The 71795-nt window shown below is 46.3% G+C and overlaps 1 long non-coding RNA gene and 1 pseudogene across 1 annotated transcript; one reads left to right on the top strand and one right to left on the bottom strand.

Annotated features, from left to right (window-relative positions):
• Positions 1–31537: 31537 nt before the first annotated feature.
• LOC102914281 (10 kDa heat shock protein, mitochondrial pseudogene) lies at positions 31538–32075 on the bottom strand (annotated as a pseudogene).
• Positions 32076–40284: 8209 nt separating this feature from the next.
• Positions 40285–69795, top strand: LOC102917908 (uncharacterized). The gene is made up of 7 exons (XR_013051579.1): positions 40285–40593; positions 53281–53351; positions 58788–59034; positions 61423–61800; positions 62620–62741; positions 63589–63659; positions 66516–69795. It is a non-coding gene; the product is annotated as an uncharacterized LOC102917908 (long non-coding RNA).
• The last annotated feature ends 2000 nt before the right edge of the window (positions 69796–71795 follow it).

The raw sequence follows: 71795 nt of genomic DNA, 5'->3' as shown, positions 1-71795 counted from the left end.
TGTCAAAATGATAAAATGCTGACATTTTAAAGTAAAAAATGTTTTAAAATATTGGCCCAAGGGCATTCAAAGGCTGCGTTGACTTGAAACCCACCACACTTTAGATGACAGGAGCAGATCTTGTTGACATTCAGGAGTCTCTCGTGTTCCCTTTTCTCTTCTTGGATTCGATTCCCATTCCATTTCCCCAAAGGTCTTCATCCTGATTGAATATATATGTTCATTCTTGAGAGTCTTGTGGGTCTTCTATCCATCTCTACTAAGCCTGTGTGTGTAAAGGGCAATGTCATATGTACTTATTTGCTGTGACAAATTATTAAATATTTTCTTAAAAATGTGTTTCCTGGGTTGAGTGAGCACTGACCACAGTGAATGATATAAGAGTTATCAAAATAAGAGAATTCGCCGGGCAGTGGTGGCGCACGCCTTTAATCCCAGCACTCGGGAGGCAGAGGCAGGTGGATCTCTGTGAGTTCAAGGCCAGTCTGGTCTCCAAAGCAAGTTCCAGGAAAGGCTCAAAGCTACACAGAGAAACCCCGTCTCAGAAAACCAAAAAAAAAAAAAAAAAGGAAAAAAAAGAAAAGAAAAGAAAAAGAAAATTCAGGCCGGGTATGGAGGTGAGTGCCAGGAACCCAGCATTGAGGAAGCTGAGGCTGGAAGAGCTGGAGTTTGAAGTCAGCCTGTGCTACATAGAGACATCTTGTCTCAGATGTCAAATCAAAGTAAAAATTAAGTGAAAACAGGATGAGATTAATGAAGTGAATTTTGTTTTAACTTTTTCTAAGTATTTTAGGGAACAGAAAGGGACATATACCAAAATATTTGGTTGAACAGACAGAAAATTAATAAGCCTTAAAAAATAGGAATCTAAACGTATTGGAGGCTAAGATGAAAAGGTTCAATGACTGTAATGGGGTAATATCTTAGTGTTAATGCTTGTTAAATAAGGCATTGAGTCTCAAAGAGATTCCCCAATATTGTAATCGTGGGGTGTTAGCTAATGGTCTCAGAAATTGTCAGGAGTTGTAGAAACTTCTCTTGTCACAGGGAACCTCACAGGCAGATAGACATTTAAGGCTTGAACTACTGATAACTCACAGAGGGATGAGTGTTAAGAATTGATGGAGGGGAGCTGGAAAGATGGGTTGGCGGTGACAAGCGCTGGCTGTTCTTCCAGAGCACCTGGGTTCAATTCCCAGCACCCACATGGCAGCTCACAACTGCCTGTAACTCTACCTCCATGGGATCCGACACCCTTACACAGACATACATGCAGGCAAAATACCAATGCACATGAAATAAAAGTAAACAAATCATTAAAAAGAATTGATGGACAGATGTAGGCTGGAGAGATGGCTCTGTGGATAAGAGCACTTGCTGCTCCTTCACAGGACCGGGGTCCAATCCACAACATCCCCTTGACAACTAACAACCAGTTGTAACTCCAGTTCCAGTGGATCTGATGCCATTTTCTGGCCTCTGGGCACAGCACACATGGTGCACAGATATATATACAGAGAAACCACCCATACACATAAAATAATTTTTTTTTAAGAATAGAAGGGGGCTGGAGTGTTTTTCATTTGGTACATGCTTGCTTGGCATGTACAAGCTGGGTTCAATCCTTAGCACTGAACAAATGGGGCGAGGTAACACATGGCTGTAATCCCAGCTCTCAGGAGGTGGGGCAGAAGGATCAGAAGTTCAAGGTCATCCTCACACACATACAATAAATTGTAAAATGTTCTAAAAAGTGAAGCAGACAGTTTCCATAGCATGAAATTATTATAAACATTCCCCTTTATTTATGCTTAGCACCAATTCTTAGGAGCACTGGCAATCTCCTTTCTATTGTCCCAACTCAGTTCACACAGAGCTGCTTCCCCACTTGGCTGCTTAACTGAGTAGGCCCATAGCTCTAGCCCTGAGGTCCCTCTCCAGTAAATCAGCAAGCACATAAAGCCGGAACTTCCCCAAACCAAGTGAGATGACAGAGCCTTCATCTGTCCTTATGGGTGCTGCTCCAGCCTTCAGCCCTCTTAACATAGAATAAGGAAGTTACCCCCAAAGTGTGGGAGAGCCAAGAGGGGTGTTTGTCTTCTGCAGAGCCAAGGGGAGGCTCCAGGGAACTCCATCCAGCCTCTTCATCCAGCAGCTCTAGGAAAAGGTCAATGAGGATGAGACCCTAGAAGCCAGTTCTCTTGAGCCTAGGTGTGCCTCTGGAAAGACAGTCTTTAGATATCCCAGAGCAAAGCCATACCCAGAGAGCTAGGGGATCTTCCAGGTGAAAAGGGGTAAAGAGGAGCCAGCAACGGTGCCGACATTTTTTAGTAAAGAAGAACGTTTTACCATTACCCAAAGGTCGCTTTCTGCATGGGGTTGGTGACAACTGTCTGACAAGTCTGGGAACTTGCTTTGGGGTTGTGTGCTGAAGGGCCATTGACATGGCTTCACAGGTAGAGATAGTTCCTGGCCCATATCTAGTTACAGCCCAATGTATTCACTGTAAATGCAGTAGAGACAGAAGGATGCTACAAGTTGGAGGCTAGCTTGGGGTCCATGGTGAAACTGTCACAAAAATCAACCGGCCACTAAGCAAACAAAGAAAAGCTGTTTCCTTCTGCATGACTTCAATGTTGGTGTTTTCTACTGGTCACTGATGGCTTCACAGGGTCCCCAGTTCTCCCTGAAGTACCCCATTCTCCCACAGGCTCTAGGGCTTTCTTACAACATGATGGCCTTGGGCTTTCAAGAGCCTAATTTCTGTCATTTGTACAAGATCATGCCTACTAAATTCTACCAGTCAACTTGGATTTAAGGACAAAGGAATACCCCCTAGGTAGTAATGGTCAGAGTGATGGTCTTCTTTTTCTTTTCTCTTTTTGAAACAGTGTCTAAAGTACCCAGGCTGGACTGAGAGTTGCTGCATATCCAAGGATGGCCTCGAACTTCTGATTCCCCTGCCTCTACTTTCCAAGTGCTCACATTACAGGTGCACACATCATCCTCTGTTCATGCAGTGCTGAGGACTGAACCCGGGGCTTCATGAGTGCTAAGCGTGCGCTCTACCAACTGAGCCACATCCCCAACCTGAGGCAAGGTTCTTGACATTCAAACACGTTTAGACATTGGAGGGGAATAACACATGGGTGGGGAGGAAGCTGCTGGAAACCGTGCTTGTTGCTAGGTGAGAGACATCTAGGATTCATGTAGCCATGGAAGCCCTGAGTTCAGAATGTAGGAGCCACAACAGGGAAGCCCCTCAGTCCCTGGTAACTTGTAGAGCTTTCTCGTGAGCTGCAGACTGTCTACCTCCAGTGTGATTTTACATGAGATCAGCAAACTCCTGTTCTGCTCAAACCACTGTCGTATTGGACTTACCGCCACTTGCAATCCCATCACTAACTTACCCACCTTCTAGCTTTCAGCCTCGTCTTGACATGCAACTCTGCTTCCTGGCATGTAGCTCAACACCGCATTGCGCTTTCCACACTTTCAGGCTTACAGAGTGCCTTAGTTTTGTTTCTGTTTGCTGCAATCAAATATCGCGGCGGGGGGGGGGGGGGGGAAGCAACTTAGGGGAGAAGTGTTTATTTATGGTCACAACTCCAGATTACAGTCCGTCAGAGCAGGGAAGTCACAGCAGAAGGAGCTTAAGGGTTCCCAAGTGTTTAAGCTGGCTTTATCACATCCATAATCAGGAACAGAGAACAATGCCAGTGCTCAGAGTTCTCCACTCTGTGCAGTTTAGAATCTCCTCCCGAGGGAATGGTGCCACCCAGAGTGAGTGGGACTCCTCACCTCAACTAGATCAAGATAATGCACACAGACATATTCGAAGGCCAACCTGATCTTGATAGTCTTTCACTGAGACTTTTTTCCTGGATTATTCTAGATTGTGTTGAGTTGGCATTTAAAATTAAACATCTCAGGGAAGAAGGCAGCCATCTGACACTTGGAATAGAGCATCTCAATGCCTGTGAGTGAGTGAGTGAGTGTGTGTGTGTGTGTGTGTGAGAGAGAGAGAGGGGGGGGGGAGAGAGAGAGAGAGAGAGAGAGAGATTTCTTTTTTTTTTTTTTTTTGGTTTTTGGAGACAGGGTTTCTCTGCACAGCTTTGTATCTTTCCTGGAACTCACTTGGTAGCCCAGGCTGGCCTCGAACTCACAGAGATCCATCTGCCTCTGCCTCCCGAGTGCTGGGATTAAAGGCATGCACCACCACCACCCGGCCATGAGAGAGAGATTTCTTGTCCTATTTGGCCAAGAGGAAGAAGATAGACAGAAGGGTGCTATCAAGAGACTAGGGAAAGGCGAGAATTATTCTGGGCCTGAAACCGTGCCTGGTCCATAGGAGTCAATGTGGTCTCAGTAGCTAGTACAGGACAGAGTGTAGAAACTTCGGTGATGGGCTGGGGATGGTGCATGAGCCACTCATTTGGATGTGGTCAAAAGTAGGCCCTGATGTAATGATAAGTTTATGTATCTTGAATCCATCTGGAAGTCTTTTCTAGGTTTATATGATAGAATATATTATATATATATTTATTATATAGAATATATTGGAATATGATAGAATATTACATGATATATTAGAGTTCTCTAGAGGAGCAGAACTTAAAGAATGAATACACACACACACACACACACACACACACACACACACATCCACACATACATATCTACATGTGGAATTTATTGGGTTGGTTTACAGACTGTGGTCCAGCTAGTCCAACAATAGCTGTCTACCAATGGAAGGCCTGAGAATCCCATAGTTGTTCAGTTCACAAAGCATCCAGCTGTCATCCAGTGTCAGCTGGTCTTCAGAATACACCAGAATCCCAAAGAAGTAGGTTCTAATGCTGATTAAGGAATGGACTTGCCAGTGAGAGCAAGAACAATCAGTCAAAGAGAACAAGCTTCCTTATTCCATGTCTGCCAGCAGAAGGTGTGGCCCAGATTAAAGGGGGCTCCTTCCACCCCAAAAGATCTGGATTAAAGGTGGATCTTCCAGCTCCAAAAGATCTGGATTAGAAGTGGGTCTTCTCACTTCAAATGATTTAATTAAGAAAAAAAAAAATCCCCCACAGATGTGCCCATCTGCTTCAGTTTTAGTTAATTCCATATGTAGTCAAACTGACAACCCAGGATGTCATCGCAGATGACTTGGAGGTCATACCTGTCTTAGCTCATCTGTTTGTATACACATGTGGTAGAGATGGCACCCACGTCTCTCCTCCCCAGCCCTTACTCCAGCTTTGTGTTTATGGTTGGGCTTTGTTTATAACCTGTCACTGCTGAACTACAGCAAGGCGGTACCCAGAGGCCAAGTGGCATGAGATCATCTTACATATATGTGCCGTGCATAGTTAGTTTAGGCTGTTTTAAGTTGGTAGGGTTAGCCGGTAACAGGAGCAGACCCCGTTTCGATCCCTACTTTCTCCTCACCCTCACCTGCTACCCCACTCACCCACTCACTCCTGCTCCCATGGAGGGAGGGTGCTCTGGTGGGGAGTCCATCACTCTGGATTAAAACAGAGCTATCTGCAAGTTTCAGTCACTCTGGAGGCCAAGAGACCTTGATCACTTATCTCTCCTGTCTCCTCCAAAGGGGATGGCTCACAAGCCAACTCTGGACAGCCAGAGACCCCACAGCTGCAGGGACGCTAATCTTACATTGTTATTCCATTCTGAGGTTGGAGCTTTCACTGGCTAGGGACTTGTCCAGTGTGTCAGAGGCCTTCACCAATCTGGGTCCTTTTGGGACCACATGAATGTGTGGCTGACTCTGAATGCTGGCACCTTCGGAAGTTTGAATTACTTTGCGTCTCTATGGAGAACTTGTTGGTGAGGTCACATACTGTAACAAAATGACACACCACACAGTTACAGTCTAGTTCGAAGAAAAGAACTTCAAAGCAAGGTTTAGTTTAGCAGTAGAGCACTTGCCTAGCAATCCTGGAGGCCTTGAGTTTGACCCCCAGCACCCAGATCCACCCTAAAGGAAATAATACATATGGGTGTATTTTCCTCCTTTGAGGCCTAGGAGGAAAATTTGCATGTGTTTTCATAAATTTCCATATACCTGACACATATTTGCATGTAGGTTCACAAGGGTCTACTTGCAAAGGATGCTATGTGAGAGCCCTCATATGTGCTACTTCTCGTATTGTCCCTCTTGGACTCATGTCATTGGCTTGTGTCATTGGTGTACTGTTTCACAAGCTTGTCTTCCATTTCCCAGAAATGCTTACTAAAAGTCACCATGATTGTGAAACTCAGGCCTGAAGGACACTGAAAGGCTTCTTGTGAACTGGCAGCTAGTGTTAGGTATTGTCTGTCGACATCAGGGTCCCCAGAGATCTGTCATAGAGCCCTCCGAGACACTACTGGTTACTACATCAGGCCGCTAATTGTATTTATATCAAGGACTATGCTTATATTTACAGAAAAAGATCATATCTAAAAGTTGTGCTTTTAAAGAAAGGGTTTTATCTGAGGTCCTGGAATGTGCACTGGAGTTATTCTCCAGTGTAGTGTTGGGGGGGGGGGTTCATTAGGACTTAAGGATGATGTAATCAAACCTACCAGCATAATTATGTGGGGATGTGGGCAAGTTGGGACTCCTCTATAGGCCTCAGTTTTCTCTAGAAAGAGGGTCATTAAGCCAAATACCAGTGCTCCACACCCCAGGCATCTGGAATTTCCATGTTAGTATCTGCCGCATTCTCCTCTCATCTATATTATTTTCTTCACTTTACAGCAGAGTTCGTGTTACCTGCCTTAGCCTAACCCTGAGCAAAATCTCTATGAATCATGAATGTGATTTTTTGCTGGTATATCAAGAATTGCCATATTCTTAAATACTTTAAAAATATTTTATATTTGTGTGTGTGCATGTGTGTGCGAGTATACATGTGAGTTAGTGTGTGTGCGCTCACGCGTGTGTGTGCGTATATGTGTGCATGCATGTGAGTTTGTGTGTGTGCATGTGAGTGTGTGTGTGTGTGTGTGTGTGTGTGTGTGAGTGTGCATGCATGTGAGTTTGTTTGTGGGTGTGTGCCCATGAAGGCCAAAAGAGGGGGTTGGATCCCTGGAAGATGGAGCTACTGGCAGCTGTCCACCACCTGACCTGGGTGCTGGGAAGTGAACTTGGGCCCTCTGGGAACACAGTACATATATTCTTAATCTCTGAACTGTTGCCCTAGCCCCGCTTTCTTAAGCACTTTTAAAACAGCTCTTCTGGATTCTCTTAAAAGTTTCTCATTGCCCTCTGAGAATGTGGTAAGTCAATCAACATTCATAGAGCTTGTGGTCTAAGGCCAGCTACAGTAGCCATGACAGCAGCTGTGGCAGCACACTGCCCTCTGTCCACAGCCTCCTTCCTTGATGGTAACAGATGAAGGGTCGCGTATACAACCGAAAAAATGGCATTTCCCAGCATCCTTTGCACCTGGAGAGAACCAGACAATCATACTTATTTTTATTTTTGTATGTGGATTAGTGTTTTACCTGCATGTCTGTCTCTATACCGTGTTTTGGTGTTGCCCATGGAGGCCAGAAAAGAGTACTCGGTCCCCTGGAACTGGGGTTACAGATAGTTGCTAGCCACCATGTGGGTGCTGGAATGGAACACGGGTCCTTTGGAAGATCAGCCAGTGCTCTTAGCCACTGAGCCACCTCTCCAGCCTGATAATTACATTTTTGAACTCTATTTGTTAAAGAACAAATCAACTGTTTGGTGAGATTTGGCCCAGCTTTGGTTTGAATGTACTTCCCGACACTCATGGGACATTTTCATGCCATTGTGACAGTGTCAAGAGGTGTTGAGGTCATGAGGGTTCCTTCCTCGTGAGTGGATTTATCCTGTCCCCACAGGAGTGGGCCGGTCCCTGATAAAAGGATTTTCTTCTGGCCTGCATGTGCTTGCTTGTCCTTCAGCCTTGGTAAAGGCTGCACGAGGTCTCTGGCATGGGTCAGCAGCATGCTCTTGCACTGCCCAGACTCCAGGGCCAGGCGCCAAATCAATCTCTGGTGTGTGTGTGTGTGTGTGTGTGTGTGTGTGTGTGTGTGTGTGTGTGTGTGTGTTTATATAAATTCCTGAGCCTATATACTGATACTTCGGAACCTGAAGACAGGAGCTGCCATCTCCTAGGGACGGCAGAGCCAGGCACTGGAAGGATTGCAAAGTTTTAGTAACTACTGGATAATCACAGTAGTCCTGAACTTGCGTGTGTGGGTTCCTTTTACATAGAGATGAATGAGCCATGCTGTCAAGCCACAACTCTCTGTGATTTTCTGTCACTTTAAGCTGAATGTAAAGCTAATGGTACCATGTCGTACAGCTGGGTGGCTGAGTCATTGGCACCGGGGGTCTCCATGAGGCAAGAGCTGACTGAGTTCTCATGAATTCTGTTTGCAGGTGAATGTTCTTAAACTTCGAACGTTAGAAAATTGTGCATGAACAGAGGGGCTTTTATTTCTACTGAGATAGCCAGTCACTGGTCACGTGCCATCCACTTGTACATCTCTGATGACATTGGAAGACTCTGTCCTTGGAAGGCTGATGACAGATCAAGATGTTTGACCTCTTCGTCTGCTCTCAGTCCATCCAAACTCCAAGGCACGGCAGTATCACAGCCTTGGCTTCCTTATTGTCTAGCTGTGAGTTTGTTTCTGGCACTGGGGATCAAGCTCTGCTCTTGAATCCCTCTTGCCATAGAGGTAATGACTAGCGAAGGAGGATAGCATTCTGACTCTGAGGCTCACACACATGATTATCCTAGGAATCAGTGTTTTTCCTCCTCCTCCTCCTCCTCCTCCTTTTCTTTTTTGAGACAGGGTTTCTCTGTGTAACTACCCTAGATGTCCTGGAACTCACTCTGTAGACCAGGCTGGCCTTGAACTCAGAGATCACCTGCCTCTGCCTCCCCCGCCACCCCCCCCCCCCCCCCGAGTGCTGGGATTAAGGGCATGCGCCACCACCATCCGGCTAGGTTTTCCTGCTTTTTGAAAGATGGAAGCAGTTGGTGGGGCAGCAGACATGTACATATTTAGAATTCACTGTTATATAATAGAGAGCTATCGTCCACATGCTGCGTATCGCCTAAACACAAGTGTGAACCCTTCACATGAACAAGGCTATTGAATTTAGCTCTTTAAGAGTTCAATCTTTAATCTTTTCCTTAATTTTTTTTTTAAAAATAGGAGGTGTGCATTGGTCTCTTTTCTTTATCTAATAGCTAGAGATCACAGACAGGGTAACTAAGCAAAAGACATTTATTTTGGTGCCTCTTCAGGAAGTTAAAGGAAGATGTCACATTTGGTGATGGTCTTCCTGTTGACAGAGTTCTGAGGTAGCACATGATACCATGTGGCAAGAAACAAGTGTCACCTCTTCCTTTAAAGCCACAGGGTTCAATTGTGAGGCCGCATCCCTATGACTGTGTCTAGTCCCAATCACTTCCCACAGGCCTCACCTCTACTTGCCATAATCAGATTAAGTTTCTGATCTTCTCAGGACGTCACAGAAGGAACTGAATTTCAACTTACAAAACTTTAGGGTGGGATTTTCCCCAGCTTTTTGTTAGCATGATGATAATATCAGGCAGTCAACTTAAGAAGAGGAAATGCTTATTTTGGCTCACATCTTGGAGATTTCTGTCTGCGGAGGTTGTTCTCACGGCCTTTGGGCCTATGGGGAGGCAGCATCTCATGTCCGGAGCATGTGGAAGGGCAAAGGTGTTTACCGTATGGCAGCTGGGGAGCAAAAAGAAAGATTGAAGAGGTTCTGGTTCCAAAATGCCCTGCGAGGAATACAATTAGCCATCAAGATAATCTCCAGCAGACATGTCCACAGGCCCATCTGATCGAAGAAATCCCTCAATTGAGGCTCCATTTTCAGATGACTCAGGGCTGTGTCAGGTAGATAATTAAAGCTAATCCAGGACAGGGACATTTGGCCATGTCTTCTAGCACCTAGTGGTGGGCCGAGTTGCTATCACCTATCTCACAGATCACAGAACATCCCCCCTCCAACAGAGCACCAACCCTTCATCTCAACTGTCAACAGTGTGAAGCTTTGTGGCTATTGTGATTTTTTTTTTTTTTTTTTTTGCAGGGACAGAGAAGGCTCCCTGCCATTCCCTGTCCTCTTCAAATAAAGTGTTTTCCGATGGCTTCAATACTTTCCTCTTAACAAGAAAACCTCTTTATCCCATACCATGAAAAGAAGTCCAAACCCACTCACAGAATGCCATGGTGTGGTTCTCTGCATGCACATCTTGTAGAAGCCACAAAGATGAAGGGACATGACCCAGGGTGACATGGAATAAGATAAGAGTTTAACAAGCCTCAATGTTTTCTGAGGCCTCACTGCATATCTGGCCCTGAGCTGAACACTTCATGCACGTTGCTGATGCCAGCAGGCTGGTATCCAAAGTTCTCTTGTCCACAGGTCACACACATCTTTGGTATGTATATAGTAATTGCTGAAGCTTGGGTCCTGGGTCTGTGGGAACTTGTGCGTGACCTTGGATGTAGGCCCTGCTCCCAACTCACATACAATATTGGGTTGGGGCTCCATATTTCCTTCTTCTTCTCCTTCTCCTTCTTTTTTTTTTTTTTTTTTTTTTTTTTTTTTTTTTTTGACAACTTCATCAAGATCTAAGTTGCAGGCTGTTTATATAACTCACCAATTAAACGTTCATGGCTTGGTAGGTGTTAGCATATTCCCAGAACTGGGCTACCAGTACCATCATCAATTTTAGAGTGTTCCTTATCACCTTCCAAAGAAATCCCAGAGTGATTCTAAGCATGTATCCAGGAAAAGGCAAAAGTTCAGAGATAGTAGGGAGACTGGTGGGTGCCAGGGAAAAAGGGAAGGAGGGTGAATGGGCAGAGCATATAGAATATTTAGGGCAGTAAACTACTCCAAATGACACTGTACTAGGGGACCCATGTCACTTTCCATGTGTCCAAACCTGCAGAATTTACGGCGCTAAGAATAAACCCTACTGGGAACTCCAGGTGATCTGTCAGTCAGTACAGTCACCAGTGGCAGCAAGTGGACCAGTCTTCAGGTGTTGGGAATGGGAAGCTCTATGCATGGAGGACAACAAATTAAGGGGAGTCTTTGTAACTTCCTCTTGTGTTTGCTGTGCACCTCTTTGGCTCCTATAAACAGTCTGAAAGAAAAAAGAAAGCCTGTACTCATCACTGGCCTTTCCATTCCCCCTCCCCAAGGCCTCAGTAACTATGGACGACTCTGCCTCTGCATGTCAGCCTACTCTAGACATTTCACAGAAATGGAATGGCACAACACGTTGTCTTTTGCAGATGACTTCTTTCACACCGCAGTGTCTTCAAGGCTCAATAATGCCAAGTTTATTTACAACACAAGTATTTTATAGGGATGACACATTTTATTTTTTTGCTCCACAGCTGATGCATTTGGGTTGCATTCCCTTTTTTGACTATTACAAATGAAGCCTCTCTACACATGCAAGTTTTTCTGTGAGCATACCTTTTCATTTATTTTGGATATATCAGGGAAGAAGGTGCTAGACTATACGGTTTTAACCTCTGAAGGATCAGGCAGACTGGCTTTAAGAGCATCTAACAAATCACTTTACATTTCCTGCCAGCAACGCATAGAAGTTTCTCTGCATCCTTGACTATCAAAGTTTACTATTGTTACTATCAAATTTTTCCTAAAACTATGATCATGCTGATGCTTCTGATTATTTTTTACACATTAAGTCTTTCTTCTCAATTATTTTTGCTAGTTTCACTGTGTTTTTATTTTTTAATTAGTTAATTTATTTATTTGTGTTTTTCTCTTTAAAATAGGTCTTACGTTTTTGTCATGATTTCATATCTCCATAGCTGCCAACATTTCTGGCATGATGGTCTTCTCCAATGGACTCCTGAACACATCAGCAAGTTCACATTGAGGCCGTGCTCCCCATAAAGATCTTCTGCAGGGGAAGACTGGACAAGACACAACAAGCAAACTGATAACCTTAGAGTCACTGAGCTCCAGAGAGATCCGAAGTCCAGTTCTTTAAAGTTATCTGAAGCTGGGAGGCTTCTCAAATTCACATGTTGAAATCCCACCCACAGTACCTCAGAATTTGAGGTAAGGCTTTTATCTTACTATTTTTGTATTAAATGGTGTATTTGTTGTATGTTTTATCTGTATGTATGTCTGTGGCACCACATGCATGCCTGGTACACATGGATCTGATGTTACAGATGCTGGGTGGGTGCTAATAATCGAACCAGGATCTTCTGGAAGAGCCACCAGTGCTCTTAACCACTGAGCCATCTTTTGAGCCCCAAGATAGGCCTTCTGAAGACACTAAGTTAAAATGATATTGTTAGGTTGGGTCATGTCCTAATTTGCTTTTTTAGTGTTTTGATAAAACACTGACAAAAATCAAGTTAGGGAAGAAAGGGTTTATTTATCTTCTGACTTCCAGGTCACTGTTCATCGCTAGGGGAAGAAGTCAGGGCATGAACCCAAGGCAGGAACCTGGAGGCAGGAACTGAAGCAGAAAACCATGGAGGAGTGATGTTTACTAGCTCACTCTCCACGGCTTGCTTAACTTCCTTTCTTATATAACTCAGGACCATCTGCCCAGGGATGGTACTGCCCACAGTGAGCTGGACCCTCACACATCAATTATTAATCAAGAAAATGCCCTACAGACTTGTCCACAGGCCAGTCTGCTGGAGACAATTCCTCAAGCGAGAGTTTCTCTTCCCTGGGGGGTCAAGTTGACAGGCACCAATAGACATCCCAGGCCGTGATTGAATATGACGTGTGTTCTTGTGGGATGGGCAGAGTGAGATACAGAAGAACAACCACACGTGGACCCAGAGAGAAGACAGACAGGCAGCGGAGAGAGGCTCCACAACACAATAAACTTATCTGCTGTGATCTTAGTCCCACCGCAAGGAAATAAAGCTCTGGTGTGTCCACCCCAGTTTTCTTTCTTTGTCTGCTTCTTTCCTGTGGATGGGGTAACCTGGCAGGATTCTGTCTGAGCATCTCTGCTGCAGACAAGCACTTCTGCAAGCAGGTTGTTCGTTCAAACTGTATTTTATGCTTACTGTTGTGAAAAGGGTATCTTTGTGGGAATTTGTTTTGAGGTAATAAATTTATTCTCTCTGATTTATTCCTTTAAAAATATTAATTTTTAATTTTATTTGTATGGATGTTTTGCCTGTGTTTATCTGTCTAGGACGTATAGAGGCCAGCAGGCCATTTTATTCCTAAGACTGGGTTTATAGAGGTTGTGAGCTGCCATGTAGATGTTGGAAATTGAACCGGGGTCCTCTGGAAAAGCAGCCAGTGCTCTTATTTGCTGAGCCATCTCTTCAGCTTGACTTATCCGCTTTTTGACAGAGCTATTTTGCTTTAAATCTATCTATCTATCTATCTATCTATCTATCTATCTATCTATCTATCTATCTATCATCTATCTATCTATCTATCTATCATCTATCTATCTATCTATCTATCTATCTATCTATCTATCTATCATCTATCTATCTATCTATCTATCATCTATCTATCTATCTATCATCTATCTATCTATCTATCTATCTATCTATCTATCTATCTATCATCTATCTACATATTTCGGAGCTGTGCTCCTCAGCATCCTGAGTGCTGAGATGACAGGGGTGTACCACCATCCCCAGTTTACTTCTTTTTTTCCCCCCAGTTTACTTCTTTATCATGCTTGCTGTCTGCACTGAATGAATGACCCTGAAGTTAACTATTCTCACAGCTCCAAAGTTAGAGAGCTGAGGCCAGGGAATAACTCTCCTGACTTGCACTTGTCTTGTTCCGTCGTTAATGTTTCTTAATGTCTTCACAACCTTTTCCACAGTGGGAGCCTCTGAGGGCAGGTTAGAATACAGGACTGAAGAAATGAATGGATGAGTGATGAATGAACTGGACTTCTAGGTCCTGGAACTCTAGGTTGTGTTTGGATGCCTCGTGAGCATGAAAACCTTGCACTCTGCTCCTCCTTGGCTGGTTTTGGATGAGGCGGTAGCCATCTAGCTTGGAAGGGACTTGGGTTGCTTTTAGTGGAAGAAACAGTGACGAGCAAGGCTGAGCTCAAAGGTTCATGCCAGTGAGTGTAAGTCAAAAGCAAGGTTGGGGGCCACGTGTTATATGGGTGATCATCTAGCTCAGCCCTTGGGACAGGATCAGGAGGCATTATACTGAGAAGAGAAGAAGGAAAGCTGAGAATGGAAGGAAGGAAGGAGAGAGAGAAAATGGGGAGAAAAGGAGAAATGAATGAATATTCTAGAAGACTTGGCCATCCCAGAACTACTCAGAGGAGCAGCCTCCAAGAGTTGGAGTTGATTTAACAGCAGTCTTTGTGCCGAGAGTCCTGGGACTCAGAAGTGGGTTGCTGAGTCAAAACTAGGCAGGAGGGAGATCCATGTACCTCCAGGACTGACAGGCTGGTCAAGGAACAGGGCTTAGACTTGTGGCCTCTAGCAGAGGAAGTTCTTGGGAAGAAGAAGTATAATTCCAACATAGAGGCTGGGCAGAGACCGAGTTTTAACCAACCTGGACGCCCTTGCTCACTGCAGAGGATGCAGCAAAAAGAAGAGGTATGCCTCAGAATTGTGCTGTGAGTGCTAGCCCCTGAGCTGGACCTGGCAAGCGGTCTGTTCCTGCTCTCCTTAAGGGTCATGGGTCTCCTGCTTGCTCAGAGGAATGTATGTTGTGGAGTTTGGGTTTTAAATGTTACTGAATAACTTGGCTTAGTCTGCAGTGGGTGTTTAGTGACATATTTACTTGGAGAAGTCAAAGTATTACAAGTTTATGGTATTAACTTTCAGTGGACCCTGTGCGACTAAGGCGATGTGAACTTCACTAGCAAATTCAACCCTTATGCTTTCTTCAATTTCCTTTGTGAAAGCTCATTTTCAGATTTCAAAGAAAATGTATGTCAATGTTGACAGGCTTTTATGTAGAGATGACAATTTTTTTCTAATGGAATGATTTAAAGAGAATGAAAGGACATCTCAAATGAATGATTTATATGAATGCTTATTCAGCTTTCCAGGACAGAGCCAGTGACAAGTCTTCAGGAAAGCAAATGTTGAAGAAACAGGCAAGGATTATGCTCCTTAGGGATTCTTCCAGCTGGCTTGTGATAGAAAGTTAGGTCTTTTCCTTCCAACATGGCCAACTCCAGCTACACCTGAAGACCGCTTTACCCAACTGAGATGCACCATTAGTCTAAGAAGCATGAAAGAGTCCAGAGACTCAGTGCAAATATGAAACTGAGCTCTCGATAGATGACTGAGCAGTTAATGGCACCATACTGTTCTTGTATAGAATAGTTCTCAATAGTTTAGATTAGTTTTCAACAACCACATTAGGCAGTTCATTACTGCCTGTAACTCAAACTCTAGGGGATCTATGCCTTCTTCTGGATTCTACAGGTACCTGCACTCATGCACACAACTACACACACACATACACACACACACACACACACACAGAGAGAGAGAGAGAGAGAGAGAGAGAGAGAGAGAGAGAGAGAGAGAGAATTTAAAAATTATAATAAATCTTTTTTAAAAGAAAAAAAAAACCCTGGAAACTTCTAAAACTTTTTAACATTTACTATGTGTTCAAATGATGATGTTTATGTTATCTTATGTAAGTAAAATATATTTCTAAAATTGATTTCATCTGTTACTTTTTACTTTTAAGGTAACTGCCAGCAAATTTAAAATCACAAACGCATGTGACCTGTACCATTGACTTTCTAATCTGTGGGCATCTGTGGATTCCACCACCTGCAGATAAAGATTCAGGAAGACAAAATTGTCTGTATGGTACGTGCCCATACTTTACTGTGTGTCATTTTCCCCTCAACACCACAGTGCAGCAACTATTTACATGTTATGTTTGGTATCAGAAGACATCTAGGGACAATTTAAAGTTTAGAGGAGACTGTGTGTAGCTTACATGAAACTACTACTTCATTTTATTCAGTGGACTTGGGCATCCGAGGTCGTAAGATTGGGAGCTCCTGGAAACAATTCCCCTCCCATGTGAAAGATGACTACAGTGGATTTCTTCCAGGCTGGACTGAACCTCAGCGTACATTCCCATCAGTGTGGAAACTTTAAAGACACAAACTTTTTATATATTCACTGTGGACACAGCTGCTATGGCTGAGGACACTTTAAATGATTTCTTCATTTACGGATTTTTCTGGAAAAAAATAGAATTTCTTTTTTCCGTGATTGTGCTTTTAATGCTTTATTTTAGTTTTTACTTTAGTTTTGGGCCAAGAGCTTGCTATGTAGCTGAGGTTGGCTAAGAAATTTTTTGTTTGTTTGTTTGTTTGTTTGTTTTTGTTTTTGTTTTTCAAGACAGGGTTTCTCTGTGTAGCTTTGGAGCCTATCCTGGAAATTCACTCTGTAGACCAGGCTGGTCTCGAACTCATAGAGGTCTGCCTGCCTCTGCCTCCTGAGTGCTGGGATTAAAGGCGTGAGCCACTGCTGCCCGGCTGGCTAAGAACTCTTGAACCTGACACCTCAGCCTCCCAAATCCTGGGATTGTAGGTAGTCTCAACCACAACAGCCTCTGAAAGTAGCTGTTTAACTAAGGGACACATTTGTGTGGAGACTTACGCTAGAGGCAGTGGAGTCATAGGTCAGATTTCCCCAGAGCAGAAGGAGAAAGATGCCCAGTGTCTGCAGGCAGGGACACTATAGAAACCTGTTTTAACTCCCTTCTGCCACTTAAAAGAAAAGAAACTTCTCTAACATGCAATGTCCCAGGGACTGGTCTCCAAGGTCTGAGAAATCCTATGACCTTGGATGCCCAAGTCCACTGTGCAAAGTCTGGGCTCACTGTATAAAATCCAAGTCCACTGTATAAAACTCCAAGTGCCAATGAGTGTATTTTAATTCAGATTCACAAATAAAAACAGAATCGTGTGAATATAATGTCCCTCAAGATCCTAAGAGCCAGAAGCCCATGAAAGTTTAGGAAGTAAAATAAGGTAACACAAAGAAAGGCTGGCCACTGGACTCCAGGGTTGCTCTGCTTCTGCACAGACTGAACTGGAAGATAAACGGCAGCCTATCAGTTTCGAGGTGGTCAGCTTACCAGGAGCCGGGAGGGAGAGAGTCCTCGAGCTCTATGCGGGAGATGAAGCACATAACTGATTGGGATTCAGTGCACAGGCTGGGAGGGTCCCTAGACCCTGAGCCAGGGCGTTCCTCAGGGAAACAGTTCCTTTCCTGTGGTTCATTTTGCCAGAGAGCAAATTATTTAAGCACATTCAACAGTTGCTGTGATCTGCTTTGACATCGGAAATGAGGGAAATCTTGAAATGAGGAAGTCCACAGTGGGGATGAAAACTGTAGGTCAAGCTTTAACCCTTTGTAACCTTCGAGGGATTTTCTTCCCAATCAAATTTGAGTTAAGATCCTAGTCTAGGACTTCCCTTTTGTGATGGTGTTAAGTCAGACTGTTGCTCTGGCTGTGCTGTAACGGTTATAATACAAGGCAATTCTCTTTTCTTTTGCATATATAATATCCAGCAAGGAGAATTCTCAGCCCATTTTCTCCTTGTTCTATACTGCAAGGCTGTTCAGACACTTAGTCTAATGTTTCTTTCCTGCCTGCCAGTTCCCAAATAACCACTCAGAGGCTTAATATTAATTATAAATGCTCACCTGGCTAGCTTAGTCAGCAGAGCATGGGACTCTTAATCTCAGGTTGTGGGTTCAAGCCCCACATTGGGTTCCATATGTAAAGTTGGACATTTCTCTCCCACCCACCAGTTCCTGAATAACCACTCAGAGGCTTAATATTAATTATAAATGTTTGGCCAGTAGCTTAAGCTTATTACTAACTCGCTCTTACACTTAAATTAACACATAATTCTTATCTAAGTTTAGCCATAAGCCTTGGTACCTTTTCTCAGTACAACATTCTCATCTTGCTTCCTCTGCGTCTGGCTGGTGACTCCTGACTCCATCCTTTCTCTTCCCAGCATTCTTAGTTTGCTCACCCTACCTATACTTCCTGCCTGGCTGCTGACCAATCAGTGTTTTATTAAACCAATTTGAGTGACAAATCTTTACAGTGTACAAGAGGATTATTGCACAACAAGACACTGCATTGCAACTCCCAAGTCTGTTTCAGTGTGTCTCCTGCTTTACCTTGGATAGTAGAGACTTGGGTTAATTTGCTATAGGTTCTTGTCTATTATACTTCAATAATAATAATAATAATAATAATAATAACAACAACAATAAAAACAATAAAGAGAATTCAGACAAATTAGATGCTACTTTTTAATGAAAATTTTTATTAGTTCTTGGAAGTTCTGAGTTTCCTATAATGTGTTTTGATCATATTCATCCCTCTAGCCCTCTCCAGGTCCACTTCTCTTTGCCATCTAACCAATTTTGTGTCTTTAAAAAAAAGAAAACCCGTAAAGACTAAATTGTGCTGCCCAAAATATTCTTGGGTGTGTGGTCTTCCACTGGAGTGTGGTTGACTTACCAGGGGCTTTGCTCTTAAAGAAAACCATCTCTCCCTCTCCTAGCTATTAAAAAAGTAGCTCCAGTAAGGACTATGACAGTAGGATGAGATGGAAAGCTATAGAGGGGTAAGATACTGATAACTCACACATTTCACTTAGGATCTATGCTGAGAACACATGAAGAAGCCAGGAGGTGGTGGCTTCTTTAATCCCAGCACTCAGGAGGCAGAGGCAGGTGGATCTTTGTGAGTTCAAGGCCAGCCTGGCCTACAGAGCGAGATCCAGGAAAGGCACAAAGCTACACAGAGAAACCCTGTCTCAAAAAACAAAAAACAAAAAAATAGAACACATGAAGAAGAATTTCTCAAAAGTTAACAGCAAAAGAAAATTCAGCTGGAAACTTAGAAAATTTAACAATGAACAATTAGCAATTGCTTCATGGCTTGGGGTGGGTTTGAATGCCCAGTTCCCCTTTCTACGTTAGGATTTGGTCTGGCTTGGGCTTGCATAGATTTTGTCCATACTGTCACAACCACCACTGTGAATACATTTGTGCAACTGACTTGCTGTATCCAGAAGACAGTTTCCTTCTACTCATCTGCTACCTCAGGCTCTTCCACTCTCTCTGCCTCTTCTTCAACAATGATCTCTGAGCCTTTGGTGGGAGTTTTCGGTACATATATTTCCTTTAGGGCTGAACATTCTATAGCTTCTTATTCTGTGCACCCTGGTCAGCTGTGGCTCACTGTGTTAATTACCATCTACTGCAAACAGAAGCTTTTCAGATGAGGTTGAGAGATGCATTAATCTATGGATGCGATCTTAAGTCATTAGGAGTCAATTTAATGCTATGTCCATACAGGGCGTATTTGTGGTAGGTTCTCCCTTAGGGCCTATGATTTGTCTAACCACTGCTCTTGGCCTAATAATGGTGTCAGGTACGCTTTTCATCTTGGAGAGTGGGGTGTAAATCTAGATAGAAGGAGTTGGTTACTCTCACGACGTTCTTGCCACTGTTGCAGTAGCAGTCATGTTTTACTAGGCCAGTCATTATTGTAGTTGCTACATAATTTTGAACAGAACAGCACTGAGAATGTTAGGTTGCTGGGTGGGAGAAGAAGAGAAATAAAAGAGATTTTTTAAAAGGGAGGGGTAGATTTTTATACCAAAATATGGAGTCTTTAGATAAATACAAAGCAACAAGAGTGTTACACTTTCCTTTCTATGTTGAGATAGCATTTACAATAAGTTGATAAACAGTAGAAATTCATTGTTTAAGGTACTGAAGGCTAAGGAGTCTAAGGCAAGGTCTCAGGAGATTTGTTGTGGCGATGGCTTATTCCTCACAGATGGCTGTTTCTGTGCATCCTTAAATGGAGGAGGGGCAGACAGTCTCCTTGAATCTGTTTATTTATTGTTTATGCATTTTGAGAGCTTTTAAAAACAAACAAACAAACAAACAAACAAACAAACAAACAAATGGGGTTTCTTGTAGCCCAGCTGACCTCAACCTTGCTGTATAGCCAGGGACAATCTTTAACTTCTCATCTTCCTGCCTCTATCTCCTGAGTGCTGGGATTACATGCTCACGTCACCATTTCCTGTGTTCTAGAACTTCTTTGTTTGTTTGTGTGTTTAATCTTTTGAGACATAATCTTTATGTCCCCCAGCTGGCATCAAACACTTGATCTTCTTGCCTTTGCATCCTCAATGCTGGGATTATAGGTATTGGTCACCATGTCTGCCAAGCCTCTTTTAAAAAATTGAAACTGAAATTATTTAAGTGTATGCATATGTACACACACACACACAACACACACACACACTTTTTTGTAGTATGGGAGGCTTAATCCAGGATCTCCCTCAAGCTGGGCACGTGCTTTACCAAGCCCTTATTTATTTTTTTCTTTTCTAAGATTAATACTGATCTGCAGAAGTTGAAGGACCCTGTGCTTCTGCCGGGTCTGGTAATGGCTGCAGGCATATCCTTTGCTGCTGAATGTTTGGATGCTCAGCTGCGCTTTCTAGTTCTTGATCTGTTCTCTAGCTGTCACTCATAAGACACCATAATCAGACCACGCAAACTTATCCCCTTTGATAAAATGAAAATTCTCTCCATAGTTCAGGTAGTGGAATCGGATCATTGGGCCAAGGATCACTTGTAAACTATGTGACTTTAAGTGAGTCTTCCAGTCTTCCTAAATCTCATCTGTTTAAGTATCACAAATGTGGTACTAGTTCCCAGGGCTGGGTGAGGATTTAAAGAGATTATTCAACAAAACACCCTTAGCCCAGGGCTGGGCAATTTATAAATCATGGCTAAATTTATCCTTTCTCTCCTGCAAACCTTCTGTGGTTTCATATAAAACAGGATTCCTGAAGGGTGATCCTGGAGGGCTCTGAATCCCTGGGAGTTGATGAGAAACATAAATTCTCCCTATCTCAGACCTACACTGTTCAACTCTCTGGGCATGGAATCCAGTAAGCTGAGCCGCAGGCTCTCTGGGCATTCCTGTGCAAGTAAGAGTCCCAGGCTCCTGATTCCAGTTCCCTCCCATCCCTGAGATCTTCAGGCACACACCTAGCCATCTCCTCCTGCTGCCCCACCTCATTCCTGGGAACGGTTTCTTTGAGGTGTGGGAAGAGACTGAGGTAGATTCTGGGTAAGGGCTGTTGACTCAGTACTTCCGGATGGATAGACCCAGGGTGTGGAGGGTGCTGGGCCCATCCCTGTCTGCAGCACAGCCAACAGAAAGGGGAACTGAAAGGAATGTCTGAGTATGCTTTGAAGGAAGCCAAAAAGACTTTTCTGCAGGCGTTTGGTTAGAGACAAGGGGCAGGTCTGAGTCTCAAATAAAGGTGGGACATCTCAGCTCTCAGGATGGAAATTCAGTAGCCAGAGTGCCCCACCAAACTGTCCCTTTCTCTCCCTCAACATCTCTTTCCCGTCAGGTACCTAAGAGTCTCTGCAGCTCCCAGCTGCAGGACCTGGCTTCCTCCAGGGCTCTGCCAGGAAAATACTCCATTCACATCAGTCCTCCTGCAAATATTCACCCTGACCACCACTCATTTTAGTTACAGCTAAAGGAGCTCTGTCTTCTGCTCATCTGGAAGCTGGGAGCACCCCGGGTCAAGACAATACTCCTCCACTGATTCTCCTGCTCTCCCTCCTCCTGGTCTATCTTCTGCTCTCCCTCCTCCTGGTCTATCTCCTGCTCTCCCTCCTCCTGGTCTATCTCCTGCTCTCCCTCCTCCTGGTCTATCTTCTGCTCTCCTGCTTCCTGGTCTATCTCCTGCTCTCCCTCCTCCTGGTCTATCTTCTGCTCTCCTGCCTCCTGGTCTATTTTTTAGAATTTCTCCAGAGAGCAGTCAAAATCACAGCTACTTTAAAATCGCTTCTCAGATTCCCCTACTGCTTGGCATGTTTAGAATACAATCTACATCCCTCTTCAATACGTGTAAGCCTCCTCTCCCTACACTGCACATTCCAAGAGTCCCTGTTGCACTGACCTTTTCTCTGTCCCACAAGTCCCTAAATCCATTGCTGTTAGGATCCTCCTCGTGGATGTTCTTCCCACATCCCCAAGAACACAGTACTATCTATGTCTCATCCCTTACTTTGCTGACTTTAGTTGTCCTAGTTGTATTTATCATTTTCTAAAATAATATTCGATTACTATTAAACTGCAAACGTTTCTGTTGACTTGTTTCTAGGGTTTAAAATTTCCATGGTGACAGGAATTTGATTGGCTCCATCATTCCTGGTCATCTAGACTGTGGCTCCCATGAGAAACTCAAGCATTGGTTGAATGGTGACTAGACACACTGGAATTTAGAGTTCATAGACCCTCATGAGATTCTGGTCCTGTGATCAAATCATTCTTTTCTTGCTTCTGAATAAGGAGAGAAGCTTTGGGAATGACTGATGCTCCACACATGTGGCTCTCAGTCCCAAGGATGTCAATGGCTGAGTCTTAATGATGTTTGCCAGGTGTCAGAGAAGTCCCTCAAGATATGAGGAAAGAGCTTCGTCATAAATTGCTGTAAGGGCAGCTTGCCTTTGAAGTTAGCCTGAGAATAATAAACACCCACTGGTAATTTTCCTACAGTTCAGATGCTACTTTTAGGGAATTTACAGTATTGCACACAGACCAGAGTCACTTTAGGTCTCCAGAAAGAGGTTTTCATAGTGCAGAACTGTGGAAGAAAGCAAGAGTTTGGGTAGAGACACATTCCTGTATATCTTCACAATCCTAAAATTGTAGCACAAAGACAAAATCCACCCCAGTCCCCATTTTTCCAGACTTTTGAGATAGAATTTCACTGTGTGTCTAAGCTGGCTTTGAACTGACAGTGTAGTCCAAGATGGCTTCAAATGAATAATTCTCCTGCCTCAGCCTCTCATATGCTAGGATTACAGGCACGTGCCTGACCGGAGACTTCTCAAAGAGTACTGTGTTCATAGGCACCTGCCCCTTGGATAACTCTCCTTGAGGTGGGTCAGCAGAGAGAAGAGAAGGTCTCTGGCTGAAAGAAGAGCAGAAGAAATGATTCCCAAGGCTCTTGTGTCTAATTATGACTTGGATTAGAGTTGTTTTTGTGAACCTTTTTCATGTTTTTCTCTTCTCTATTACTCTTCCTTACCTGGGCCATAGAAATTTAAAGAATTATTTCTCACCTCCTTCTACTTTGTGGTCTCATGAGAAAATACACATTTGTGTCTAATCTGCACATTTCATGCCTGACAGAAATTCGCTTAAATAATCAGATATCTCTTGGGCCCATGGGGTCGGGATCTGACTTCCCAGTTTTGACCCTGGTGTCTGCTCTTGAGAAGACATGTGAGAGGAAGGCAGAGGTGAGCTTTTCTGTCCTGATAGGGGCCTGCTGGCTGTTGGATGTACTGGCCTGGCTTTTGTAAGAGATGGAGATTTGGAACTGAAGGGGATGGAGAGCCCTTGGAACCAGGGTTTCTGTGATGACACAAAAGCACATCTGGAGGAACTTGCATCCCAGTGGATTCAGCTTGCACTGGAGACCCAACTCTGTCCTCAGAAGCTCTGTCAGCTTGGGCTATAATTCATCTGGGGGACAGAAGTGAAAAATGCAATCTCCACAATCTCCATCCACCCCTGCCCAGTGGAGTGTCTATTGACAGACACATGGGGTCATATACTTTTGACTTAGTGATAGACTCCCAAGGCCCAGGGCAGTGCTTGGGATGTAGTAGATGCTTGAGACATGTTTTAAATAAGTGGACTTCTAGTTTTTAAGTTCCTGTTTCTAGTGGAAAAGGATATGGCAGGATAGAAATACGTCAGTTGGGTTCCAATAGTTCAGGCAGTGGGTTTATCGTCTTTGTGTATTTTTTTTTTCCTCCAAAGCTCCATTCACAGCACATGCTCAAAATACTATCTTAAATGAACTCACCGCTCATAGGCTCAGGGAGACTATATTCAAGAGCAGGAGGGGGTAACACTTTCTGTAAAGGACCATAGTATACAGCCATGAGTCAGCCCTTGTTACATGAAGGTAGCCACAGACACTACAGAAATCAACAGGCATGGCTCTATTCCAATAAAACTTTATTTACAAAGCCAGGTGGGGGCTGGACATAGCACCTTGATTGTTATTCTTCAGACCTTGGTTTTTTTTTTGGAGGGGGGGGCTAAGAGGTGAGCTCAGGTGAAATTGTAAAGCTTTCCTCCAGCTATATACTCTGAGATAAGAGACACATAACAAAATCAAACAAGGCAGCAGTCCTACACAATCATGCGCTAAAGAGAATGTTACTTTTCAAAGCCACTAAGTTTGAGAGCGATCATAAGGCAGCAGCGGCCAGTGGTTACACCTTCGTAAGACAGTCGGTACCAGGAGTGGTCCCAACAAGAGGAACCTTTGGCTGGCTTACTGAGCACCTGGCAGCAAGTGTGCCCTTTCCGGAGGCACCAAGCTTCACAGGGCTACGCCTCTAACCTCTGGTGCCGGTGGAAGGGGTGCTGGTGGAAGGGGTACACTGGAAGCTAGGGGAGGAGCCAGACCAACATCCTTCTAATCATTTTGTGTGGAGATAAGAACTCAGGAGCATGGCCTACCAAATGACCCCATTGTATGTAAGAACATGGTGGTGGACAAAACAGACCACCATTGCCATTTGCCTGGTTCAGCCACAGGATTGAAAGGCAAGGAGAAATGGCGACTGCCTACAATGGGATTGTCCTTCCTTCCCAGGCCCCCAACACAGCTATCTGGCAAGGTTTAACGTCTTTCTCCCTTTTTACTTCCTGCTCTACAGTTGTTTTATGAGCCACTCTGGACTGCACCTTATTACAAGAAGTCACTGCCCTTCTACTAAATACACAGACCGTCCTGTTGCATACTCTGCAGAGCATTGTTTGTACCTCTGCTAAGACACATCCTGTCAACATACTTTAGAGTATTGTCTCAGGATGGTTTTGATCTCACTGTGTAACAGAGGATGACCTTGAACTTCTGATCCACCTGACTTTACATCCTGAGTGCTGGGATCACAGGCAAGCACAAGCACCTGGTTTATGCAATGCTGAGGAACATACCTTTTGCATGCTAGGCAAGCACTCTGTCATCTAAAGTAGTGTTCCAGCCTCTAGACTCATTTATGATAAACCTCATTTTTCTGTCTGTTTTTGGAAATCATGAGATCTCATCCCAGCACAATTCTGCCCAACTTTTTCAGAACTCTTTATATTACATAATATAAAATAAAAAATGATTTGAGATAGGATATTGTTAGACAGCTATGATATTTCCATCTTCCTGCCTCAGCTTCCCAAATGCTAGGATCATAGATGTAAAGAAATTTTTGTTTATAATGTACCACCTAAATACGGTCAGATTGTATCATAGCCAGGAAGCAAGGAGATGGGAGTATTAAATTATTGGGACAGCATTCTTTGACTGACCAAAGAAAATATCCTATTTGCCACTTCTAGAAACTTTCTAAATTGAATTTTAAAATCAATTTTCCAGATTGAATTTCTGGGGGTCTGGGTATCACTCATTTTCCTTATAAAGCAGACTAAGAGTTCTTGCTTTCTCTGTACTGGAGGGAGCATACTTCTTAGAAGGACTTTGTACCCAGCACAGTGATAATTCCTTCAGTTGCAATTTGACAAGAAATCTAAATTTAACAAGCAAATCAAAAGAGGGGATTTGCCGGCTGGGGTAAGCAAGCAGCATGGGGTTGCCTGGTATGATTCACACATGACTTTATTCGGATCTAAAATTATGTAACTCAGACCCAGCAGTTTCTCCCAGTGTCTGCCTGCTACAAAGCAAGCTTTCCCTTTGCAGGATAACTGGAATAATCTCAAGGTAAGGGCTTTCCAAGTTCAACTGAGGAAGAAAAGGAGGAGGGGGAGGAGGAGGAGGAAGATGATATTTGGTTCAGCATTCCCAGGCAAAGCCTTATTGCATTTCACCAACTTTGAGTGGATCAAGAGCTTGTTCTTGGGAGAGGCTTATGAGATGCAGATTGGCTTACATCTGGGTCACATGCTCTCTGATTGAGTGTCAGGTCACTCTTCTCAAAGGAGATCGGCTGCTCTGAGGACTCAAGTGTTCTATGTCCACTCTGTGGCTAGTTAGACAAGAGAGAGACCCTGGTCAGAGTAGAGCTCTCTGCTGCCACTGTCCAGTGTTTCCATAGAGAAGCCAGGCAAGAAGACACGGTAGATGTAAAAGCTAAGGAATCTTACAGACACGCCCGCTGCCTTTGGGGGCCCACCCTGGAAGAAGCAGACCATCAGAATCACGCCTGGGTTCAATTGGTTTAGGAGAGGGGACTCACTGAGTGAGGTGATGGATGTTTTTAAGATCCATCCTGCCGTGAGTCGGAAGATAAGATGGAGCTGAGAATTCTCCGATGGGCTCCTGCTCCAGCCTAGGGACAGGCCCACCTGTCTGGTTCTGGAGCTCAGTCTCCACTGCCTGCAGGACAAAGGCCAGAGCACTCGTCACCTGCAGCCACCTTCCCGGCTTGGCTGTCGCCTCTCTTCTGCACCCACTTGGCGCTGGTCTGTCTGGAAAGTTGTTTACTCTAAAGCTCTCATCCCACTTCTGTCCTCTTCTTCAGAAAGATCTCCTCCTCTGCCTGTCGCCCCTTCACCGGAACTGAAGCCTCTGCCTCGCTCCACTCCTTTGAAGCCTTCCCCAATCTCCTGCCCTCTCTGCCCTTCATGTATTTGGCCTTCCACTGCAGGGCTTCTCCGTGGGTCTAGCTGTCCATCTTAGCAGCACCCACCTGTCCCTGGGTGTCGAGGACAGTGCAGCCCTTGCACCTGGCTTCTCCTCAGCCTCTAGCCACTCCCCTGACCTACGCAAAGGCAGGGCTTGACTCACTTGTTGGGTGCATGGGCTATTCCCTACCGCTCTTCTTCCTCCTCCTCTTCTCCCTCCTTGTCCTTCTCTCCCTCCTCTTCCTTCTGTCTTTTCTCTTTTCCAAGATGTCCATCCTTGGAAAGTTCTCGCGAAGGCCAGCCTGGTTTCCTGACGGCCCGCAAGTGTGACTGCTACAGCTGTGCCGACATTTGAGGAGCAGCTGCTGGAAGGCCTGAAGCTCTAAAGTCCTCCCAGGGAGCAGGAGCAGAAGAAGAAATGACCCAGGAACAGATTTCAATGCCTCTCTGTTTCTGAGAGCCCCTTTGTTTCCTGACTTGGCTCCCCTGCCGCCGAGGGAGCAGAGAAGCAAATGACAATAAAAAGAATAGAGTGGGATTTAGGATGGGTGGAGATTTCTGTTTAAATCAGACAGAAAGTAGGAAATGTCACCCCAACCCCCAAATGTTCGATTATCTAACAACTACGCGAGAACTGGATTTTGATAGATAACAGGGGTAAGGGGGGGATGCTAGCAACTACATGGGTAAATGGTCGTAACTTGATATGACTGATGCCTAGCTCAACAAGGGTGGATGAAACTAGGTGATTTAGAGACAAGGAAGAGCCAATGGCGAGAGGCATGGAATGATGCTGGCCCTCCATCCCCCTGCAGTCAGAAGAACAAGAGCAAAATTAATCAAACATTCAGATTTTAACAACTTGGTTTTCAAAATTTAAAACAACCCGTAGTATCCAGAGCTGGGAGGCTGGTGAGATGGACATCTTGTCTAGAGAAGTTTGGAAACAGCTACAAAATTACACTATACACTTTACTCAAAACACTAACCCTGTTTCTGGGACTCTAGGCTATAGTTTACAAAATAAATCCAGCATAGGTATGCATGCTGTAGGTTTGTTTGAGGTTGGGGGCAGGGCAGCAGCACTATGAAATCATAAGGGAATCTGCATTGATATCATGAGCTCAGGAAGAGTAGACCCAAACTATGGAAAGCAAAGGGCTCTGGCCAACATTATACTGCATGTTAAAAATGTCAGGGGGAAATCAAAGACCCATCCTACACATGTGGACTAGTCTGTAGTTTATAAACAGAGACAGGTGTGAAGGTAGCATTTATTGTTACCCAGGAGAATGGGTTTACAGGGAGGGAGGTGGCTTGCTCTTGATATTGTGAATCGAATGTTGTCTCCAGGTGCAGAGGACAAACGAAGTGGCCCTGCCACTCAGGCCTGCTGCCCTAGGTCCCTGTCACCTGTAGACCTCATGCTCGCACATCAGCTGCCCTCAGCACCTCTGCTCCTCCTCTTCCCAAGGCTCTAGGGTCTGGGGGGCACTCCTCCTGGAGAGGTCTACCCTTAGGACAGGTTCAGACAGATGCTCACTTTAACCTTAGAAGAGAGCTTGAAGCTATCGGGACATAGAATTTGTGAGCCTGGTGACTTGGAATGTGGTCTGGAAGGAGAGTCCCAGAGTCCAGTGGGCATACTTCCTTGGCCTTGGAGAGCCTAAGGGGTCTGTCACTCAGGTCTAAGTGCGCGGCGCAGAGGAGTGGGGAAGGTGGCTAACCAGCCTCATACTTCTCTAAATCTTATTGGCTCACTCAATAAGCAGTCAAAAAAATTTTTATTAAACAGTTTAAGCTGAAAACTAAAAATTTAATAGGAAAAGATCCCCAGATAAATTAATCTCAAATGGAAAATACTGATGCCATAGCAAGCACACAGTAGGAGAAGGGGAAAAAGGGTAGTTGTCACATCCTCAAGTCTCATTCCCGTCCTGAACTGCTGCTGTTCCCTGGAGGTGAGGGGCAAGGCAGGTGTGTGGGCAGACGCACATATTTGCATAAATTCCCACCTTCTCTGTCTCTCTGTCTCTCTGTCTCTCTGTCTCTCTGTCTCTCTGTCTCTCTGTCTCTCTGTCTCTCTCTCTCTCTCTCTCTCTCTCTCTCTCTGTGTGTGTGTGTGTGTGTGTGTGTGTGTGTGTGTGTGTGTGATGGCTTTAAACAGTCGGTATTTACTCTTACGAGTCAGCACTATGCCAGATGATAAAAAGCCATAAAGGATAACGCAACAATGCTCTTTGCTCTCACAGAGACAGGCTTTCAACAAAAGAAGTTAAAATGCAGCTGTGCTAGAAAGTGCGGAGAACAAAGCCAGGAAGGAGGAAAAGCCGGTGGCTGCAGTGGTATCTGCAATGGCCAGGAAGGTCCTAAAGGGGATGATGTCTGAATCCATGGAGGAAATGATAGGATCCAGCTTGGACTGAGGAAGACAATTAGAAGAAGGGACAGATCAGGGTTTCTCACCTACCCCATTGCCAATTGATTGAAAAGCAGATTACACACACAAGAATGCAGAGGAATCTTAAATGCAGAGATTAATCTGAGCGCGCACGCGCACGCACACACACACACACACACACACACACACACACACACACACACACACTGAATGATCCTGAGTAAATGACATTCTAGAAAAAAGGCAAAAGGTCAGTGCTTACCAGGGATGACAGGGATGGAGAGATGTACACAGACTGTCTCAGGTACGCTTTCTGTGTAATGCTACAATAGTAGACACCTGTCACCATGCACTTGTCCAAACACACAGAATGTACAAACTAAGAGTGAGCCCTGACGTGTGTTTACTGTGGGCTTTGGGTGGCAGTGATGTGGACAGGCTACCAATGGCAGCAAACGTACCTCTCTGGCGCAGATTGTATGGGAAGTATGCCTGTGCACACATGGCAGCAAACGTACCTCTCTGGCGCAGATTGTATGGGAAGTATGCCTGTGCACACATGGCAGCAGAAGGTACATGGGAGCTGTCTGTACTTCCATCTCACTCCAAAATGACTGTAGAAATAAAGCCTATGAAGTAAAACAGCAGACAGGCATTGTGGCACATGCCTATAAGCCCAACACTTTGGAAGCCAAGGCAGGGTGGTGCTGAGTTCAAGGTCAACCTGGGATACACAGTAGTGTAAGGACAGCCTGAGCTGCACAGTGAGACCACCTCAACAAACAACACAAATAAAAATAAAACAAACCCTCATGTTTAACATTACAGTTCTATATGCATACGAGTCAGTACACCACGTTTTCTTTTAAAAACCTGCTAGTTGTCAGCAACATAACCCTCAGCCGTGAGGAGCATGCCCACCACCCAGATCCTGGCTTCTCCCATCAAAGGGTCTGGGACTCAGAGATGTAGATAAGGCAGAGAACAGAGAAGAAAGGCCTGAGATCTCCACGATGCCTCCCATCCCACCCTACTGACAATGTAAAAGGTGCTAACTGACAGAATGAGCAATAATGAACCAATTTGAATAAAATAAAACAGTAAGGTCAAACTAAATATTCTGATTTTTAAAAAAAGACCGAGCAAACAAACAACGGGCATATTGACAGATCTTTCATGCATGAGGATTCGAGAGAACTCATGTCATACAGGAAGGTGGAGCCTAACTCTCCTCTCCTCAAGTGTGGGCTGCAGTGGTAGGATGTGGAGAAAGGGACAGAGGAGGAGCTTCACCAAGATGCCTTTCTAGACAATGGGCAGCATCAACGGGGCAAGTCATGTTGACAGTCTAGAATTGAAAGTGGTACTTCACCCCGACAACCCAGATACCTTAACATGAGAAGAACATCAGCCAAGCCTGACTACGGAACAGTCTACAAAATTCCTAATGCTCCTTAGAAACATCAAGGTCATCAAAATAAGGAGTGTTGGCTAAGAAGGTGTCCCACCCAGGAGGAGGCTATAAATCATTTAATGTAATGTGGCATTCAGAAAGGAAAACCGATACAAAACAAACAAACAATAAGCAACAACAACAAAGTAACTAAGGTAGAAACGTGGATGCTAAATACAGCATTCACTGAATAAAAACATGCCAATACTGGCTCGGGAACTATAACAAATGAGACATATTAGTCTAAGACATTAATAAAAGGGAGTTGGGTATTAGGGTCTGTAGAAACTATGTATTACCCTCAATTTTCCTATAAATCTAAAACTTCTGAGAAATACCCTATTAATAAAGCATGCATTCATCTAGTCTATGTTTCTATTACAAAACACCCAAGCCTGGGAACTTTATAATGAAAATTTTTCTTAGCTTGCTGTTTGGGAGATCAGGATTGGAAGGTACCATGGATTTGCCTCTATAGAGGGCTTCCTAGATAAAACATGTCATGATAAATGGCATCATGGCAGGAGGGAAGAGGTCACATGGCAAGACAGGAAATGAGAAAGGATAGAGTCCCCACCCCCTGCTTTCTTTTTCCTTTTAACAATTCACATTCCCGACAGTTAACTGTGTTCCCAGAACTACACGAATCCCGTCCTAGGATATTCCCAGTGACCTAATTATTTTGTGCTAATTGCCATCTCTCAAAAGTCCCAGAACATTCCAGCATTACTGTGCTGAGGACCAATCCACCGACATACACACCCTTGCATCAAACCGAATCAAGTTGTGTAATTTTTCTTTCTTTCTTTCTTTCTTTCTTTCTTTCTTTCTTTCTTTCTTTCTTTCTTTCTTTCTTTCTTTCTTTCTTCTTCTCTCTCTCTCTCTCTCTCTCTCTCTCTCTCTCTCTCTCTCCCTCCCTCCCTCCCTCCTTCCTTCCTTCCTTTCTTTTTTGGTTTGGGTATCATCAATTTAATATGAAAGGGAGGCATGAAAATTATTTACATGATGAAATAGTTCAGAACATCAGCGGAATGGGCAGTTAGTTCATGTCACACCATTTCAACTGTGATTTTGGTCCACATGCTTCCCAAGAATGTCATCATCTGTAAATAAGAAATAATCCTTGTCATCTAGAATGGCTTTGGTGCCTCCATATTCTGGGAAAACTGGCTCCAGCTTTCACTAACTGGTTGAGTCTATGCATCCTTTCCTTCCGTGTCTGATCCTACAGCTACTACTGTTGCTTGCAACCCCTTCTCCTTGGTGTTGTCTGGAAGCATAACGCCGCCTTTGCTTACAGCTTTGGCTGCACCCCTTTCAACCCAATCACTGCCAAACAGCAGAAGAAACTTTCTAAGAGCCCGCCCAGCAGTTTCAGGAGCAGATACACAGTGCACACGGTGCAAAGAGCTACCTGGAAGTGTGGGAAATAGGGAAAGTTCTCTTCCGCCTTTGTCATGTTAGAGGCAGCTTTGGTGCCACGAAGAGCTTCAGTGACTTTGGGTAACTGCATTTTTCTGTGGGGACACTGTCATTCAGTCATGTGTGCTGTGCCACACCCCACCCCGTTTTCTGCTCTAAGGAAGGAAAGGAATGAAGAAAATCAGCTGGGTGACGTGGGGTGGGGGGGGGCAGATGCTGGTGGTGTGGCACAAGATGGGTCTTCTGTCAGCTGCTACCCTCGCTCTACCCAACCTGGTGGTCTGCAGATGCCGAAAGAGGTGGGAGGAAAGGCAGCCTAGCAGATTAAGATTCTAGAATAATTGTTCATTCTGCAGACCACCAGCTCAGGCAGGGTTAGGGTAGCAATTGTTGAACATCACTTCAGCCCTTTCTAAGGGCTGTTGCTAGTGGTTAAACTGCTTGTATAGAGTATGCCACTTTCCAGTGTCATTGGAGGTGTGGCCGTAAGATCATCACCTTGGAGGAGAGATCAGGAGGACAGTAAGTTCTGAAGAATGTTCTGCTACCCTCAGGACAAATGAAGCCTCTCTGCCTTATAGGCCCGCCTCTTTTGTTCAGACCTCAGCACTTTCCCATCAGCCCACCTCACCCATTTCATCCATGGCATCCTAGGCCACACCATTCCGGTCATCCCATCCCATCCCATCCCATCCTTTCCCATCCCATCCCATCCCATCCCATCCCATCCCATCCCATCCCATCCCATCCCATCCCATCCCATCCCATCCCATCCCATCCCATCCCTCCCCTCCCCTCCCCATCCCATCCCATCCCATCCCATCCCATCCCATCCCATCCCATCCCATCCCATCCCATCCCATCCCATCCCATCCCATTCATCATATATTTGGGCCATTTTTTAAACTCTCACCTTTCAGGAGTCTTCTCAGCTGTCAAATTGAGAATGAATGAATCGTGACTCCAGACTCCCCCACTGGGTCATGCGGCCTTACTTTTCTTTCTCATCCTTCACTTAAGGCTAGCCTTATGTAATGGTTTGGATCTGTGGTCTGTTTGATATCTGCACTGGTACTTTTCTTCCCCCTTCCTCTTCCTGACTCTTTAAAACGTTTTTCTGTCCAAGTCCAATGGGTGGGTAGTTATAAAAATCATCACATTGTGGAACTGTCTAAGATGATGGGTGGAGGCTAGGGTGTGGCATGGGGTCCCAGAAGGACACAGAGAGGGCACCCTCCAAGGTTGACAGATCTGGGCTAGCAACCAGGAACAGATGAGTTGGTTTCACAGGCCCTCCTCACTCCACACCTGTCTTTGCCCAAGTGCTAACATGTTTCATGTCACAGTGGGGGTTGGATGAAGTTGTGGTTTCTTCTAATTCCCTCCTGCAATTTCCAGACATGATGGTCCTTCTCCTGGCTGGCTGACTTAACGTCCCTTGTGATGTTCCTAGATTAAACTAATTCCTGCTTTGAAAGGGGATATTAAAAAGGAAGAAAGGAAAACAGAAACTTGTAAAAGAAAAAAAAATCTGCACGTGGAGCTCAAGTCCATGTGGGAGTTAGAGTGAGCAAGGACTAAGCCTTCCGTCATCACTTCTTCGTTCTCTTGCCCTCCCCCTCTCTTCCCTCCCTCTCCCTCTCTTCCCTCCCTCTCCATCTCCTCTCTCCCACCCTCCCTCTTATTTTCCAGTTGAAAGAAATAGATATTTGTTCATCTTTGCAAACCAACTTCTGGGGAAAAGCTTGGAGTAAAGAATTCGCGACGCCTGGAATCAGCAAGAATCTGGACACGGTTCCATCCAGCCTTTAAATGGGATGAGGAAGAAGCCTTTCCCTGCCCCTGGCCAGGGTCTGGGGTCTAGGAGGACGGGGGTCTCTCCCCGCCTCTGTCTGGCTCCTGGCCGTCTGGAATCCATTGTGTCTGCCACAGCACCTGGCAGCTGGCATGAGCCTGCCGTCTGGAGCAGGCTCACAGGCCACAGTTGGGGATTAGATGGAACATACGCTCGTAAGATGCTTATGGCCCTTTCCAAGCACAGGACCACTCCAGCTCAAGAACAGGGCAATTAGATGAAGTCTCACGCTGGGAGGAAAGCTGTTTCCTGGCTGAAGGCTGCAATCTCTCTCTCACTGAAGCTTCTCTTCTGCTTGGTTTTTCTATTTTCCTCCTTTGCCTTTTATTTTATTTTTTCTTTCCTTCCTTCTTTCTTTTCTTCTTCCTTCCTCCCTCCCTCCCTCCTTCCCCCTCCCTCCCTCCCTCCTTCCCTCCCTCCCTCTCTCCTTCTCTCTCTTTAGTGTATGCATGTACATGTTATTGTATTTGCATGTATGCATGGGTATGTGTGAAGGACAGACCATGTTTTTCCTCAACTACTTCTCTACCTTATTATTGGTTCCTTTTCCATTTTTCATGTGTGTGTATGATGTACGTGTGTGTGTGTGTGTGTGTGTGTGTGTGTGTGTGTGTGTGTGTGTGTGTGTTTGCATGTGTATGGATTCATATGCACATGTGCATGGACATGTATGTGGAAGCCTAAGGCTAAAGTTGAGAATCATTCTCTCTGGACTCTTCCATGGTATTCATTGCGGCAGGGTCTCTCAATCAAGTGCGGAGCTCATTTACATGGGTAGCAGCTTGCTCTGGGGATCCCTGGCTCCTCCCTCAGAGACTAGACACGTGGGAGACCACACCAACCCAAGTATTTATAGCAGTCTTGAAATCTGAATTATGATCCTCATGCTTGTGTGGCCAGGGTTTAACCACTGAGCCACCTCTCCAGCCTTCCACTTTATTTTACTTATTATTTGAGAAGAGGTCTCACTACATAGCCCTGGCCAGCCTGGTACTCACTCTATAGACCAGGCTGGCCTCAAAAGCAGAGACCCACCTGCCTCTGCTTCCCGAGTGCTTGGATCAAAGCCATGTTTGGCTTTCACCTTACTTTCTGAGACAAGGTCCCCTAGTGAACCTGGAGCTGGGTCCTGCGGGTCAGAACCCAGGTCCTTGTGCCTGCATAAGAAGCACTTAGTGACTGAGTCGCGTGCCCAGCCTCTGCTCCATTTTCTTGGTTCATCTGCTTTGGGAACACCTGCTCTCCGTTCATCTCTGGCTTGTTCCTTTTTCTGACCACCTCTGCTCTTCCTCTTGCCTCTCATCTCCCCCTCCCCGTCCCATTTCTGCTTTTGCTCTCTCTACACTCTGCTGACTGCATTTTTCTTCACTTGCGGGTCCGCTGAAACAGGCTGCAGCTCCCATGGAAGGAGGGAGCAAGCAGTTGCTGATCCGCACACAGCTTCGTGTGTGTGTGTGTGTGTGTGTGTGTGTGTGTGTGTGTGTGTGTGTGTGGACAGGCAGGGCGGTGGGCACTGCCATTGGCTGAGTACTGCTACCAATTCAGATGTTACGTGGGTGAGCCCAACCCTTGTCTAATTCTGATGGGTCCCTTGCTTTTTATACGTTTCAGGGTGGTGGATAAAGTGGCTGTGGGTTTGGGGTGGAAGAGTGTTTCTGGTATGATTCAAACATCTAAAGCAAGGGTTCTTCCAGCTTTGGCAAGCACACAGGTACCTGCCCAGCCCCACCAGAGCTTCCAATGCAGTTGGGGTGGGGCCTGAGAGTGTGTGTGTCTGGCAGGTTCCCAGGTGAGGCTGAGGTGAATGGCCTGACATTGACCTTGAAGTTGGGAGCTAGTCTGAACTCAACCCCAAATGACAGCTAGCGTCTTCTAGACCTTGAGGTGTGTGCAGGGTGGGTGCATATGGGAGCTCTTAGGTAGCTAAACTCTGACTCATTTCACAAAAGGATTTGCGTTTATCTGTAAAACTGTCGACCATGAAAAGTGACACAGTATGAAAGGAATCGAACTAAGGGAAGACGAAGATGGGTCTGGGCTTAAATCACAGGACTGTAGTAAGGATAGTTTGCTTTCTTCGCAGAATTATGTCGGCTTTTTTTCATGTACTGGCTGAAGCATCTTCTTGGTATTTTGAGTAAAGGACCTCTGCATCTTACCCCTTGAATACAAATTCACCTTTTGACAAACTTTGTCACTTGAGCGATTGAGTAGGTAGAAGTGCACTGATCTCCCAGAAGTTACCTATGGAATTTGTCAACAGAGCAACTGTACAGTGTGCATTGTTTGAGCAAGAAACAACCGTAGTCTTTAACAGAATTCAAAGGTTCTGAGCACAACAGTCCGTAGAGAGATCAGAGGAGGTTTGTAATGTCACTCTTTTGTGTGTGTAGGCACGAAAGAGTGAACTTTAACTTGAAAAAGAGGAAAACCATAAGACAAATTGGTTTTGCCACAATTCAGACGTGAAAGCATAGCTCCGCGTCAGTAAAAACTGGCAGCTTCACTGAATGTCTATGTGGCTGGCAAAGAGAGACGTGCATTTGCCAGCAGCAAACCCAGGTCAAATTATAAACCTGTCGCTACTGCTGTGTGGTCTTATAGAGACCCTTAACCTCTCTGAGCCCCCGTTTCTGCAAAATTAAGATGGGCGTTTCCAGTCTCTATCTGTATCAATTGAGCTTCTTGAAGGACACCCGAAGCCAGGGTGTCTAACGGAAGGCAAGATTAACAAAGGGGTGTTTAAAAACTATAGGCAGAGAGATGGCCCCGCAGTTCAGAGCACTTGTTCTGGCGGAGGACCCAGGTTTGACTCCTAGCACTCACATGGCAGCTCACAGTCATCTGTGACTCCAGTTTTGGGAGATCATACACCCTCTTCTGGCTTCAGCAGGCCTCACTCCCACTGTGCTGTACAGATACACATGCAGGCAAAACACCTATACATAGAAAGTCGAATAAATAAATCTAAAAAACAGAGATAAAAAGAAAACTATAGGCAAGATCGGGAAGAAAAGTTGATTGATATAAGACTCTAGCTTTCTGGTTTGTCTGTGTGGCTATGATATTCAGGAAGTTGCCCCCTCTGCCCAGAGGTCTAGAAATGATGCCCTAGGCTTTGATCCAGGGCAATACAAGGCTTCTGCTACAGCTATTTTCACCCTGTGAACACAGGAGAGGTGTCTACTGCTCCTGCCAGAGCAGCGGTTCTCAACCTAGGGGTTGTGACCCCTTTGGAGGGGGGAGTCACATATCACATATTTATATTACAATTCACAACACTAGCAAAATTATAGTTATGAAGTAGCAATGAAATAATTTTATGGTTGGGGTTGCCACAGCATGAAGAACTATATTAAAGGGCAGCAGCATTAGGAGGGTTGGGAACCACTGCTGTAGAGGGAGGGTGGATCACAACCGCATTCTGCCTTGTGGCTGCATCAAAGCTTCCTTAGGTAGGCAGGAACTAAATGGCATTGTTAGGGAGGCGGCTGAGGAAGGGAAGCTCTTAGCTTCTCCAGCCCTGAGATCTTGGGGAGGAGCCCAGACCCTGGGAAGAGGTGGAGGCAGATACCAGCCAGCGATCTTCGGCGCAGTTTAAAACCATGATAGACATTGTGGACTGCAGCTCCTCAGCTGGCTGCAAAATCAGTTTAAAGGACTATGGATGGCCAACATTTTAAAAATAAACAAAGTGGGATAAAATAGAAAACAGTGATGCTTTGCATAAAGCAAGCGTCATTTTGCAAAGCTGACTTTGATCTTTACGTTTGAGAGAGGAGGCGGGGAGAAAGAGAGAGATACTGGGTCAAGAATTATGAATGTCAAAAAGGTTTAAAAGCCCTAGAAACAGAAACCATCAAGTGAATTGAGTAATTTGTTGTTTCTGTGAGTAGTGGAGGACAAAGCAAGCATTGTGAGTTATTAACTCATTAGCCTTTTTGGGACCACATTTTCTATTATTACCCAGGTTCAGCACCACATCTCTGTCTGGTCCCATGGCGCCTGGCAACACCTACTGCATCCACCCAAGCTTCTCCCACCCTCACAGCATTGCTGGTGGTGAGGGCTGGGGAGTTCTCGAAGATACAAGAAGCAGGCTGGGCTCTCAGAGTTTTCAGGTTCTTGTGGCATCGAAGAACACGAACTGGAGACAAAGCTAGGAGTCAGGAAAAAGCTCATTACAGGGCAAAGGTCCACATTGAAGGAGGAGTTTGGGTTTCTTAGCAGAAAGAGGTATCACTGAGTTTTTGATAGCTTGTTTGATGGACAAACTTCATTTAATGGGGGGGGGGAGGTAGGACATCTGTGTATCTGTTCCCTCCAAAGCTCCACATTCCCTCCTGAGGGAGGAAAGAGGCTCATAAAGCTGACAGGGCTCACACAACTTACAGGCCTCTGTGAACTCAGAGTTAGAGGACTGGCAGGCCCTCTCTCTAAGGCTGTGCAAGCAGTTGTTGCTGGGGGAGAGGAGAGGCTGTCTTCAGTGACGATGCCTGCAAGTTGTACAGGGAGCTCCAGGGACGAGGCGTTTCTTAGTCGTCACTCACGCTGGGGGCTTTTTAGGGGTGCAGCTGCCTTTGAGTCATCCATCCTTCCATCCGTAAGCCCTGATCTATTAACCACAATGAATCCCTTGGTTCGCCAAGTTAGGCTGTGGTGGGATCGTTTCTTGGGTCTGTCATGCGTGCCCTGTGTGGGATGAGGAGGTACTTGTTCATGTCGCTCCAGAAAACGTCAGGCAGCATGGGGAATTCCAAACACAGGGCTTACTAGGACTTACTTCCCTTTTGTGTCCTTAGACGGGATTCTCGGGTGGCATCAGACGTGTGACGGGAGCTGGCAGTTTTGTTAGGCAAACAGTATGGAGAACCGTTACCACGAGGCGAAGGACAGTTGGGGTAGTTTGTGGGCCACGGTGGAGTGATGTAATACCGTTCCTCGTCGCATGAGTCTGTCACCACCTTGCAGCTTGCACCCCTTCACCCTTTATCTATCTAGATACTCGAATAGATACCCACAAAATAAAATCAACGGGGACAGAAAATAGAGGAACCAAGCAAGCAACAAGCTACCCTGGGTATTTGCTTTCTTTTAGACCCGGCCTAGCTCGCCCGGCTCATCAAAGATATGCTTAGCCAACAAAACAGCGGCTGACATTCAGCTTCAGAAAACAACTGCTGAACAGCCTGTGGGATTTCTTTGAGAGGGAACGCTGATGAACGCTTGACTCATCACAGCAGGGTCCCTTTCCAGATGGATCCATGTTGCCCTGAGGCTGGCGCATTGCTTGGGCTGTCCCAGCACCAACATCTGGATGCTCAGAGATGGCATTCTAGGGCCAGATCTGAACCACACAGAGAGCTTACTTTGCAATTTCACTTACTGAAGGGTCGCCGTCATCTTTTTCTTCGTGGACCGAATTATTTCAAGGCTTTTCGTATCTGTTGGAAAGGGTTGAATTTCATTTTCACGAAAGATAAATGAAACTTTAAACTGGGTACAAATTTAATCTTTTTTTTTTTCCTCCTGGTGTTGAAATTCCTCTTTATCTGCCCTTCCCTATAATCCCTCCCATGTTTTTTCCCCTCTTTTCTTTTCTTTTTGCTTCTAAGAGGCTGTCCATGATAGAATAACTGGTTTTTCCTGGAATGGCTAATACATAATAAAAAGAACACCATTCACTCATAACAATTTACTGATTGTTCCCCTGAACCCCTGGGAGGTGTGTGGAGACTGTGAAGCCCGGCTATAGTAAGGGGAGTGGGACAATATGATAGGCCTCTGGTCAAGGCCAAATAGGAATTCAAAACTGAGGCATGTTGATCCTAAAGGAAGCCATGCTTCTGCTTCCCCTCCAACTCAGGTGACTGCAGAGTCTATCAGAACGTGGCCCTGCTTATCAAAACGTTCTATGCTAGTGTTTGTGCCCAGGCGTCAGGAAGGCCAGGAAATGGCAACAGCTCTGCTGGATGCCCAGGAAAGCCGAGGACTTATTAAATAAGAAGGAGGGGATTAGGAGTTGTAGGGGGGATGTGGGGGGAGTCAGTGGGGAAGATATGATTGATGTGTGCTGATTGGGAATGATTAGGAAAACGAACTCAGCAAGCAAGCGCAAAGAGTAATTAAGGAAATCTTAACAGTGGGGTGGGATTAGAGAATGTACCCAGGAAGGGAGACTTGATCTCAGGGTGTCCTGTGTTTAAGAGGCTTTCGGGGTCGCCTGAGAATGGGTTGAAGGCCTTTGAGTATTAGAGAATGGCACCAAATCAGGTTGCCACAAAGAGCTGTCTTTTGACATGGGAGTTAAATAAAGGGTCATTTGACATCAGATCTGGGACAGTGGCAGTTGCTGGCCACTGTGACGACACAGCACGTCACGGTGGAAACGTGAGCTGGAGCAGAAGCAGAGTATGAGGAGGAGCAAGGTCTCAGAGTGCCGGTTGATGGCATGTCCTCATGCCTTAAAGACCTCCTTATGGTGTGGATGTGAAATGTCCCCCACAGGCTCCTTGTGTCTGAAAAGTCGGTCCTCAGTTGGTGGCCCTGTTTGGGGAAGCTGTGGAACCGATTGGAAGAAGGCCACTGGGGAATGGCGTCCCAGTTTATTTCTCTATTGCTGTGATGAAACAACTCGGGGAAGAAAGGGGTTCTTTTAGCTTCCGGGGTATAGTTCATCATCAAGAAAGCTCCAAACGGAGGTAAGAACCGAAATTTTGCTTTCTAATGCAACCCAGGACCTCAGAGTCAGTTAGGCATGGCCCTGGAGAGTGGGTGGGGGAGATCAATGGCCATTTTATCTCCACCCAAAAGGCAGTTCACTAAGCAGCCCCCCCATGTTGCCCAGAAATAGATTCATTGAGGATACACTGGGTTGTCAGTGGCCAAAAGCACAAGCTGATTTTCCCATCACATGGGGATCGGGGTGGTGTGTGTGCAATAGGTATTTATTGGAAGGATGCAGAACTGAAGGAGACAGACCTCAGGCAAGCTTGAGCAATCCAGGCAGAAGGAAACAAATTCTCTGGTACTTCTCTATAGAGGTGAATCAACTTGAGCGTTTTGTTTTTTTTTTTTTTTTCCTCTCAGACACTTGCGGGGAATTGAATTAGGTCTGCGTCTCAGTCTGTGTCATCCTGTCCTCATAGGTCTGGGCAGAGCCCCATCTTGTTTGTCTCCTTTATTTGGTCTTCACATCCCTGTCCCCTCCTCCCCAAAGACAGCCGCTTTAGATGAACTTGATTTATGCCCTTGATTTAAATTCATAACCACGGGTGGAAAGCATGTGTGTGCATTTAACATTTACACAATTCTCTTCGGACCGTCAGATATATTTAAGGGTCTCCCTGTGGCACCATGTAGCACTTAGTTCCGTGATTATGAGTTGCCACACAGTATTTATACCTTTGCATGCAAATATCTACAGTAGTCTTTACCCAGTTCCCTGGAGATGGTCACCTTGTCACCTTCCATTCTGGCTACATTGGTTACTGGAATAACACAGCCTCCCATGCATTCCTGTTGTTCTGGGTGAGAATCTTCCTGTAACAGAGATCTTGTACCATCGCTCTAAGGATGGGAGGGAAGAGAAATGAGAGCTACATTAGGCATGCATACACCAGGGCCCTTCTTCAGATTCTAAAGCATTAGACAGAAGACCTGGGATTGGTGGGTTAATGTGATGATTCTTATGATCAAGTGTATTCAGGGAAAATTTACCTACACTGTTCACACCAGCATCAGACACTGGGTTAAGGGTGGAGGTGGCCTTTGTGGCGCTGAACAAACACCGAGAGTTACTTTCTGAAAGGGGTTCACTTAGCTCTTCTTTCTTTTTCTTTTTGGCCTTATGCTCCTGGGGTTGGAGCCTATGAGCCTCCTACTAAGCAAGTGGCACAGCCCCAAGTCACATCTCCAGTCCTTCGACTCTCGAGTCTGTCTACCCACTCTTTGTTTTTAATTCCCAATGTCTAATTGGTTTTCACTTAGGATTACCTGCTCTTTGTAACCAAATTCTCCTTCCTTCCTTCCTTCCTTCCTTCCTTCCTTCCTTCCTTCCTTCCTTCCTTCCTTCCTCCCTCCCTCCCTCCCTCCCTCCCTCCCTCCCTCCCTCCCTCCCTCTCTCTCCCTCCCTCCCTCCCTCCCTTCCTTCCTTCCTTCCTTCCTTCCTTCCTTCCTTCCTTCCTTCCTTCCTTCCTTCCTTCCTTCCTTCCTTCCTTCCCCCCCCCTCTCTCTCTTTCTTTCAGGTGAAGCATGACAGTTCTTTTTAAGTTCTTGCCCCCTTTTTTATTATTGTGACTACATCCATCACTGCTCATTCTGTTGGTTTGCCTATTGTTTTAGCTAGGGTTTCTGTTGTTGTGATGAAAGGCTTTATTTGGCCTACACTTCCAGATCATTGGAGGAAGTCAGAACAGGAATTCAAGTGGGGCTGAAACCTGGAGGCAGGAGCTGATGCAGAGGCCATCGAGGGGAGTCCCTGGCTTGCTCAGCCTGTTTTCTTACAGGACCCAGGACCACCAGCCCAGGGATGGCACCTTGAGAAAATGCCTCACAGCTGGACCTCACGGAGACGTTTTCTTACCTGAGGCTCCCTTCCTCCCTGGTGACTCTAGCTTGTGTCGAGTTGACACACAAAGCCATCCAGTACACCTCTGTGTTCATGTTCTCTTAAACTACCAAAGCTATCCAGTACACCTCTGTGTTCATGTTCTCTTAAACTACCAAGTACTGGGGCTGTATCATGAACCTCAGCAGAGGGACATTCTCTCTATCCCTAGACTGTGCCATTCCCAAAGCTGGGCGAAAAAGTAAGTATGGACTTGAGGGAGAAATAGAAAGGAGTAGATGGAGCTCGGGGGCCCTCCAGGACAGGGGGAGCCTCAGACAGCAGCTCTCTATCATCTTTCCTGGGAGGTCTGCGTTTTATCTCCCTGGGTTATGGCAGTTTGATCTTGAAATGGGATGCAGGGGTGTTGAGAGACAGACACACAGGGAATGGGGAGTTTGTCTGTCCTCTCTCTACGTTTTGTGACCCCAGCAGGGTTCTGGCAGTGCTCTGTAGCCAGTCTGTTTATTTGGGTTTCATTTCTCAGGAAGGGGTGGTTTGTGAGCAGTGATAGATCTGGTGATGGAGAGAGGGCGTAAATAAGACATTCTCGCTCCTGAACCCTCCCTCTTTCCTTCCCTCCTCTGCCACGCTTTTTCTCTTTTTCCTTTAAATTTACATTTTTTTTGTTTGTTCTTGTTTTTGTTTTTTGAGACAGTGTTTCTCTGTGTAGCTTTGGTGCCTTTCCTGGAACTCACTTTCCTTGAATTTACAGAGATCCGCCTGGCTCTGCCTCCCGAGTGCTGGGATTAAAGGCGAGCTCCACCACCGACCGCAAATTTACAAATTTTAGTGTTACAGTATGATGAGGAGATAAATGTATGCATTTAACAGTGATCAAGCCAGAGTAATCAACAGGTTGATCACTGTGAGCATTTATCATTTCTTCTCGGTGAGGCTTCCTTTCTTCCAGCTCCTTTGCATTTTGCAATGTATTCTTATTGATCATAGTCATGTCCAGGTCTGCACACCCAGTCCATTCCTGCCTTTGGTGCTGTCTACCTATGCCCTCCGAGTCCCTTCCTGGTTCTTCTCAGAGTTCCTACCTGTTTAATAGCACTTTCAGGCTGCTTGCTGAGTCCCAAGGGGAAGGCAGAGGGCGTGTGACCTAGCTTCAACCTCCATGGCTTTCCATGCTCGTTCTGCTGTTCCTTATGTCAAGAGGGAGATTTTTTATTGGTTGAGCCTGGATCATGTGACCACCCCTTTATCAGGGTTACACAGCAGGAAGACCAGTAAGACAATGAGTTGAGCTTCCGATGGTTCAGGCTTGCAATCCCAGCTCTCTGAGAAGCTGAGGGAGGAGGATTGAAGCTTCCAGGCCAGCCTGGGCTACAGAGTGAAATCATAGCCAGCAAGGGCAACTTTAATTTTTTTTGTTTGTTTGTTTTTGTTTTTCAAGACAGTATCTCTCTGTGTATCTCTGGCTGTTCTGGAACTGGCTCTGTAGACCGGGCTGGCCTTGAACTCACAGACCTGCCAGCCTCTGCCTCCTGAGTGCTGGGATTAAAGGCATGCACCACCACCATTCAAGGCTGGCAACTTAAAATTTAAAACCCAAAAAGGGGTCAAGTGGTGGTGGCATACTCCTTTAATCCCAGAACTCAGGAGGTAGAGGCAAGAGGATCTCTGTGTTCAAGGCTAGCCTGGTCTACAAAGAGAGTTCCAGGACAGGCAGGGTTGTTACACAGAGAAACCCTGTCTTGAAAAAAATCTAAATAAATAAATAAAACCCCAAAAGGGGCCTAGAGAGGAGTAGTTCAGTGGTAAAGAATGCTTTCAATCCCTAGAACTACAAAAAATAAAGTAAGAATGGAGACCTACCCATACAATGGCTGGGCAGGGCAGCACGTAGCTGTAGCTTTCTTAGCGACCAATTACAGTCCCATCTCTAGCCCTGGTGCAAGGATTCTGGGAAGAGAAGGGCTTCCAGCCTTGAGCCTTCCTGGGATGACTTGCTTTTTCCATGCCCTCACCTCTTAAAAATGGTTAACCACTCCATCACCTGTTCCAATGGAGGCTTGGTGTGGGGTGGAGAGAAAGAGAGGGAGAGGGAGAGGGAGAGGGAGAGGGAGAGGGAGGGAGGGAGGGAGGGAGGGAGGGAGAGAGAGAGAGAGAGAGAGAGAGAGAGAGAGAGAGAGAGAGAGAGAGATTGATCGATCCCAGGGAGCTACAGCAGCTCAAGTGTTCCGTAGAGAAAAGCACAGTAAGTGTGCAGAGTGACTGTCTGAAACCCGCTCTGTGACCAGCTGGAGCCTCCTGGCTTCCAGTTGGGCTCTTCCCGGTGGGTCTGGCTCCCTTTCCACATAGACGAGATACACTTCTTTAAAAATTGCTGGCTTTCAGTTTCAGCTAGAGTGAGCAGCCAGCACAACCATCGATGCTACTTTTCATTCCCATGCAGTCCTATGACTTATAAACGGTATCTTAAGACCTTTGCTGTGGCAGGTCTGGGACAATAACATTTTATTTTGTATTTGAGCATCTCTTCCCTGGGTGGTGCATCAGCATAGGGACAGAGTGAGTCCTGCTCTCCGTAAGAAAAACTAGGGCCTTCTTTGAAGGAATTCCCATAGTCTGTGCTCTTCAGGTTTTGGAAGAAAAGTGTCCTCACATCCTGAGATCTCACAGGAAAGCCAGAAGCTGTGTTTCTAAGTAACTGTAGATGTTGTGCCTGGAGCCATGAGTGCCACCTGGGTAAGAGGACACATAGGTTGATCAGGCCACCCTTGGCCAGGATCTTGAGGCCTGGAGTGGACTGGACAGTGAACTTGACCTTGTGGTTTTGGGAAAGGGTCCTATGGCTGGCTCTACTTGGGATTTGCGGGAGGACAACCGCAGGGAACACCTTTGCAGCCTGCATAGGCGAGAAGGCATAAACAATGCCGAGAATCTCTTGGCGGAAGCACTGAGTAACAAAGAAGAAATGTAGGTGGCCTCCATATTCATTCCATGGAATGAGAAAGGAAAGGACATGACTGATCCTGGATTTCAGCACCAGATGAATGAAAAGAAATAAAAAGGAAGGACACAACTGTTCCTAGGTATGGTGGAGGAGAAAGTTCATTGTAGATATGAGGGAGAGCACAGCCAGAGGCAGAGACATCTGGGAGAGCCCAGAGTGGACATGATCCTGAACTATGTGGGAAGAGGGGCCAGGGGAAAGGCAAGAGCTGGACCGAGAGGCCAGGAGAGTAAAGGGTAAACAAAAGGCCAGGTAACCAAAATGGTTGGGTAATATAGGGAGGGGAATCTGGAGGAGGGGCAGTCTCGACCCTGGGCTGCAGAAGTTTACGGTAGGGGGTGGGGTATGACTGCCATACCCTGTAACAGGTAGGGGCTGAGGGCTGCTGAGAGAACCTGGTGGCCAGGTCCACTTTGATACATCAAACAGGCACCTCAGCCATTTGTCCTGGGGTTGAGACCTAACATCCACTTCTAAGGATTTTATCTCCTACAGTTCAATTAAACATGGGATGAAAGTATTTTTAAAAATCACATCTGTACCAAGTGTGTACAGACGTTTTCTTCTTCATATTCTCTAGGCACTGCAGTTTAATTTATTACATAGCATCTACCTTGTATTGGGTACTGTAACTCATCTAGAGATGCATTAAAGGATACAGGAGGATGTGGGTCTGTTCTCTGCAAATACTAACCCATCTGATATGAGGGCCATGAGCATCCACTGATTTGGGTATTCTCTTCCAAGAAATGTCTGTAGTTGGAAACCCCTGGGATAGCTCTGTGCTCTGGGCTAATGGGGTATGAAGATTGTCTAACACTGGTTGTTTTAATCAACCTTGTCAAGTTGGGGCTAGAATTAGGATCGAAGCTAATTAAGAAAGTCAGGTAAGATGCTTGTTAGACCTCAGGTTTTGGGGAAGAAGAATTCATATCATCCAGAGATGATATTAAAGGATGCAGGAGGATATATATCAGTTCTATGCAAATACCCTCTTACATAGTTGTGGATGTATAGAAACATCTGTATTTAGAAAAATGTCAGGCTCAAGGGGAAGCATTCCTTTTGGAGGCATTGTGCTCAGAGGTAATCAGTTTTGAGGATGCTGTATGCTGAAAATATGTGTTTCCCTCCTCTTTGATACAGGAAAGAAAAGAAAACAAGAGAAATAGAATTAAGGAAAACTGTGTTGGTATTAGACTGATCAGAGGGCAGATTAAGCAAAAGAAATGCCCCCAATAAAATGATGTTAGGACATTCACCAGACAGAAATACTAGAAAAGAAGACTGGAAACTTGAGTCGACCCAAGGTCAAGTTCAGTTTAAGGGGACTCAGCATCCACTAACTACCCCGATCCCACTGGGTACCGTGATGGTGCCACAATGGTGTCATAGTTAGCTTCAGCTGTCAACTTGATACACCTAGAGTCGGGTAGGAAAAGGGGACTTCAGCTGAAGAAGAGATAAGACTGGCTGGTGGCCAGACTCTGAAGCATTTTTTTTTATTATTACTAATTGACATAGGAGAGTTTAGCCTACTGTAGGGGGTGTCATGCCTGTGCAAGTGAGCCTGGGCTGCATAAGACAAGCAACTGAGTGATCGAGATGAAAGAAGCCGGTAAGCAGAGTTCTCTTCAGTGTCTGCTTCAGTCCTGCCTCCAGGTTCTGGCCTTGGCCTCTCTCATTGATGAACTATAACCTGTAAGCTAACATAAAGTCTTTCCTCTTCAGTTTGGCCTTGCTCACTTTCTTATCACAAGAGTCAAAGTTAAACCAGGACAGGTAGAACCCCTCTGGTGCTGTGCTGCGCTTTTGTGTCATGTCTCATGACCAAATGCCCATCACATTGGCCTGTGGGTCTTTGCTCGGTCTGGAATATGGGGCAGCAGACACACCTGGCTTCATGGCTACTCTAGGGGAAGGGGTGGGACTGACAGGAAATTGCAGGTTCCTTATGTACGGCAAAGGAGTTCAGAGTCTGGGCTATCAAAGGCCTTCCTCATAAAGCCATCTTGATCTGTAACATCTGCAATGAAAAGTGGTCAGGCCGGGCGGTGGTGGTGCATGCCTTTAATCCCAGCACTCGGGAGGCAGAGCCAGGTGGATCTCTGTGAGTTCGAGGCCAGCCTGGTCTACAAAGTGAATTCCAGGACAGGCACCAAAACTACACAGAGAAACCCTGTCTTGAAAGAAAGAAAGAAAGAAAGAAAGAAAGAAAGAAAGAAAGAAAGAAAGAAAGAAAGAAAGAAAGAAAGAAAGGAGGGAGGGAGGGAGGGAGGGAGGGAGGGAGGGAGGGAGGGAGGAAAGAAAGAAAGAAAGAAAGAAAGAAAGAAAGAAAGAAAGAAAGAAAGAAAGAAAGAAAGAAAGAAAGAAAGAAAGAAAGAAAAGTGGCCAATACTGATGTCCTTGTGACTCTGTTGAGAGCATCCACATCCAAGTTACCTCAAAGTTCCTCTCCTTTTCCTGATGCTAAGTCCACAATGCCCACAAATTTAGAATCTTTAGCTCTGTTGCCATCTCTCCCTCTCTTCTAAGTTTCAGACCGTTGTATTCAATCTGTTAGATGACCCTTAAGCACTACCAAACTATTATTGAGTGTGATGTGTGTTATGTATATGCGTGTGTGTGCACATGCATTCCTGTGTTTGCACACAATGGCCAAAGGTCAATGTTAGTTTCCTGAGCCCTAAAGCAATTGTCATAGTTTACAATTGTATGTATGCCCTCTTGCTAGGAGCCCTGGTTGGCAGAAGTAAGGGAATTTCTATTACAAAAATCAGGTTTGTGAAATTGAGGTTTCCTGGAAAACTTCATTTAAAAGATTCTGGCCTATAGATTCAGACTCTATGCCACAGGAAGGGACCCTGTGGATGGACTTAATCATTCCCAGCCAGACATAGGCCAGGATTGTTGGTTATGTTTAGACACCTGACTCATGTCCTACGACATAGAGATAGAAACTGACTATCATCCCAATGACTGACAAAACTCACTGTGACTGGGGGCAGCCCAAATTAATCTTCTGCTTTATGAGTTAATTCATCAGCATAACAAGATTACTGAGCCCCTGAAATGGCTTGGTGGGCATGTGCCAATAGTTAGACTAAATATGCCTCTTCTAATGCTTTCCATACTATGTAGACAGGTTGATCAGGACCTGATTAAAGTGATAAATCCATAGGAGTCTATTTAAGAAGTATTAGAGAAATTTATTAAGATAAATTGAGGAAATACACTCACAAATAAAGAATGGAGTAGACAGTTGAAGTCATCCTCTGATCTGACTGGGAGCAAATCCACCTTGCAGGCAGGCAGCAAGGAGAAGGGACTGAGAAACTCTAGGCCTATAGGCTGAAGATGGATGCCCCAATGTTGCAGAGGAACTTTGGAAGACTTTCTAGGTAGCCAGCTGTCTCTGCATTTCCAGGATTTTGGAAGTTACTTACAATGCATTTCCTGTTTACTTAGGTAATATTATATCCTTCTGGGGTCTTTGATGTAGTTGAAGACTGAATAGTTATAACAATTTTCCTTGGTTATAATAAAAGATAAATTATACATATATATATATATATATATATATATATATATATATATATATATATATATAAAGCAATTGTCTTTTAGAAGATTAAATGTGTGGACATCTAAGCTAAGTGGTGTGGGCTAGCACGGAGTGATGGTACAGTCCACTAATCTCAGCATGTGGGAGGCTGAGGAAGGAGAACTGAAGAGGTCCAGGCCAACTAAGACTATGTAGTGAATTTCAGCCAGCCTGGGCAGCACAGTAAGACCTTGCTCTACACCTATCCTCATTCTACAATGCCCGGCTCCTCTGTCTACTAGCTGTGTGGTCATTACACATTGCAGGCTTTCTGTGGCTTAGACTTATTTGTAAAACGGGGATGACACTTATCTTCAAGGATTATCATAAGGATTGAATGAGTTAACACTTGCGTGTCACTGATGATGTTGGCTGGTCTGTAGGACATACTCAGTGACTGCTATTTTCCATTGACTATCTCCGTCTAGAAAGTTTTTGTCAGTTCTTGACTATATGTGCTGCAAAGTTCTAGATCATACTTGCATACATTTTTCTTTTCCTATTTTATCTGTTCCCCAGTCTGTTGATCCAGTTTCTTACTTTTTTTTCCTTTTTCTTTTTCGGTCTTCTCTCTCAAGACTCACTGCCAGGGTCTTAGTTTTGGCCCCATAGCCCCTCACTTGTGTGACAGAAACCACCCTCTAACTGGTTAATCAGCTTCCACACACTTCTGGGTGATAAAAAGTCGTAAAGTTATCTCCTGTGATCATCAAACAGCTAACATTGGCAAGCCTCTAATGCTAAGCTGGGAGATGTTCTAATAACTCCCCGCGGTTTGCTGATGAATTGTCACACCCACCTACGAAGAGGCACTATTATCTTCCTTTGAAGATGGGGGAAGCAAGTCAAGGGACCAGTCTAGAACCATACAACAATAAGTGGCCTAGGGGAGATTTGAACCAAGGCTCCCTGAAGCACATATCTGTTGATGGTGCTCACTCCATACATGTGGTTACTGGAACAGCTGCCCAGTCTCCCAGATGGAAAAGCTTAAAATTTCAGTTTGAGTGTATTTTCTCTTGGGTGCTGAGAAGGCCCCTAAGGTCTCACACACATGCTAGGCATGTCCTCTGCCACTGGGCCACAGTCTCAGCCTCTGCAGCTTTGAAAACTAATACTGTGAAATAGATTGATCTTGGTTGCTATGAAATGGGTGCATTAATATTGTCCTCTTTTTAAAAAGATTATTTTATTGTATGTGTATGAGTGTTCTGTCCGTCTGTCTGTATGTGTACCACAGGCGTGCCTGGTGCCTGTGGAGGGTAGAGGTGGGCATCAGATGCCCTGGAATTGGAGTTACAGATGATTGTGAGCTGCCGTGTGGGTGCTAGAACCAAAGAAAGCCTGGATCCCCTGCAAGAGCAGCAAATGCCCTTAACCACTGTGCTATCTCTCCAGCACAGCCATTTTTTTTCTTGAAATGTTTGGAGGCCACTGCTTAATAATATAAATGGTTTGTTTGTAGGATACTTTTCTTCTGTTTAAAATATTTAAAATTTCCCAACTGTTTACTTTTGCTAGCTTTCTGGCATAAATAGAATTTCTATAACTAAATGAGTATGTGTGTGTGTATGTGTGTGTGTGTGTGTGTGTGTGTGTGTGTGTGTGTGTGTGTAAAATGTTTGAAGGTGTGTTTAAATATGTATTTGGGTTTTTTTCTCTAACCACACATTTCAAACCAATCTCCATTTGTAGCATTGTTTTAAACTGCCTGTTTTGTTACTGGATTATTATTATTATTATTATTATTATTATTATTATTATTATTTTGGTTTTTCGAGACAGGATTTCTCTGTGTAGCTTTGCGCCTTTCCTGGAACTCACTTGGTAGCCCAGGCTGGCCTCAAACTCACAGAGATCCGCCTGGTTCTGCCTCCCGAGTGCTGGGATTAAAGGCATGTGCCACCACAGCCCGGCCTCTGGATTGTTATTATTATTATTATTATTAGTAGTAGTAGTACTTGAGACAGAATCTTGCTATGTAATCTAAGCTGGCCTTGAACTTGAAATCCTCCTGCCGCAGCCTTTCCAGTCCTGGGCTGCAGGCGTATGTCACCACACTCAGCTCTGGTCAGTCTGTTTTTCCCTTCTCAACTTCCCAGCCTTTCCTTTAGGTCCCTTTTCCCAGGGGAGACTCACCCACACTGCAGTTTGTGTTCCTTTCTAAGTGATCCCTCCTGGTGGGGGACCCTGTGTGTGGCCTGTACCTCTGCTTCTCTACTGCTGTCTCCATGGCCGGCAGGCTGTAGCGCTCTCTCCCTTTCTTTTTTTCCCTCTCCTCTCTCCATTATTCCCATTCCCTGCTGGAACGCAATCCATCATCCTTCATGAGGATCTGTGGAGAGCAGAGTCTGGGACCCACTGGCTTTCACTTGGCTTTGGGAACAGAAGTAGGATGCTATGGTGGGTGAGGCCACAGGGAGCATCCTGACTCCCAGGAGCAGCTAGGAAGCAGGGCTGCTGAGAGAGGGGCATTTTAGGGGGCGGGGGCCAGGCTTCTCATCGCCAGTCTCCACTCCCCTCTTCCTGAGAGCTGGTGGCTACTTGCAGGGAATGTTGAAGAAAAACTCACGTGAGAGGTTATGTAAGGGCTGGCGGAGGTAGACTGTGGGGGGGTGTTTGAACAGTCCGGGAGAGGGTACTTCGCAGGCAAGGTGAGAGCGCAGTGGCTTACAACATAAAGGTGCCTTGTTACACCATGGTGGTGGAGCAGAAATCAGTGTAAGTTACTTGTCCCTGGAGCTCTGCCAAAAGGCTTCCTTTCCTGACCACTAAACCCTTTGAAGTCTGCGTGCCCCTCCCCCCATCACAGTTATAAACAGCCAGGCTCTAGGGCCAGCACTTTCCACACACACCTGATGGTCTGTCCCCAGGAGGTGGCTTCCTCTATCCTGTGCTCATCCACAGCCTCCTGGATGCTGCTGCACTGGGGTCCATGGCCAGGAGAGGCTGCCATGTGTGTGTTACAAGGGTCCACTGTTTATCCAGGGTGGAGGCTGGTTTCTGGGGGGTACATGGAGAAGGTAGGGTGTTTGAAAGCTGCACCCGTGTTCTGGTTGCCGTCTCAGGCTCAGGAATGCGTACTAAAGGTCAGAATCGTTGACTCCCAATGCACACCTGCTTGGTGATCTGAGTTACCCTGGGGCAGAGTAGCTGCAGGGGTGCTCTGCCTTGTCTCAACTGTTAGCAGGTCGCAGCTCTTCTTCAGCATCAACCTGTTTTCCCATGAGCACCAAGGGTAGCAATTTCCCTGCCTTATCGGCCTAGCAACGCAAGGCCAGTTTCCAGGAAGGCAGCCACTTGATCCAGCCTGGTGAAACCCATTCGCTGCCCGGCCTCTGCTCTGGCCTTTGCATCCCAGCACTCAACAGCCGGCCACATGACATCGTGTTCAATTGGCCAGCCCTCCTCCTCCCCTGCAGCAGGGTGGTAGTTTGCAGAGTGCTGGGAATGCCTTGAGCCTTTGAACATCGCCAGGCCTCTAACCCTTCCTTGGTTAAGGGCGGCAAAGCAGCAGCTTGTGCGGCTGGGCTTGCTGGGTGGGCCCAGGAAAGGCCCCTCCCTTCAATGTGGTTCTTCCCTCTTTGCTAAGCTCTGTGTCCTGTGAAACCAGTGGGAAACAATGACTCTGATGTTGGCAGGCAGTTGTTAGGTACTTCCCACCCTGGCTGTGGTCTTTGATTAAACTGGGGTGGTGTTGGGGGGGGGGCGTTCTTTGGAGACTCATGAATAAGCTGGGTGAGTGGCTTGTGATTCGAAGAGGCTCTTTTTATAACCATAAATGCTTCCCCTAAGAGAACCAATAAATAATGTGGCCATTCTGGCAGAGCTGTCTTTCCGTAGCTGCCCCAGGCGTCTCTGGCCCCCACCGGTGGCTTCTCCTGTTTCAATTTCCATGTCCTCCTGCTTTTGTAACTCAAGGAGCTCCTGAGCTCAGGAACAGCTGACAGCCGCCGCCGGACAGCTCCTGGGGTGGCACCTGGGGAAGGGGTGGATGGGCAATGCCTTGCCAGCTTGCTCTGGGGCACCCTGTCCCTAGCTGCTATGAGTCATCTGAAGGGTGAGCAAGAATGTACCCTGGGTGAGCACGGAGGGGGGAGGGTAATCTTTGGTGCCAGACTCGGGGTACGTGGCAAGGCCCTGAGTGTGAGGGTGGGTGGGGATGAGCCCTGCTCTTGGGAGAATCACAGACAGCCCCGCTGTCCTTACAGGTCATTACCTCAGGAGAGAGAGCTGGCCTTGTCTCCAGGGACATCACCCTGAAATCAGTGGGCATTGCCATGTACGTAAGAGAGACTGCTTTGAATCCAGGAGCGCTGCATTGTTTCGGAGGGTGTTGTGTTGAAGTTGGGGTACCGCATGTGTTGCATTGCAATCAGGGTGTTTCACTGCATTCAGGGGGCACTGCATACCGCATTTAGACTTGCTCGCACAGAGAGAGTTCGTGGAACCTTCGAGGACCCACTAAGCCCAAACTCTATTTTAGAGGAGGAACCTAAAGGCAGAGGAGAAGCAGCAGTGAAGCCTGGGACTGCCTCCTTCCATAGTCCCAGGTTCCTCAGCCCCACACCCCTGCAGCTCCACATTGTACCTGGAACAGGGGTGGGCAGTGCGAGCAGGTGCAGGGATGGGGCATGAGGGGAAGTGAGTGATGAAGGGCAACAGAACCCAGGAGTGCGGACCGCTCAGGCTCTGGCTCTGGTCCCAGCATCCCCTTGCTCTACCATGCACTCCTACAACACCTGTCTGGTCCCTTCCAGTACTATTGGCTTTTCCTTCCCGGCCATGTCAAACTTTCACTGACTTTACCCTGGCGGAGACGGGAGAGGCTAGTCCAAGTTTGTGACGGGAAAGAACGCTCCAGCCATCCCCCTGCATCCAGCTGTCTTTTTATTGCTGTGTGCTTGGGATGAAGGAGCCAAACATGTCACCGGGGAGTGCCTGGCAGCGTTGACACTCATGGGCAGAGTGTTACTGTAGCCAAGAAGTCGTCAGGCTCTGATTTATCCTACTGCCAAGCGCTGGGTGGAAAGTTCTGAGAACAGTGCTAGGGATGACAGCACGCACGCACGCACGCACGCACGCAGGAAAGCAGCTCCCCGGCTTGGAGGGGCGTCTGCCCTCAGAGCTCTGGAATGCCATACGTCTGTTTACCTCTCGCCTCGGCAGCCCACCAAAGCTACCCACTCCTGCTGCCCCCATAGACTCAGTGTGCCATGGCATTTAATAAACGTTAAAAAATAGTAACAGCAGAGCCTGTGACTCTGGGACTACTGTCACCCAGGTTCCTTCCTGGTGAGGCCTGACTGGCTGAGCCAGGGACTCCAGAGAGAGGCCAAGCCAGGCTTGCGTTTGCCCTGCACCTGGCTCATATGCTGAGGCCACAGAGAAATGGACAAGGCCAGGGTGTTTGGACTGACATGTTTGGGATATTTGCCTGTTTTTTTTTTTGTTTGTTTGTTTTTGTTTTGTTTTGTTTTGTTTTGTTTTGTTTTGTTCAGACAGAAAGATGGCGTTGGCTGTCCCATTTTCTTCTTGTGACAAGGCAGGCTCTACTCAGTCCAGGCATAGATCTGTCCGTCCTCTGGGGGATGGGGACTCTAGGGCACATGGGGGGGGGGTGGAGTTCTGTCACCCTCCCTTGGCCTGCCCTTTGCAGGATGAGTTTGACCATTGTTCAGCTGACTTTGCAGACTGCTGGCGTGTGGAGGGACTGGGGCTTTCCTGCCTGTCTGAGCTGTGGGATCTCTTCTCTTCCTTCTTGTGAATAAAAAAAAAAAAAAAAAAAGGAAAAGACACAGCCTTGTCTTTATCCGCGGGCCTGCGCAGAGGACTTCACCAAAGTGATTCTGCAGCCATCCTTCCCCTTGACCGGAGTCTCCTGATGTTCTGATAGTTAGGGAAGGGGACATGAGTTTCTCGTGACTCATTTTACCTCTGCTCTGCACCCGCTTTTTCAGGCACTTCTGCTTTGGAAAGGGCCAGGAAGCGGACCTGGTTAGTGGCCATAGGTTGACAAGACCTGGCATTTCCAGGCCTCAGCACTGATGCCCACAGAGAGCTCACCTTGAGAGACAGGTACCCTGGGAGATGCCCAATGCTTTCTAGGCCTTTCCATCACTACCATAGCCCCGTGAGAAACCCGCTTTACCAGAGAAGAAACGGAGACCTAGAAAACTCAAGTAACCCTCCCTCACATGGTCATCAGTAGCAGATTGTTTTCTGGGGACCCTGGACATTATAGATCTTGAATTGTTAGAGTAGCCAACCAAGTCCCTCCGCTTCAGCTAGACAGGAAGGCTGGCCACCCCTCCAATGCTCCTCCCTCTCATCCGCTTCCTTCACCATTGTGTATCTGCGGCCTTTGATCTTCACAGCAGCACACTGTTACTTGAGTCATGTTCCTGGGAAAGGCAGACGGAGATCTGGGGATCAAGAAGAGATGACAAGTCATGGGTTTGTCAGGAGGATGACAGGGGGAAGGCTCTGAACACAGGGTTGGGAGACCGTGAATGTGCATTTCCCGACAGCTCTTGTGGCCTATCCATGGGGAGGATGGAGGAATGGGGAAGCAGCCTGAATGACGGCAGAATTGGGCAATCCAGCGTGCTGGAATCTGGTACCTGAGTGGGCTGCTCCTATATGCTGATTTCAGGACAGCATTCCCAGCTGCTGCTGTGTCCTCGTGGCTGTGACCAGGAGGCAGGGTAGAAGACACAGGCACAGGAGGGTCAGTGCTTGGCTAAGCAAGGCTGGGGTGCAGCTACGCTTGGACCTCATTTTGATCCATCACTGTAACAGACACCCGAGAGAAGTTAGTTTACAAGGGAGAAAGGTTTGTTTCTGTCGCTGCTTTGGAGGTTTCCATTCATAGCCATTTGGGTCATTGCTTTGGGATCTGTGGTAAGTCAAGACATCATGAAGGGAGCGTGTGACGGGGAGACCGCCCACTTCATAGCAGCCAAATACACACACACACACACACACACACACACACACACACACACACACACACACACACACGGAGGGCGGGGAGGGTGAAGGAAGTGGAGGAAGGGGAAAGGGAAGAGCTGGAATCTCAGCAGTCCCCTTCAGGGCCCTTCCTCCAAAGACCCAACTTCCATCTACCAGGCTTCATTTTCAAAGCATCTTGGGGACCAGTCCTTAACACATGTGCCCGGTGTGGGGAGGACACAAAACTTAGCAGCCAAACGCTAGAGGCCCGCGCTCAATCCTGAGCCAGGATGCTTCCTGACAGGGAAGGGTGGGAAGAGGAGTGCAGAGGTGTTGGGTGGGGGGGGGGAGAAGGGAGGGGGACGGGGGTAGAGGTGGCGGGACTGAGTTTCTGAGGAGTGTGCAGGGGTTTCCAGCCAGAGTTCATAAGAACGTCTCCAGAGTACTGAACACTCTGTGTGCACTGCCCTCATTCGCGTTTTCGTGTACATCAACATCTTCAAGACCCCTCCAAACCCTACGAGATCATGATTTCCTCCTCAGCCTCATTCTCATGGCCTCCGTTTTACAGACGAGGCCAGTAAGGCACAGAGGGACAAGGTCACAGAGCTGGGAAAAGCACAGCTGCGACGCAAACTTGTCTTGTAGTTTAGAAAGGTTGAAGAATATTCTCCTCCCGCTCCCCCACCAGTTCCCCTTCCTTTTTGTCTCTTAAATACATGTCTTTCCTTTATCTTTGAGGCCAAATCAGGGAGTCTAGGGGAGTGGGATCAATAGAAAAATCCCAGGAGTGTGAGAGCTTCTTAGTGTGGTGTGGTGGTGGTGGTATATGTGTGATGTGTGTGATGTGTGTGTGTGTGTGTGTGTGTGTGTGTGGTGTATGTGGTCTGTGGTGCCTTATGTGGTATGTACGTAGTGTGTGTGTGATGTGGTATGTTCAATGTGTGTGGTGTGTGTATGTGTGCCTGGTGTATGGTATGTGGTGTGTATACTTGTGTGTGCATGTGTGGGATGTGTGTGTGCATATGAATAGTTTATATGTATGTACTTAATATGTATCTTGTATGGTGTGTATGCCAGTGTACGGTGTGTGTTCATGTGTAGAGATGAAAGTTGCCCCAGGAAAGTCTCTAGATGCTGGACCTTAAAGGTCACCTTGCTCCACCCTCTCTTATTCATTCTCAAACCCTTCATGGTGAGGCTCCTGTTATGAGTGTGGAGAAAGTGCCAAGCCTGAGCTCACCTGAGGCATTGTGCCAACTTGCTGTTGAAGAAGCAGCTTTGTGCATCCCTTACACCTGTGTCTGATGGGAATTGGGGGTGGGAGGAACAGAGCAGAGAAGAGCTGGTGCTGGGTGTGGGTTCCACGGCCCTGGGCATGCTCTCTGTGCCCCACCCTCTTGACAAAGGGGAGCCCCATGTGAGTCACGGACTCAAGCCCGCCTCACCTGTCCAGCCCTTTTTCTATCTGCTCTTGCCACCTCTTCCTCATCCTATTCATTACTCACTTGTCTCAGAATGACTCTGTGCCTCCTTGCTGGACCATGTTGGGTTTCTCTTGTGCCTGGCTCCACTGTGAACTGTAGAATCACAAGGGGCCTACACAACAACAGATTGAACAATATATGTCCCCAGCCATCCAAGGGCGATGGTTGGATGCTGTGCACTGGGTCTTGTCTTAGATTCTACCAATTGTATATGGAAAATATTAGGCACAAAAGCTGGGTTTGTACTGGTCGTGTATAGACTTCTCCCCTTGTTATTATTTCCTGAATGATATACCAGAACAAGAATTACATAGTGTTTTTCTGTGTTATTTATTATGAGCTGTATAGAGGTGGTTTAAAGTATTTTCAGGAATGTGCATAGCTCCTATGCAAATAACATACATTTACAGAAGAGCCTGGACCACCTCAGATATTGGTGACCGTGTAGATTCAGAGACCACCCCTTAAAGACACCAAGAGACAAATGAATATGTGACTTAGGGTTCATTGTAGTTAGAGTAACTCTAATACAGAAATTAACCTTTATTTATTTCCTTGGGGCTTGACATCACTACCTGGCTTCTGTTGGCCTCAACACATATGGCTTTTATATTTCCATAAAATCTTCCTGCCATAGGCTTCCCAGGCTGAGGTGTGTGCAGAAATCAGTCTTTTCAGCCAATAGTAAGTGTTCAATAAAGGGCCGGTTAATACAGAAAAACTGTTTTGTGTCTGAACTTCAAACAGTTGCAGATTGAGAACCTGAGAGTCCGCTGTAATCAAGATATCAATGCTGATATCTGCCAAACCAGGCTAGCTTGAAAGGTGGAGCAATTTGTGAAGCAGAATAAATCATTACACTAGGATGGTAAGAAAATCAGCAACAAGACACTAACTGAGATGTATCCCTTTGCAGCGGCGGGATGCAGGAGGGCACGTTGTATACTGTTGCACAGGCTGAACATGCACAGCTGCAGAAGTGCTCTTTGGAGAAACAGCATGCAGGGGAATGCTGAAGCAGTTGTTCTCCACCTGTGGGTCCCGACCCCTTGACAAACCTCTATCTCAAGATATTTCCATTACAATTCATAACAGTAGTTATGTATAATAGTATAATTATAAAATTATAGTTATGAAGAAGCAATGAAACTAATTTTATGGTTGGGGGGTAATATCTTACAGAGTTAGAATGATGTCAAACCTGGTCACCAGCATTGGTGCCTCTCTGAGGTCACTCAGATCTCACAGTTTACCTGCCCTCATTTTTATTTGTACAGATGTTCCTCCAACGGTGATGGGTTGACACACAGATGAACCACTGGTGCCGGATGTTGGAGATTTGGAAATGCCTCCAGCACCTGACCTGACAGCACACCCTACTGTGCTTCTTCTCGTGACTGCATTCTTTCTCGGCCCTGCATCCCACTGCCACTGCCCAGCAGATGGAGTGGATGTGAATCAGCTTCCCATTGCTTCATGTGGTGGTTTCACTGAAACCTCGGCCTGGGTGCTTTGGAACCCGTGGTGAGGCAGTACTCAGGGTGCGGCACATGCAGTGGAGTCAACCTGCTCTCTTCATGGAGCTAGGAAGGGGTGCAAACCCCAATATCCTCCAGGGCACACCTCCAATGACCTCCCCATCCCTAGATGAACCCAAGTAACCACCCGTCTGACCTCAAGTTCTATAATTTGTCATTTGAAAGTGACATTCTTTCTTTTCTAAATGACCAGTCTTTAAAGTATAATCTCCATTGTTCGTTATATTTAAGAAGAGGATAAACTTTCATTTTTCAATCACTAGGTCTCAGCTCCTTGTAGTGAGTGGATAGCTCCTTACAAGGTCTTTGGCACCCACAGATCTAAATTAGGGCTAGGGGTTCTGTCTGCTGTCTTCATGAGGTCATTCCTGGCCCCTTTACTGTAAGTAACAGAAATGCTGTAGTGCACAGAGAGGCACCAAAGGCATCCGATTCTAGAATATTCCTCATGGAATATTGTGACGAGCTTTCAGCAGCCTTATGCTTGGGCAAGCATCGGTTGCAGCTCACACAGCTGCTGGGCTGCTCTGGCCATGACTCTTTTGCCTGACCATTGTCCCTTCTTTATTTTTAAAGTAAAGACCTAGGATACCTGTCAATCATTTTTATTAGTTATTTCAATACCAAGTTTTGATTTTTAAAGATTTCTAAACAAGCATTTCTGAATACAATACTGGGACCAGAGGGCACCCAGTGGATGGCAAGATGAAGAAGTTTGTGAGTGGGCCAGAAAGCCAGGGCAGTATTTTATAAGGCTCTTGGGGTCTAGATACTCTGTTAAGGCCTTGTGTAGCCCACCTATCCATGCTGTCTTAGAAATTCCTTCTTCTCTGGAGTTTCCACTCACTGCCACCCAATATACACTCTGTATTCTCTGCATGTTCCCACCAGCCCCCAAGGGCGGGAGTATCTTCTTGCTGCAGAGAGCCAGACATGACCCACACGGCTACCCACTAAGATGCTCAGCTCCGATTTCCCCCCTCTGCTTGGACATAGTGCAAACTATGGCTGCTTAGGAGCCATTTTAGATTCTTTTCTGCTACGGTTTGGATGTTGAGTGACCTCAGCGGCCCACATGTTAAAGCTTGGTTCTCTGGGTGATACTGTTGAGAGACAGTGGGCTTTTAAGAGTCCGAACCAACTAAAAACCAAACCAACAAAATTGGGCAAAGAGGCAGAAGTAGGAGAGTTTCAAGTTTGAGGCTAGCCTGAGCTACACAGAAAGACTGAGTCTCAAAACAAAAGCACAAAAGTAACAAGAGGTGGCATCCAGTGGAAGGATGCTGGGTCATGGGGGTCACACCCTTAAACCAGATATCGAGACCCTGGGCCTCCTCTTCCTCTTCTGTTTTGCTTACCTACCAGCTTTGCTGTCCTGGTGCCCCGCCTCACCACAGGCCTAAAAGCAATGGGGCCAATGGACAACGGGTTAAACCCTCCCAAATTATCTTTATAACTTGATGGTTTCAGTAATTTGTTACAGTAGCTAGAAGATGACCAGGACACCCTGCAGACACTCTTTGTATTTTCCTGATGCCCACCCTGTACTAGAAGCAAGTGCCACCTGGGTTGCTGGATACAAGTTGCCTTCCCCATTGGCATTGCCTTGCCTGGCAACCACAGCTGCTTTGAGTATTCAATGCGGAAGACTCGGAGAGAAATACACACAGCCATAATCGGCACCTTAGCATTTTCAGGAATTACAGATGAATGGAGAAGAACTCATTGTCCTAAATCCCCAGCTGGGCATGAGGTTCAGGAAATTCCCCTTTGAGATTAATAGGCCCAATGATCTGGTGAGATAAGGTCTCTGGTGACATAATATAATTGGCCTATTATCTGAGAAGTCTGGGCCGAATAGCCATGACCTGGCCCTGAAGGGCTTAAATGCAGACATGGATGATTCAGGCACCAGGGAGCTGTTAAGTCTGCGGGTCTCTGAAAACACTCAGGAATAGGATCAGTCTAATGAGTGAGGTGCGGAGCCTCACCTGGAGTGTCACCTGGAGCAGGCTATTGTGTCAGAGCTGTGTCACTGTGTCTATGGCCTCGTGTGGAGAAGTTACAATCTTGGCGTTTCAACGTGGCTTCCATAGTAATGCATAAACCACAGCTATTTTATAAGCGAAATCCTCCAGTATTATATTGCAATAGTATACCAGCTTGGGTAGTTACAAGCCCCACTGTGGGAGTGGGGACACCTGTCACCGTGTGATTAGTACTGTGGCCAGGTATTCCATATCCTGTCACTTGGGTACTTTACTCATTAAGACAAATGATGATTGTGTTATGAGAATTTCACTAAATTTGTGCTGGCCCCTTGAAAACTGGAAGATGGGAGTCTGCATTTGACTTTTTTTTTTTTTTTTTTAAGGTTAGCCCTTGAAGCCGTTAAAAGCCAGAACTCAAACCCAATGCTATTTAAGTCCACAGAAGTCAGAGGAGTCACCCGCCACTGTGCCAATGCCACTGGACTGAAGCCGTGTGACCAGACTTGGATTCACGCAGCACAGCAGCTTTTCAGTGACTTGGGGAAATTTATTGGGGAACAATGCAGTGAGCTTTTGTTCTTCCACAGTCTCCTTTGGAAACTCCCTCTTTCAAGCCAGGAGGGTGAAAGACGAAGTCGTGTATCCTTCATGGGGAAAATACGGATTCCTCTAACAGCAAATTCCAAATCCAAGCAGACCAGGTTATTGCCATAGCCAAGGAACCTTGGCCTTAGCTCACACTGGGAAATACACTGTTTAAGGTGAGAACACTGAACAGGGCATGCTGGAGATGTGAGTTTTCTTTGTCTTGACGAGAAGCTTTCGGATCGATTAGGGAGACGGAGCTCAGTGTTTCTGTTTTTGTTTTTGTTTTTTCCCCATGTATCAGGCAAGCATCCCCACTAAAAGCCCAGCCAGGGCTTGTAAGACTCACTCCACAGCCCAGACAGCTATGAGATTCTCAAATGAATTAGGTTCTAGAGCCCATGATGTGAGCAAAACCTGACCGGAAATGCCTGCAAACTATCTATAGATTGTGTTTTCTCACTTATCACGCATATTCACGTTTCACTGTGCAGATACTTACCTGTGAGTTTGGGGAGGGAATTACCTGATCATGGCATTCATACCTCATTATCTTTTTTTAAAGGGCAGAATTTGAGGATACACTTGTCCAGAGAGTTTGGAGAAGGGATTGTAGACCTGAGACACATTAAAACATATTTTTCTCCTGCTGCATAAACATCATATTTTAGGGGGTAGGATAGGGTGAAGGGTGGGTCATGGAGGGTGGCGTGCAACCAGTTGACTCAGCTCGTCAGGTGGTCTCAGTCTTTTAAAACTGACAAAGTCTAAGGTGCAATGCAATGTGCATACTTATAAACCCGGCACTGAGGAGGCTGTGGCAGGATTGTGAGTTCAAGGCCAGCTTGGGCTACATAATGAAAGTCTGTCCAAACAAACAGGCAGGCAGACACAGAGCCTAAAGTAACTGGCCCCTGTTGAAACCCAGCATTCTGTGTTTCTTCTGTCTGTCCTATGTCAGACTCAGAACATGAGCAACAGACATTTTTTTACAGTCTGGACCCAGAGGCGACTGTCCTGATGCCCTTTCCTGACTCTTCCATGCATGTCTAGCCACATGGGAGAGGGAGAATGGGTGACCCGTGTTCGACTCATTATGGACAAGGTTTCTAAAGGAGTGTGTGAGGGCTTATGGAAAATCTAGAGTCTTAAGTTCATGTTCACGGCTTAATTTATAGCATTTTCATTCACCCAGTTAACACTACTGTGCACCTTTGGCAATAAAGAGAGAGACCTGAACTCAATATTTTTCTAAACAATGTTTCAAAGAATCCAAGAGATATGAGTGGATTTTAGAGGAAGATTTCCATGATCAAGTCAGTCTAGAAAATGAAGCACGAGATAGAGCTGAACAGGCTTCACTATCACAGCCTCTTCTGGGTTCTCAGCAGTCATATACACTAAGCATCCAGAGGACCATTAGCTTGAGGCCCAGCATGCTCTGCAATCCTTCTCAGCCCAGATGACTTTTCTGTGAGGCTGTAAGAGTTGAGGCCTGAATGACGAGGAAGCACGGAGCTGGATGATGCTACATAGCCATGGGAAAATTCTCCGTCTCGCTCAGTCTCTGTGCATGCAGGGACTTCAGACTCTTTCTGCCTTCTCTGATTACACTGGGTAGGAGGGGGGAGTACATGAGGTCACACGGGAAAGTGAGTGTGCTTTTGGGGGTCATCTAATCTTGAATAGTAACAGCCCTTAGGAGTAAGCTCCGCTGAACCCTTGAGGTTCCTAGGCAGGCTGCCTGCTGGTGTCAGGATGCATGGAATAGAGAACACCACTGCCCTCTGACCTACTGGCATTTTGAAAGCCATGAATTCTTTTGACCCAAGAATATACAGGGAAGGGAGGAGTTCTGCTCCTGACTTATTTTACATTTGTACCAAGGTTGCTTCTAGAAAAATCAGCAACCATGCTCCAGTGTCATATTTTAAAATCACTTGTTCTCCAATGCTACTGGTCAGTTTTCCCATGCAGATACAACCTCGTAACTCTTCACAGGACAGCTTTGTGCTAGAGATACAAGGATATGAAGGTAGGCTCTAGGTAGATCAGATCCTTCTCTGCTTTCTTTCTTACATGTGACATTACATTGTGGCTGAACCTTGTCTTCCTGCCACGGTTGTTGTTTGGACCTGTGCAGGTGATTATCCCTGCTCTGTCACTGACTGGCTCTCGGATGGGAATTCTGTTCTGTATCTTTGACTTTGCTGGGCCCTGGTCTCCCCAGAGGAAGACAGAGACTTATGAGTATTGATGGAGAAGTAACCTGTCAGAGTGGAAATATTCCTGGTGTGGAAACGGCAGTGGTTGTGAAATTACTATTTCCCCAGCTGTCACTCAAGCAAATAGTGTGTGTGTGAGTGTGTGTGTGTGTGTGTGTGTGAGTGTGTGTGTGTGTGTGTGAGTGTGTGTGTGTGTGAGTGTGTGTGTGTGTGTGTGTGTGTGTGTGTGTGTGTGTGTGTGTCTAATATATTGTCAAGCAGACAATTTCTGAGAGGGTGGAAACCCCTTTGGTCTACTATGCTCCTGGCCCTTGGGGACCTGACCAGAAGGTGCAGTGCTTGTGGAATGCATACATACTTGGTTCATGGCCATGGAGAAGAAGGAAAGGACAAGGGAGGAAGGGAAGGAGGATGGAGGAGACTTTGAATTGGCAGGACAGAGTGTCACCTCTGTTCTTTCCTTACTGTAGAGGCCAAGAGATGTGATGAACTGTTTCCTGCTCCATTCTTTCCAAGTACAGGAGGTCCTGTGCACCCATGGGTTCTGCATCTTTGAACTCAACTAAGTGCAGATCAGAAACACTGAAAAAGAAAAATGCACTGGTACTGAACAGGATCAGGCTTGTTCTCGTAGTTTCCTCCACAATGTGGTGTCAAATGATTTAAACGCTATTTCTAGTACGTATTTTGAGAAATCTAGAGCTGATTTGAAGTAGGTAAAAGAATGTGAGCAAGTTCTATGTATATACTCTGTCATTATATACGAGGTCTTGAGCATCGGGTGATGTAGTTTGGATGTGGATTGTGCCCCAAAGTCCCAGTTACCAGTCAGTGTCACTATTGGGAGGTGGTGGGAACTTGCGGAGAAGGACCAAGTGGGATGATCTGGGTCCTCAGAGGTATGCCCTTGAGTAGGGAGGGCTGTGTGCTGTGGGTCTTTTTCTCCTTTCTCTGATCCCCTGAGGTTATCGCTCCACCAAATGCTCCCTGATACCATGAGTGACTTCAACACAGGCCCAAAAGCAAAGCGGCCAACTGTCCAGGGACGGAACCCTTTAAAACTGTGAGGCAAACCAACCTTTCGACTGTTTCCAAGTTGATTATCTTAGGCATTTGTTACAGTAACGGAAAGTGTGTGACAAATGTGGTCCACCAGCTTCTTCTTTTCTTTCTTTCTTTCTTTCTTTCTTTCTTTCTTTCTTTCTTTCTTTCTTTCTTTCTTTCTTTCTTTCTCTCTCTCTCTTTCTTTTTTTTCAAATAAGAACAACTATTCCCTGTTTGATTTCCTATATTTATTTTTATTTATGTTTATGTGTCTATGAGTGTATGTGCATGTGTACATGTGTGTGAGTGCCTGTGGAGGTCAGAAGAGGGTGTCAGATCTCCTGGAGCTATGGTTCTAGGCCATCATGAGCTCTCTGATGTAGGTGCTAGGGACTGAACTCTGGTCATCTGCAAGGGCAGCGAGTGCTCTTTAACTACCTGGCTATCTTTTTTGTCCCCTTTTGATTCTTTGTAACCCATAAGCCCATGCCCTTTAGGAGTCAGATAATCCCATAGTTGGGCCTGGGTGTACCCGGCTAGGTCTGCATGCTGATGATATTGAAATCTCCCGATGTTTCAGGACAGTCCACAAACACTCGTTTCTCTCACTGTGAGGAGTTCCCTTTGTTTCTGGGCCTTAGCCTCTCACTTTCTTTCTACTTCTCTTCCCCTGGGGGCCATGATGCATGGGGGAAGGGTACCACAGTCCAGAGCAAAGAGCACTGGGATTGCAACCAGGAGATAAGGTTCAAGTCCCAGCCTAGGTACTCATTCATCATGTGGTCTTGGGCAAACTGCCTGGCTTTGCAGTCTTAATGAGCCCCAGGGCCACTGATGCTTTCTTCCTGGTAGGATGCCATGTGAATCCCAGGGCAGGAAGCTCAGCACTGCATCTGAACTGTGACCATACAGCCCCCCTCTAGAGGTTCCCAACCTGGTAAAGCCAGGGATGCTTTGCAGGTGGCCGGAGCCAGTCAATGGCTCCCATCATATTTCACCAACCCTACAATAATGATAATAACAATCACCATCATCATGATGTGCTGTACCAGCTTTTAATCGATGCATTAATTAAAAAAACAAAAAACCCAGACTCACTATACCATTAGCCAAGAGTCTGGGCTTGAGATTTGACAACAAGCTGAGGTTTGTGCCTCAGTTTACCCCTCTGTAGCATCAAGGAAGTGGTCGACACATGCCTCTACAACAGTGAGCCCTTTCAGGTTCACTGTGCCCAGTCCTAATTTCTCAGTAAAAGAAGCCTGAAGCTCAGAGTCGACCTGTGGATCAGGCCCAACTCAAACTTGACGTGAAAGTCCAAGTGGGTGAGTGACCTAGGAAGCTCCCTCTACTTAGTGACCTGCAGATCTGAGGAGCAGGACAGGAGATGGCCACTCCCTTGGCCCTCAGCCAGTGGGGTGCCGGAGCAACACCAAACCTGCTTAAGTGACTTCCAACCTTGTTTTCTGGATTGGCTTGACCCGTCAGGTAGCTGAGGCCTCATCATGGGATGGTCTTGTTCTGCTGTGGGACCAGTTGCCTGGCGTATCATCTGCCAGCCACAGAAGTCCTCCAAATACAGATGACAGCGCTCTGTTTTTTTCTTTAATTTCTGAGCACAGGAAGGAAGAAAGAGAACAGCTAACCAGGGACACAGATTTTATAAACCATCTTCTTAAGGATAATCCAGCAGTGGGCAGAAAGATGGCCAAGGTGGGTGAGAGCGTCTAAGTTTTTAAAACTCAGACACATGAACAACCTTCCCTGCCAAGGGTTGAGAAGAGGAACTGGTCCTTGGAAAAGCCCAGGGCATGCCTTGCTTTTTCACTATGTGCTGGGCTCTTGTTAATGACAGCGTGGTACATCTGAGGGTGGATTCTGGCTCGCAGTAAGAAATGACGAGGGCAAAGAGGGTGTGTCTTACACACCAACAACTGAGCCATTGTCCTACACCCCCCAGGGCACACCCCCCCCCTTTCCCTGTCACTGGATCCCTGGGCTTAGCAGTCAGTGTGATAAGACTGCACAGCTTCCCTCTTCAGGCTAGAAATGCCTCCTCTGCCTCCTCTCCCCTCCCCTCCTCTCCACTCCGCTTTCCTCCTCTTCTTCTCACTCCTCCTCCTTGTCCTGCTTTCTCTCCTTTTCCTTTTCTCCTCCCTTTTCTACCCCCCACCCCCCAGTTTCTCTCCTGCTTCTGTAGTTCTCATAACCTGCAGGCCCTCGAGTCCTACATAAAACCCAATCCTCTCTCCACTTTGGAAGATGCCATTTCAAAAGTACTCCCGGCTGAAACAAAGCCTCAAGACGGAAGGAGTCCGGAGGGACAGAGTCATTTCCAGGGAGGAGCAGACTAAGAAAAGGCTCACTCTGACCTCACCTGTCCCTCTGGCCGCAAAGGACCATTTAACTGGAACATTCTAGACCACACCCAGCCTCCAAACCACAGGGCTCCCTCCTCGTCTTCCTCCTGGCCCAGATCATTTTCTTAGGGGGTTGATTGTGGGTTTTGTTTCCAAAGCAAAGTATCTCTTCCTTAACACTCTACCTTCCTGTGGCAAGAAAGGCTGAATCACAATGGTGTGATTTATATTATTCCCCATTGAGTCACTGGGAGCTTCTGGGTGGAAACAAAGAGTGCTTAAGTTTCCAGTGGCCAGGTCAGGTCTCTGATTGGCAGAGAACAGTGCTTGGAGATCCATGTTCAGCATCTGGGTTGGCATCTCCTTTCTGCTGTAAACTGAGTCCCCCAACCTCGCTCAGAGGTTCTCTCTAGACGTACTCCCTTCCGGCTACGGCTATGCCAGGCTTCCAGCGGTACCTGCATCTGGATCAAGAGGACGCCAGGAGCTTCCTTCCACACCGCTCCAGCATGACACCTTGGTTTTTCCCAGGTACAGTTCGGTTCACAGGATGCGGGACAGACCCTCAGAGCATGCCGGAGAGCTGAATTAAAGCTGTTGTCCACACTCTAACTTTTGTGCTTCCTCCTGAGGACACGCAGCCCCTCACCCTCATCCTTCTACTTCCCCTCTCTTCCCACTTCCAGCCAGGAGGTGTGACTATGCTCGGCTCACACTCCTTCCATGATGAATTGCCTCTCCAGAACGATGAGGCTAACTGCTTCTAGGTAGAAACCTTCAGAACCATGAGCCAAAGAACCTTTGCTCTTTATAAGTTGGTTGCCTCAGGTATTTGTTCTAGTGACCGACTGCCGACTAATACATCCCCCAAAATAAATTCTGTGTTGGTTAGTTTCTGTCACCTTGACACAGACTAGAGTCAGTTTGGAAGAGGGACCCTCCGTCGAGGAATTGCCTCCATCAGATTGGCCTGTAGGCAAGACTGTAGGATATTTCTATTAATGATTGATGTAGGAGGGCACACCCCCCTGTGGGTGGTACCATCCTTGGGCAGGTAGTCCTGGGTTGTACAAGAAAGCAGGCTGTGTAAGCCATGGAGTGTAATCCAGTAAGCAGCGTTCCTCCATGGTCTCTACTTCAGTTCCTGCCTCTAGGTTCTTGCCTTCAGTTCCTGCTTTGGATCCCCTTGATGATGGCCTGTAAGGTCCAAGTGGATCATTGTTAGGAACATGGAACTTAAGAAACCATTTTGTGTAACTCAAAAACCATTGTGTAACTTAAACCCCGTTTTATGTAACTTGAGATAACATGATGCCCGAGCTTGCCACTAGGCAAGCTGATAAGAGCTGGTCCTCAAGCGAGACCACTGAGCAGCTCAACTGAACCTGGCCCAGGACAAGCCTTGATAGGCTAGGGAACCAGCTCCAAGCTGTGAACCGTGATAAATCAAAGCTACCACCCAATGAAATGATGCAAAACTTGGAACTTTGGAAATGGTCAGCTAGCCTCTGAATTGATCCCCATCAGCAAGAGGACTCGAGACTCTGCCTGGCCCTGGTCGATACCACTGGGCTCACACAGGTCTGCTTGTCAGCGCTAGTTGCTGGCCAGCGCTCTCAAGGACTTCCTGGAGGTCCATTCGTGCCATCGTCCCAGCCTGCCACAGCTGAAGGACTTCACAGCAGATGTGGGCTGAGCCTGCAAGCTTCTAAAGCATCCTCACTGGAGAAGATTTCCCAGTAGCAGTTCCCCCTTTAGCAGCATTTCTGCCCAGACAACGGTTTCCTGCTTGATGAGATGTCTGTGTAACTTTGATAGCAGCATGACATTGTGAAGAAGGTTTTTGTGAGTAAACCGAGCATGTTCAAAAGGCAAATGTTATGAGGACATCCTAATTGCCAAGCACCTTCTAGCCCATAGACCACACTCTCTGCAGTTGTGGTGTTTATTACAGCAACGGAAACCAGACCAGGACATATCCAATGTCCCTTCCCCAGGAATTCAGCTGCATCTAGACAGATAGAAGGATGGCTTTATTTAAGTCCTATTTTATTCAATATAATGCTTACTGGAAATCAGCCCCCAGGGGACAGACTAGCCCAGGGGCTGATGGGATTCCAAAAAGACAGACTAGCCCAGGGGCTGATGGGATTCCATGTAGTGGTGTTCCTTAACAGTTAGGGAGAGAATAAGTTAGTACTTGTGAGTCACTTTGTCTTTAGTATAAAACTATGTATTGCATCCATGTTGAGAAAGCTCTTTTTAGTAAAACAAAGCACGACCATTTTTGTAGCAAGCATAGCCTCTCGGTTAGGGATGTGGCGAAGTTAGATTGCAGAGTCCTGGCAACACTCTGAAGTGGCACAGATCTGTGTACCCAGAAACAAAAGCACGCTCCCTGGCTTTCACCTCTGAGGATTTCAGAACCCTTGGTGTGAAGCCTTCCACTAACACAGGCACACCCTCCCAAAGCTCTCAGGGCTGTTGGAATGTGCAAATATTTTTATTTTAATAAAGCTAGCTTTGATTTGTTGTCCCCTTTAAAAACAAGTCAAAATGAGTTAGAATCTTTGAATAAGATCTGCCCATTTCAAGTGTATTTGTCAGATGAGGCTCTGTTACACTGTGGTTAACAAACATCCCCATAAGCAGCCGAACACGCAAAGGTTTATGGTAGACCTCACATCTACAGAATATGCATCCTAAAACCTTCAGTGGTTTTAGGAACTCTACCCAGCACTTGTTATGGTTTGAATGTAATGTGTCTTCTCCCGCGGGCTCATGTGTTTGAACACTTGGCCCTGGCTGGTGGTGCTGTTCTGGAAGGTTGTGGAACTTCTGGGAGGTGGGACCCAGCTAGAAGAATGGGTCTTTGAGGGGTGGGCCTTGCGGTTATTCTCTGTCGCATCTCTGCTCCACTCAGACAAGAGCAAGTGCCCTCCCTCCTGCTGCCACAGTTGAATCCTGCTTGTCACTGTGCTGTCTGTGACCGTGGGCTACATTCTACAGCAATGAGCCCAAACAAGTGTAGTGTCTCTTCCCTTAAGTCGATTCTTGTCGAGCGTTTGGTCACAGCAGTGAGAAGGTAGCTGACACAGCACTGAACCCCAGGCACACTGAGTGTTTCCCAGATACCCTGAAGTTTTCCCGCACAGTACCGGAGTTAATACATGCCATGCTCCTGTGTCTGCTTTGCTGCACTACTCCTGCACTTTGGGGCTGTTATTAAAGAAAATAAACAACTCAAGCACTGTGAAATCATGACCACCTTCCTGATAATCAAGATGGCTAAGTGACTAACGAGAGGGTAGCAAATACAGCATGGATGCACCAGGCAAAAGGATGGTATGCTACTCGGGCTGACAAACAATTCAGGAGTAAGTTGTTTCTTTTTCTGGAATTTTCCACTTAGTATTTTGGACTGCAGTTGACCACAACTGACGAAAAATTTTACCAGTAAAAGGAGTAAACGGAGACCAACGCACATCCATATGGATGGGCTGGTGGCCTTCTCTACTTATGTCAGGGCCAGGCTGAGCAGGCACCATTTCCAGTTCTACCCATGCCATGATGGAGTGCCCAGGAAGAGATGTGATGACTTCCAAATTGCACAGTCTGGGATGGGTGGGGAGAGAGACGATGGTGCAATTTGGTTGAAGGGACTGGAAGCCACAGGCTGGAGGTTTTCTCTTGTTGGCGCTTGCCCGTAGGTGCATCACCTAACCTACTCCAGATTCTGTTCCTTTATCCGTAGCTACAAGTACAGGAGGCAGGGGTGGCGAGTGGAGGGATAATTATGCCCCTTGGACCTTCCTGGGAGGAATGCTGTATGGATCCACACACACACACAGCCAAGCTGGGAAAAGTGAAATGGGAATGAAAGGGAAGAGAAGCATTTTAATAACAGGGTTGAGTGCTCCGGGAGTTGCAGCCAAGAGATCAGTATCTGCTGTAGGATAAGGCTTCAGGTAAGATAGCCCCAACGAGCAGCAGCTTCAACTCGATAGCGTCTGTTGCTCTCATGGGGAAAAAGCTCCAGGAGGGTAGTCTCTGGGGTTCCTTCAAGCCTCCATATGTCTCCCTGTTCTAGGGTTTTTGAAACATCAGAAACTCTGGAAGCTAGTGGAAGGAGCCAGGGTGCAGGATTAAAGGGGTGGTGGTGGCGATTACTGGGCTAGCCCCAGCTTCCCACAAGTAAAGCTAATTGCTTTGTTTCATGTGGTACCACCAGGAAAGCCCCCGGGGCTTGCCACAGAGGCACAAGAAGGAGGAGAATTTGTCTGCCTGGTCAAGTCTCCCTCCGGTTGGCTTTATGATGGGCAGGACCTGCATGCACACTCAGTCTGCTATCTCCTCAGAGGGGAAGCCAGACAAGGAAATAGCCGCAGAGGCATCTGGGCTAGGCTCTGCCACCCACGAAGCAGCCAGCCTCCTTCTCTGCCCACCTGCCCGTGGCCCCACACGTCTGATCTGAACTCAGTGTGCCTACTTAGGCAGTGGGTCCCATGGTGCTTCGGTCTTCTACAACAACAGGGAAGCCCT

This window comes from Peromyscus maniculatus, chromosome 5, assembly GCF_049852395.1.
Source record: "Peromyscus maniculatus bairdii isolate BWxNUB_F1_BW_parent chromosome 5, HU_Pman_BW_mat_3.1, whole genome shotgun sequence".
NCBI lineage: Eukaryota > Metazoa > Chordata > Mammalia > Rodentia > Cricetidae > Peromyscus > Peromyscus maniculatus.
Note: the sequence above shows the minus strand (reverse complement) of the source record. Positions and strands in the feature narration are given on the sequence as shown.